We start from the raw sequence: 72,089 nt of genomic DNA on the forward strand, positions 1-72,089 counted from the left end.
ATCAAGAGATTCTTCACCGTCGCAACTATCATGTAAAACACCTCTACAGACCTTATCTTTCTTTTTCAAAGTTGACCAAAAGTAAAACAGATGTTCAAACCACTGATTGAGTTATTCAAACGTCTGTTGAGCCCAACAGAGGTTTCTATTGGACACAGGGCCGTTCCTATGTTTTTGGAGACTCTAAGCGAACTATAAAGTGAGGGCCCTAATTTCGCTGACAGACTCTCCTCCAATCCTGACGCCATGGGTGATTGCCCTTACTTTTTTCGGCTAGTGAAAGCCGATAGCCTAGAAATTGAAAGCAGGTTGCTATGGGAAATGGGAACGATGATTGCGGTTGTATTTTTGGGCTTTAGGCCGCTAAATAATGATGATTAGGTCGATGGTGGTTGTGTTGTAATAGTTGGAAATCAAAGCGAAATGAGCTTTGAAACTTGGCCTTTTTTTGCCAAACAATAATTATTTTGGATTTTTTCAATGAAAAACCTGTTTAGTTTTGAAATAAACGTATTAATTTGGGCCTAATACATATAACTAAATATAAAAACTTTCTAAAAATTCGGAGGCTCTAATTTTTTGGTGACCCTAGGCTCGTGCCTAGGTTACCAAGCCTATGAAGCCGGCCCTGATTGGACATTTTGAAAAACATACCTTATCTTTCTTTTTAAAAGTTGACCAAAAGTAAAACATATGTTCAACTAATAACATAACAAAAAAAATGTCAAAACAGATTCTTTAGTATAGTCTACTCAACTTTTCAACTAAAAATTTATGATCTTTAATCATTTTAAACCACTAAGTTCAGCATATAATTAAACCTACTTTAACCCATTAAGTGAAGCGTTTTGGTAGCCGTAAATATGTAAAACCGTCTACTATCCGATCTGCTCTCTCGAAACGACGAGATCTACATCAATAAACCAAAGTTAAAACATAATTGGTGGCAAAAACAATGCTCCACATAGGTTCAATCAAGTATATATCAACTAATAACATAACAAAAAAAAATGTCAAAACATATTCTTTAGTATAGTCAACTTAACTTTTCAACCAAAAAGCCACTAACTCCAGCATATAATTAAACCTAGTTTAACCCATTAAACCCCAACATATTCAAAATTCTCAAAATATGCTTACAATTCATTCGCTTCTTGGTATGTATAGCTTGAAGCAACAGACAGAAGTTGTCCACCACAGTTGTATGCTAATGAAGCAATACTGTTTTCAAATTTTGGCATCTGACATAACAGCAAGATCAAAATTGTGTCAAATCCTTTGAAAAACATTTTAAAATTGCATATTTAATTATTTAGAGCTCCTTTAGTGCCACTAAAACTTTAACTTTAGTTCATAAGAACGTATCATCGGATAATGAAAATTACCTCAAAAACTCTTTTTTTACTTTGAACATTCCATATGGTGACATAACCGTCATTATAACCAGTGATAAAGGCACCATCAGTCCTGAACACACAAAAATAAAAATTAAGAAGAACAGTGATATAAAGTTATATAAAATTTCATGATTATTGAGTAGATAAAGAAAGGCTTCATCACCACCTCTACAATTGGAACCATCTAGGGCACCAAATAGAAGCCTTAAATAAAAAAGGTGGATAAAAATTTCGAAATCATTGTTTACCTGTGCAGATTTGATGGGCAACTCAAAACCAGAGGAGTGACAGGCGATTCAGGCGACAGAGGAGTGACCGAGGAGCTACGGACCGGCGGCCGGTGAGGGCGGCGTAGATGGTTCTGTTGTGAGGTATGTAGTCCAAACCTGAATCGGAATCGGTGAGGTGGCCGGTGAGGGCGGCGTACAAAGTCCCCCTTTTGTTGTCATTTTCTCGTTTGAAACCCTCGTTCCAGTTGTTTATGCTTGTCGAGATGAAGATTGGATGAGATGAAGGTGAAAGGTATGTAGTCCAAACCTGAATCGGAACCGGAGTTGAATCACCATTATCTGAATCGGAACCGGAGTTGAATACCGTAGTCCAAACCTTTATCTTGTTCAAAACCTACAAAACGAAAATTAGGGTTTACATGAGAAAGAGAGCATCTGAGAGAGATGATTTTTAGAGAGCATCTGAGAAAGGGTTTACCGTAGTATAATCTGCATCTAGTTGAATCACGATCTAGTGAGAGAGAAAGAGAGCATCTGAGAGAGATGATTTTTAGATTTTGAAGACATTTATTTTGAGAGAGATTATAATAAGTTTTTTGAATTTGAAATTTGAATTTGAAATTTAAAACACCCGCTTTTTATTGAGATGATTTTTAGATTTTGCCATTTTAAATTGTGATTTATTAACATTTTATAAATCACGAATTATGACATCACTTTGGACTATGTGGCATAGCTGAGAACTTGACACGTAGGCAAAATTACATCAGTTTCTAAGCTCCTTTAATAGATAGTATAGATAACAGGGGTTTACATCAGTTACTATTGTAACTTTTAGTTTTTCACCACTGTAGATTGCTTCCTTTACTTTTCCCCCCTTTTCATTTCAGCCATACACTCGCACATTTCACTCCATTAGAGAGAGAATTGTTCGATTTCTTAGAGAAAGAAAATTGAGATTGAAATATTGGAGGGGGTGTTACGGGGGTTGTGCTGGCGTTGCCGGCAGTCCTTTACGTCAACCAATGTTTTAAAAACCGGATCGGACCGACCGGTTGGACCGGGAACCAGAGGTCTGACCAGTCCAATTCAGTATATTGGACCGGATTTACATCGAACCGGTGAACCGACGGTCGGACCGGAAAACCGACCGGTTGAACCGGGTTATTAAATGAGTGAATCGGATTTCGGCATTTGTTTTTCAAATTTCACCCTATTAATTTCAAGACACCAGCCGGTTCTTACATCCGGTCGAACCAGTTGAACCTGTCGGACCAGTGACCAAACCGGTTCGACGTCCGGTCCGGTTCTGAAAACATTGACGTCAACGATATTGTTTGTAAACCCTAACATATGTAGGTGTCAAGGGCGAATCTCAGTCTCGATATTGTTTTTAAATTTTATTTTGGGCTATGATGAATTGATGATGCGTATAGATCCATCCATCTGTGCAAGGATGGTTGAATGTATCTAGTTACCATTATAGGTTAAATGGTCTGTTTTCTAAAGCTGATACCTTGCCTCGATAAGTGCTCGATGTTGTTGAAACTAGGTTCACTTGAGAGCCTCGATGATGATGATGATGATATTGTGTCTGAATTAGAGTAAGCACTAGCATTTGGCTGTTGAAGTGATATCGTGTGTCCAAAAAGATGAAATTGGGCTCATATGATAGTCTCCACAATTTGCTGTCTATGTAAACCTCAACATTTGCTTTTATCATTGTATTCATAATCATAATTTGACTTAGAAAACATGGACGCTAAAGCAAGGGGCAAATACGGTTAAAAGAGTTATATTAGTGTGTGAAATATGAACTTAACCATATTGTTACACTTTACAACCTGATTATGTCTCTTTATTACAACTAAAGCCCAAGTGATTCAGAGCTTGGTTTTTAAAATGCGTGATGCGCTTCGATGCGTTTTGATCCTAAAAAATAGGCTTGGACAATGTCATTTCAGGGGCAGTGAAGATAGTCGTAGTTGATGACTGAGATATATAGCTTAGTTCCTAAAAAGTATGTTTTTCCTAACAAACAAATAAACAAACAAGAAAGAGCTTTCTTTCTTATCATGTATTTAAAATGCATTTTATTTCTGCACCTAAGTTTTGATATTAACTATTTTTAATAAATGTAAATACGTTGTTATATTTTTTTATATATTCAATATAAAATTTAGAGTAAATTACAAAAATCGTCTTTTATGTATGTCATTTATTGTAAACTGTATCTTTTATCTTCAATAATTACAGAAAACGTACTCGATGTTTGCAAACCCTTGCAAGTTATGTCCTTTAGTCCTAACTCAGTTAATTTTTGTGGTTAAATCTGACCAAATGGACCCCATATGAGGGTATATTTGCGGTTAAATCTGACCAAATGGACCCCACATAAGAGTAAAATGACCAAAATACCCTCATGTGGAGTCCATTTGGTCAGATTTAACCACAAAAAATTAACCGAGTTAAAGGACATAACTTGCAAGGGTTTGCAAACATCGAGTACGTTTTCTGTAATTAATGAAGACAAAGGACACAGTTTGCAATAAGTGACATACATAAAGGACGATTTTTGTAATTTACTCTAAAATTTATTATAATTTGTTTTATATGAAGAGTAGCTTTTTCATTCCTATTTGTAATATAACTACAAGATTTAGCCCGCGCGTTATGGTAGGGACGCAACATAAATTTAATTTGGCACCGATTCAAATTGTTATGGTTCCAGTACAGTACTAATACTCGCCATATCCATTCTTAACAATATAAGAACACATGGTTTATATCTATTAATCAGTAGAAGAAGATACTACGAACTTTTTTTTAGAGGTAAATATAGTAACGAGAGAAAAAAAAAACGTTACATATATATATTGATATAATTGTTATAAAGGCCATAAATACTTAAATAGTACATGGCCATTTATATTTTAGGGTAAATTACTTTTTGAGTCCTTGTGTTTTATGTGTTTTAACTAGTTGAGTCCAAAAGCAAAAAGTTTAACGACCTGAGTCCCTATAAGCAATTTCTTTAACCATTTGAGTCCATTTTTTGGATGTCTGTTAACTGTGCCGTTAAGTCCCCCCACGTGCAGTCCACGTGAGGGGTATTTTCGTCCATTTAACTTCCCCTGCCTGTCTTTATAAATGTTCCCTTTCATCTTCTTCCAAAAAACCCTAATTCTTCAAACATGATCTCTCCCTTTCATCTTCTTCTCCAAAATTAAAACCCTAGATCTTCATCATGATCAATCAGGTTGTATGCGCATGTGGCTCTGCAACTATCATTCGAACCTCGTGAACTGCAACAAATCCAGGGAGGCGATTCCATTGTTGTGCAAGAGAGGTAGTTGATTTCATATAAAGATCCACAGGTAAAGAACCCTAATTCTTGTGTTTTATGTGTTGCAGGGAAGTAACTGTGGGTTCGTAAGCTGGGCTGAACCTCCACTATGTGCACGAGCAACGGAAATCATACCTGGATTACTAAGATCCTTTAACAGTCATGAAGAAATGGCAAGAAAAAAGGTTGAAGATAGTGTTAGGGGTTACCTGGGTTTTGTGTGTAATGTATATGGTGTTGGGATGAAAGTTGTACCCTTCTTACCCCATTGACTTTTTTTTGTCAAAATTATTGTAAATGGTTAGTGGGGATGTCTTTTGTACCCAATATGATGCTAATGAAAAGAAGTTATGTTTCGCCTATCCACAAGTTACGTTTTCGCTATCGGACAACTTACGTTTTGTCTTGTGTTTAGTATAACGCTAATCAAAACAAGTTACTTTGTGTTTGTCTATCGGACATCTAACGTTTTGCCTATCGGACAACTAACGTTTTGCCTATCGGACTTTTTCCATTACTAAACCAAGTACCAAAGTAAAAAACATTACTGGAAAAAACAGACATGGCCTAAACAAGACATGGCCTAAACAAAACATGACCTAAACAATAAGACACATTACCTGGAAACAAAACTGATGACCTAAACAAAAACACACATTACCAAACCAAAAGACACTTCAAACATTCAAACATTACATAAAGTAGCATCCAAAAGTACAATATCTTAGTTAAGTTACCAACGTTTGCATAACATTACATACTAAACCAAAAGACACTTCAAACACTACATAACAAAAGCATCATATGTCTAACAAGGTAACAGTCTAAAGATCAGCACTTTGTGAAGCAGTTTGACTAGCCTTGGCTCCTCTTCCACCCCTGCCACCTCTACCAGCCTTGGCTCCTCTTCCACCCCTGCCACCTCTTCCAGCCTTGGCCCCTGTTCCACCCCTCCCACCTCTTCCAGCATTGGTTGTTTGAGTCTGACCTTGACCTGCAGTTTGACCCTGAGGTTGAGCTGTTGTTTGACTCTAAGCTTGAGTTGCACCCTGACCCTTGCAGCTCCTTTTATTATGCCCAACATTCCCACATTTCTTGCAAGTTTTAGGCACTCCTTGCCTTGTCATTTTCCCCTTCTTGTCTCTCATAAGCTCAGAAATCTCCACCTCTGAATTCTTCCTTTTCTTCTTGGGCCTTCCAACTGGAGTATGATGAATTGGAGGGATAAGGGTTGTTGGGCATTGTGAAGGTGTCCAGTACTCTCTCCCACTGATAGGTTCAATTGTGTGCATGTAAACATCCTTCCAGGTTTGAAGCCAATAAACCTAATCAACCGATGACTCTAAAACACCTACATTCATACCATTCCTTGCCATATCCCATATGGCAGCTACACCATGTTTACATGGCATACCTGTTAACTGCCACTTTCTGCATGTGCAGGTTCTCTCATTAACATCTACCTTGCACTGATCAGCATATCCACCAGTAACCTGGAATCTACCCCTACCAGCCATCATCACTGAATACTGACTTGCATCAGCCTTGATTTCATCAAACACTCTTGTAGCATATGGAGTCAAAGGTCCATTAATTTTAGCTATTACTTTGTGAACCACAACAATTTTTTTCATCAGATATTCTCTGATAAACTCAAGACAGGTGATTATTGGTTTGTCCCTCCCCTTTACAAGCTGGTTGTTGAATGACTCACACATGTTATTCAATAAGACATCAGTCTTGGCCCTACCTGTCAAACAGAACATTCAAACAGAACATTGAATATTTAAAACAAAACAAAAAAACTGTTAATGTGTAATGAAACAAACCAAACCTGTGAAATGTGATCTTGCCCAGGATGTTGGTGGAATCTGGCTTAACCAGACAAACAAGTCATTGTCAAGCAGTCTTATGGCATTCATCTTTCTGTTAAACTGTGGCTTTGTGGTAGCACATGCAGCATCCCATAACATTTCTTTGAATAAATTGCCACTCCATCTTGGTTTCATATTCTCGTGGATGTGTCGTAAACAGAACCTATGCTCTGCCAATGGGAATATCTTTGCCAGTGCTGGGCCCACTCATATTTGCAAAATCCCCAAACTGCCCTTCTGGTGGTTGCATGCCTTGTAAATCAGGATTCACACCATGACAAACCACCCTAAATCTTCTATTATCATTCCTTCTTATTACCAACTGCCTTCTTGAGTCCAATGCATGTTTTTTAATCATCTGCTTCAAGTCTTCTTTATTAGTAAATAACTGCCCAACATAGAATGGCCCTCTTCCATCCCTGACCCCCTTTCTCCTCTTTCTCATCTTCTTCAGGCCCTTCTTTAAGGGAGGGTCATTTTCATCAGCACTTGCAAAGTCTTCAAGGTCAATCTCAGTGGTTTCCTCTGCATTTTCTTCTTCATCATTCTGATTGTCTTCATCATCTTGATTTTCTTGGTCATTACCTTCTGTTTCAACAGCTGCTCTAAATGTATCCATATCCACTTCAAGTTCTTGAATCATATTGTGTTTATCAATATTGTAATCTAACTCATCACCATCATCATTATTGTTTTTACCAACCTTTTTACCTTCATGCTCTCTTTGGTCATCATCCTCATCCGTATTAGGTGGCTCATGTTCCATCCTGTAATCCGGATCATCGGAATCCTCTTCATCATCAGTAAACTTCAAAGATGATGAATCAGTATCAGCACTTGCATTTACAGTATCCTGCACATCTACTTGTTCAGTATCTTTACCATTTTGATTATCCTGTTCATGTTGTTCACTATCTTCTGCACTTGCATTTACAGTATCCTGCACTTCTATGTCATTTACACCATCATCTCCTAAGTTAATACCACCTTCTAAGTCATTCACACCTAAGTCAATTCCATCTTCTATGTCATTTACACCGTCATCTCCTAAGTTAATACCACCTTCTAAGTCATTCACACCTAATTCATTTACATCATTCACACCTGATTCATTTACATCATTGACACCTGATTCATTCACATCATTCACACCTGATTGGCCACTATCATCCAACCACCCAATTGCAAGTCTTCTAACACAATGTCTACGTTTAGCTCTAGCTCTAACAGGAACATTCCCAACTGATGGTGCATCTTCAGCAATTTCTTCAATTACCACATTTGATGTTGATTTAGGTGGTGACAGGAAATATGTATCAAGTTTTGTGATCCAATGTTCAACATAAACCTCAATCTCTCTAATCCTACCAACATATTGACACATATCTATCACATCCCGATCAGTCCCTAAAGCCCTAATCCCTTCAACCAAACTTTTATCCGGAATCCTATAATGGTAATACACAACTTCATCCTCCGGATAATGCAGCATCTTAAACATCGTGTTAAACTCAATAACTGAGAATTCATCAGCATCTATGTAATCAATATGGTTGCTTTTACCTTTAACATACTTCAATACAGGTTTAACAACAAACTCCCCACCATAGAAGATGTGAATGTTGAACATTGTAGGCTCACCAACTGAAATGAAGTAAAACAGAGTTGAGATTACTGTAAAAGGATTCATGTTAAAACAGAGATGAGATTTAGTTACTTACCATACTCCACATATGGATCGAAATGTTGTCCATAACCACGGATACACCACGTTGAGATGTCGTGAAGATGCGCCATTGTTCTTCGTTCATGTGGATGATGATCGACGGGATGATTTGAAGTTATCAGATGGAATTGTGAGAGCGAGTGAATGATTTGGGGGTGAAAATAGGGTTTAATTGAGGTTGGTGGCATTAATAAAGGTGGAATTAAGGCAGGGGAAGTTAAATGGACGAAATTACCCCTCACGTGGACTGCACGTGAGGAGACTTAACAGCACAGTTAACAGACATCCAAAAAATGGACTCAAATGGTTAAAGAAATTGCTTATAGGGACTCAGGTCGTTAAACTTTTTGCTTTTGGACTCAACTAGTTAAAATACATAAAATACAGGGGCTCAAAAAGTAATTTACCCTATATTTTAATTCGTTTTACATAGTACTTTATCATTTAATTTCATATTTCTTTAATTATTCTTTTATCCTTTTCAAATTCATATTTTCTTTTATTTTTAGTCTTATATTTCTTTAATAGCTTACGTTCGCTAACTTTTATCAATAAACTATAATTTTTCATACCTTTCTTATTTGTTTTACCATTTGTATTTAATCACAATCCTTAAACAATAGCGTTTGTTTGACGTTATCATTTGTTCCATTTTGCTACAACGTGCGACGTCAACAAACTTAGTTATATAATTAAAGATGCATGATGAGATGGAACCACATACAAAAGAAAAATCGGTGTGAGAAAAAAAAGTAGGGGAGGTTGCTACGAGGAAGGGTCGGACCTGCGCTTCATAATATGTTGTACCCTATGCGTTAAGATGTCGTACATCGAGAGTTGATGAACATGGCAAAATATAGAATCCTTAGAGATGACCATGTTAAAAAATGGATGAAATTATAAAAAATACTAAACTATAGGAACAAAAATGGCAGTTTACTCTAAAAAAAATATATCATCCAAACCAAAAACCAACTTATTTAAACGCAAAAAAGTCCTAACAAATTCGAGATCCAAAAACTAACTGATTTGAACGAAAAATATTATTAACAAAATCGTGATCCACTCTCGAACATCCTTGTAAGTCGTAAAATCTATGCAAAATTCCAATTTTTAAATATTAAATAAAACTGTTTTTTTTTTTTTTTTTTTTTTGAATTGCTAAGTGTTACACTTCCCAAGTATTGAATCCGCGATCTCCTCCTATTCAAACATCTAGTAAGTTTTCTCTTTACCACTAGGCTAAAGCCCCAATCGCAAACAAAATTGCATTTGAACCCTGAGAAATCGTAAGCATAGGGATTTATGTGAGACTGTCGCTTTAAAAAGACATCATCAATAGCATTGTGAACACAAAGTCAAAACATTGATAATTGATAAATGGAGTAAACAGTAAAAATCACGATTGTGATCTTTACTTACTCTAAGATAACACACGATGACTTTAAACCCGACTTAAATGACTTTAAACTCAACTTACAATGACTTTAAACCCAACTTAAATAGGATGCACATAGGTACTATTTTAATAATAGATGGATAAAACATAGAGATAAACTTAAGCTGCTCTTGGTGGTTTATACTTCATCAGCATCATATAAAAGTTCATTAGGGCTTCGCTCCCCGGGATCACATCCTTAAGGGATTCATGCGACCATATACGGTTTGTCCATTCTAGCAGTTTTGGGGTTCTAACTTCATCAAATATTTTGAATTCGTTATGTTTTTCAAGCAACTTTGCCCAACCGAGGAAACATCCTAAAACAACATCCAGATATCCTACATTATCTCCACCAAAATAAGCTTTCCCATTACTAAACTTCACAAACGTTTCTTCCAACAGTTCAGATCCTTCAGTTATCTGTTTCTTTATTGCTTCTTTCCCTTCTTTCCCCGGTGTTATCCTAAGCTCCTCAAACAACGAGAAAAACTGTAGAAATTTTTTAAATATATGTAAATGGGAAAAATGGATTTTAATAATCCAAACTATTGCCCATTAGTCGGCAACGGTTTCAACTTCGAAAATTCCCACTGGCGGTCTCATTTTTTCACATATTGGTCTTTAATGGACCCTGACTAACAGAACGCTAACGTCGTTGGTCTCCAGTCGCTGGAAAAAGGTTCCTTAAAGGTCCGATCTATGGTTATAAACAGGTTTGGATGAAAACTTTAAGTTTTCTGGTTAAAAAGTTGAGTTTTCCGGCCAAAAAGAAGTTTTCCAGCGAAAAAGAGGATTTTCCGGCGACTTTAATAATTGGGGCTTTTTACTAGAAATGTTACTAAAGGTGCGTAATAAGGTTTCAAAGAGGTTTGAGACGAAAAAATTGAGTTTTCCGGTCAAAATGGAGTTTTTCGGCCAAAAACATGTTTCCGGAGACTAACAACATTAGCGTTATGTTAGTCAGGGTACATTGAAGGCCAATATGTGAAAAGATGGGACCGACAGTGGGAATTTTTGAAGTTGGGAACGTTGTCGGCCAATGAACAATAGTTGGAATTATTAAAATAAATTATTTTCAACATCTACAAAATACAATGTCGGCGGCCATAGTTGTTGGCCTTTATTGGCTGACATGGGCGGCAGGATAATAATGCGGCCCAACAAATTTACAATTTTATCCCGCTTTAAAATTACTATTTTGCCATCACTTCAAAATTATGTTTTTACCCCACTAAAAAATAAATTTACGCTTTTGCTCCCAGCTAAATATTTCAATTTTGCCCCCGGTTCAAAATTACGGTTTTGCCCCTTTTTAATTTACAGTTTTGCCATTAGTTTTTTCCTTTAAAATTACGATTTTGCCATCATTTCAAAATTATGCTTTTACCCCCAGTTAAAAATAAATTTACGCTTTTGCTCCCAGCTAAAAATTCCAACTTTGCCCTCGGTTCAAAATTACGATCTTGCCCCGTATAAATTTATAGTTTTGCCATTAGTTTTTTTTTTTCACATCCAAGTTACGATTTTGCCCTCAACTTAAGTTTACATTTTGTCCATCGTTTTTTTTTTTTGTTTTCCTGGTGAAATTACAATTTTGCCCTTGGTGTAAAATTACAATCATGCCGGCAGCTTCTTGGCACTCCCCCATTGGTTCATTTAATTTACGCTTTTATCCCTAAATTAAAAATATGATTTCGCCCTCAGTTAAAAATTACGTTTTTCCAATCGTTTTAGTTTTTTTTACCAAAACTATAAAGGTTTTTTGTTTTAATTGGTTTACTCGATTTATTTTTTTTCCATGTCAATGAGATACCTAACACTCGCTCATTAGTTCTGAAAAATTACAGTTTTGCCCTGAGCCAAATTTACGGTCTTACCATTGTTTTTGTTTTTTTCCTACCAAAATTATAATAGTCTTTTTTAATTGATTGATAATTATTCGACCATCGCCCCACAAAGCGGGCGAAGCGTCAACTAGTTATTATCTAAATGTGAACAAACACAAATATCTAAAAGGGAAAATATACTAAATTTTGAGAGATAATCATAAAAGTAGTTATTTTTCTTAGTATTATGTTATACCTTCTGACATTTTGTTTTGTTTTTTTAAACGACAATTTTTTAAGACCTTAATTATTTCACATTTACCTTGTAGTTACAAGGATTTGAACCCACCATCTCATATTTGTAATGAGGATTCTGGCCAAAAAATGTTTTTTCGGCGACCGAAGACTAACAGCGTTAGGGTTCTGTTAGTCAGATTTCATTGGAGACCAATATGTTAAAAAATTAGGATTGCTAGTGGTTATTTTTAAAGTTAAGACTTTTGGCAGCCAACGGCGAATAGTTGAGATTACTAAAATTCAATATTTCAAAATAAAATCAAGCAATCTTTCACATACCTTGTTATCGATGTAGTTAGCCCAAAAATGGTTATCGGCCCGACCTAAAGGGTCGGAGGGGAGTATCGGATGGATATCAGGATAGATTTCATCGAGGTACTCGATTATGATAAGAGACTCAGGAATGGGAGGTTTGTTTCCATGAAAAAGAACCGGAACTTTCTTATAAACCGGGTTGGATGTCAACAGAAGCTCACTTTTGCAAGCGAGATTTTCGTCTATGTACTCATACTCAATAGACTTGAGGTTGAGAACGAATTGAACCCGGTTCACAAAAGGACTTGGAGGGGTTCCAAGAAGCTTAATTTCACTGTTTTTTCCCATTGCAAGAGATGATGCAAACTTAGACAAAGATGGTCACATATATACACAAAAACAAATTACATGTGCCCCTTAAACATTTACGAAAATACAATACTTACCTTCCAGTTATGAGTAATTACATTTTGCATTTGTATTGGACTTTTGTATGTCAACTTCAAGTCAGATGCCTCCCCAAATATATAACCCGATTAAAAAAGAAAAAGAAGTTCTACTTGTAATTTTCTGCAATAGCACAACCTTATTATAAACAAAGATTCTTTATTTGACTTCATACAATTAATGCCGGCTGACATTTGAGTATTTGACAATCACAATGCAATGCCGGCCTCTCTAATATATTGTAAGGGTGAACGGTCCACCCAGAAAGCACCATCAGGAAGGACTAAGGAGGGCCACCTCACATCAAATCGTTCCACATGTGAGATCGGGAATAGGTTGGAGGATCGGGAAGTACTCCTCGATTGAAAAAGTGAGAAGTCAAGCGGTGAAAAGGGATGCAGGAGGTGTGGGAACACCGATCCCTTCATGCAACAGAATAAAGACTTTTCGACAAATAGCAATGGGGTGGTGGTTCATTGGCAAAGGTAAAACTTTTAAACACTTTGGAGAGGGCGGCTCTTATGGTGTGCGGGGAGAACTTCCGCACAAGGCCCGCGATTTAAAAAAAAAATCGATATATATATGTTTTTTTTTTTTAAATTGTAAGTACATGCCAAATCCAATATAGAGGCTCATTATCAAATCCTTTTTATGTTTTATAATTTAACCCAAATAAGGGCATATGAGCACATTTTTCGAACTCGAATATGGTACGTGAATTCTCAGAGACACCACTGACCTTGAGAGAGAGAGGTCTTGGTTCAAGTCTTATAGACGGTGTGAAATAAAAGAAATTTGTCTTTAAAAAAAAAGACTTTTTCAACAAATGCTAAATGTTAAAAGGTAGTATTATTTATGAATGGCACTTTTGGAAAACAGCAAAAAATATACTAAACAAAGTGACGAAAGTAATTATTTTTCAGACATGTTATATATTCACGTTAAATTTATGGTTAGGCTATTTGTAGTTATAACCCCTATTAGACGGTTAAGAGGTTTTATGACAAGTGGTAAAAAAACGTAAAATGTGAGGGTTATGTAATATGTGTTTTTAGTGGATGAAGTCCCATAATCTTCTACCTTACTCAATTATTATTATTTTTTATTTTTTATTTAATCTCTAAATTTATAAAATTAAAAAATAAATAACCTTTTCTTAAATTAGAAAAAACATTACAATAAAATTAAAAAAAACACTCTAAAACTCAAAGTCTATATTTTTTTCGATAATCGTTTTTCGTTTTAGAGCCATTTCCAACGCCTTTCCGATTAAGTTGTCGTGCGGCTTTGAGTAAAACTCAAAGTCACTCTCAACTAGTCTATCACTCATAAGCTCGACTACTTCCCGGTTCTCTAGTATACGTTGAGCCCCGAGGTCGCGTATGTTTTGAAGGCGTTGGTTCATCTCGGAAAACGCTTCATTCAAGTCAGATCCCCCCGATGATGACTCTGGTCGCCTCGAGTTTCCACCGCTTCTTCTACTGGTGGTCGTGGTAGCTCCGCCTCTCGCTCATCCGTCCGTTCCTCCCCCGGAAATAACGCATTAACATCGTTTAAGTTGATGTTTCGAGCCAGACGTTGGCGTTTCGGGTTCAACTGACTCGGAGGTTTTTTACTTCTTTGCCGACCTACTATTTTCTGACCTACTAGGAGCGTTCGTTTGGTTCTAGTCGTCGCTTGATAGAGGATGAACGAAACCCGGGTTGTAAGGATACATATTTTCTAGAGTAAAATCTTGAGTTTTTCTAAAATATGGAGCGAAGAGAATGATGGCAGAGAGAGCGGTATAAAAATAATATAGATGAGAACTTTTTATAAGGTTTGGGGCGCTATGATTGTCCATCGCGTTGGGTCACGCTAGAGTACACAACGTCTTAGGATTAACTACTCATCATAGAGTTTCGTGTACAAAACGTTACGGGATATCTCAATTAATTGCTCAAGCCAGCCATTATGTTGGTAAAAAGGTCACATGTCCTACCTCTTTCAGGCCTCTAGTTTTCTACATACGATTAGCTACACATCCCTTTCTAACATAATCGAGGATTTTTAAAAGGTTATTGTTTCAATAAATGAACTTTGTGGCAACGGGTTCATCTAAACAACCGATTTTTGGCAATTGGTTGTGATATTATCAGGTTAATAAAATTTTCATTTTATCATTTTATAGACTGAATTTTGTGATATTACAACTTTTATTCTTTATGTTTCACTAAATTAATTATAGACTGAATTTCTTAAAATTTTGACTTTCATTAGGCTATAGGGTGTGGCTGGAACCCCTTGGGGCTATCAATCCAACTAGGATCTACGTCAGCGCTATGTCAACGCCACGTAGGATCCACTTCAGCCATGGAGCCCCTTTAATTTGCATGGTGTGGATGGAGCCTCATATTAAAAAAAAGATTTGATTGGTGCAAACACATGTCAGCCCCACCTGATCCTTTGAACCTTGGCGTTGCCATGCTGGCGAGCCATCTATGGCGCCCCCAGTTAACTTGCGGGGTGTGGGTGGATAGCGCCCCGAGACGCTATAGTGTCCTAGCTGGCGGGGGTGGCGCCCCCACACCCTCCAGCCTTAGTCGTCATTATTTGAAAAATTCCCTGGATTATTGTCCTTAACTATAACCCCATCTAATTTCTCTGTTATGTTATCAAATGTATATGTCACGTTAGGGCATTTAAATAATTTCCCTTATAAATAACTAAATATAGTTTTGGACCCACTTACAAATAGTTAAGTATAGAAACTTCGCAATGACGTTTTTTCAAGAAAGAGAATCGATATAGCAAGATTTATGGCGGGCAACAAGGCATATAGACGTCTAGTTGCCTTTACGTAAAAAAAAAAAGGAGCTAAATTGTTTTCATTAGAGTAGGTAAATTGGTTAGCCTTAAAATTGTGATCCTACTATGAATCGGGTCCTTACAAGATCAAAAGCATGTGATCACTGAATAACCAGATGATAGATACATGGTACACATATTTAAACATAAGCACACACGTAAGTAAGTAAATACGTAATGTTAGGCATTAATTAAAGAGTTTCACGTAAGGTTACAAGAGTTTGTGGATGGCTTTATTTAAGTGCAACAAGATTTTACAAGAGTTTTTAGAAATGTTATATAGGCATTAACTAAAGAGTTTCACGTAAGGTTTTCTCGATTTATTGCTCAAGCCATTCTGACGTGAAAATGTAAAAGGGACACATTTCCTGTCACATCCATAACTTATTGCTTTAGGTTTTCAGATACTACTATTTTATTATACGGCTAACTCAGACCCTCACTAATCTTATTTTTAAATTTACACGTACATTTTGTTCAACCTATTGTAAAACATAGAATTAGGCCTGTCAATGGATGGATATAGATTGGATCATGATCCGATCTTTTAATTGATCCAAATTAAATGAATCATGATCCGATCCATTATCCAACATAATGGATCGTGATCTAATTTATATCCAAATAGTTTTAAATAGATGGATCACTATGTGAAAAAGATAAATATCAATTGCATTTTATAACTTTCCTTGTAACTACAATTTCATTATTCACTAGGGTGGGCCTAGGGTGTTACCCTAGGCTGGTATAATGTAGATGGGCTCAAGTGAAGGTATGTAGATGGGCTCAAGTAAAGATCAGAATGCTGAGGAGTTGAAGGCCCATAAGGGTTTGTTCGTTGTCATATAATACAAGAGAGTGTTAAGTTTGTGAGTTCGTTCAATCATAACTCTTTACATACATCTCAGTAGATATTTTCTCTCTCTAAGCGTTTCATCGTTCTAGGGTTATCTGAGCTTTCTGTGTTTGAGATCATCTATAGTTTGTTTAGATTGTTGAGGAGTGACACAGATCATCATGTTGATGTCTACGTGTGAGGGTTTATCTTTCTGTGTGAGTTCTGAGTCATTTGTATTCGTTACAACGATTTGTGTTGAATAAAGTTTCCATCTATGATATACCATTCTTTTGACACGCTATCCTGATCGATTCAAATTAAAAATATATATATAATAATAAAAAACTTAAAAAACTGTAATAAATAAAAAAGTCACCAAAAAAATAAAAAAAACTCTAAAAAATTAAAAATTAAAAAAATAAAAAAAAATCTAAAACACTTCTAAACAATCTAAAAAATGGTTTTTAAAAAATTCTTATTTTTTTATTTTTTTTAAGAATTCTGTTGACTTTTTAGAATTTTTAGATTTTTTTTTTGATTTTTTATAATTTTTTTATTTTTTTTTAGAATTTTAGAATTTTTATTTAATTGAGTTTTTAGAATTTTTTTATTTTTTAGAATATTTGAATTATTTATATTTTTAGAATTTTTTTTTATTTCTTATAATTTTTAGAATTCTTTTTAGTTTTGTATGTTTTAGAGTTTTTTTGTTATATTTTTTTTAATATGGATCGATTCAAATAGTGATTGATCCATTTAAAATTATTTTCTTTTTCTACCCTGACGCGGTGCGGTTCCTAAAGCGGGTTCAACAGGTGGTAAGCAGTAACACCGCACATGTTAAGGGGCAGAATTTTGTGTTTAGCAGGGTAGGGTTTGCTATTCAGAAAGGGGTAGCGGCGCAGCTTGTTGCTCGTCTACCTACCATTAGTTTGTAATCGTATTGGATATTCATTTAAAAAAAAAGTTACTGAAAAAAAAATAATAATAATTTGAATTGATTCAAGTTTATTTAAAAAAAAAATTACTAATGGATCGATCCATTGGATTAATTAATGGATCAATGGATATTTTTTATGATTCATTAAATGATTTAAATGGTTCAAATTAGATATGGATCAATATTTAATCCATTGACAGGCCCAAATAGAATTAACTAACCATCTCTCCTTTAATGAGGGTTTTTTAAAAAGTTATTAATTCGATAGAAGCTTTTTAGATACTTTCTTTTTCTCGTTTAAAAGCAAAGCGCTTTGGCAGTGGTTGATCTACAATAATCGAGTGTTGGCAATAGAGATCACAATATTTTTTTTTTCAGTTTCTTTAATTCACTCTTGGGAAAATTACTTTTTGAGTTTGTTTTAGTGGTTTTAATCACTTGAGTTAAAAATTAAAATGTTTAACTCCTTGAGTCCCTATAGCTACTTTTCTTAACTATTTGAGTCCAAATTTATAACACTGTTAGAATTTTTGGTTAGTTAAATTACCAAATTATCCTTATAGTTAAAAAAAGAAAAAACTATTTTTTATTAGATTTCTTTCTCTCTCTTATATCTCTTTCTTTCTCTAAATTCTACATCTCTCTCATCTTTCTTTCTCTCTCTAAACCACCTCCATCCCCCGCCACAAAACACCATCACCACCACCACTGCACCCCCACTGTCACCCCCGCACCACCATCTCACCACTGTCACCTTCAGGATTACTGGCAACATCTTCAAGTTCTACTGTGCCCAACGCATTCTCATTTTCTGTTGGTTGTTCTACCATTAAGGACATCATCATTAGTAAAATCAACAAGTATTATACTCACCTATAACAGGATCTTTTAACGAAATCAAAAAAATAATATACTCACGTATAACAGGATCTTCTGCGAGTGTAGAAAACTCATTCAACGGTTCTTCACCTCCCATTATCAACAACCCTAGGAGATAACAACAATCTCTATAATATGACACAGAAAACCATAAAAATAGAACTGTACTAATCCTGCTGATTAATAGAAACCAAGATAAATGCAAACTGCACTTCAAAACAACATCAACAGGAATCTTAGAGAGAGGCAAAACAAATATTCACGGTGGTGGTGTCAGTGGTGAGGATGGTGGCGGTGCGGTGGTGTTTATAGAGAGAGATAGAGAGAGAGAAGAGTGTGTAAAGATAAGAGAGAAAGTGTGTGTACTGGTGTGTGTTTTATTATATATATATGTAATATATATATATATATATATATATATATATATATATATATATATATATATATATATATGTATGTATAGGGTAGGGTTCCAGCGTGAACAACCTCCCAAGAGTGAACTGTGTGAACAGATCTGGACCATTGATTTCCTTTTTAGTTGTTAAGGGTAGGATTGTAATTATATAAAAAATTAGATTTAAATCATTATTTTAATAATTGAATTAAGTTACATCTTTCCTATTTTAAATATATTATCCACATTATGTTTTATTTATTAATAAGATAATTATCAAAACAAACAACAAATCACCAGATTTCAATTTTAATTTTTATTTCAGATTTCATCACCAGAATTCAAATTTTGATTTTTAAGATCCACGTAACCTTCATATTTCAACGGTATACACTTGTGTACTTGGATTTAAATAGAATAGTACACATGTGTACTCAACATCGTACATATGTGTAATTAGCTACATAATACATACATATAAACAAATACCTGTAAAACTATTTTATATTTAACAAATTACAAGTTCCATAATGTTTTCCAAACCAAGCAAAAAAACATACAATTACAACTTCCAATTTCGTAAAAACAATAAACCCAACATAATCGAAAAACAAAAAACATAGTCTTTTACAACTATTCGCCACATTATATGCTGAATCATCCTTATCGGCCAAGCAAACAAACATACGTGAATCATCCTTATCGACCTCATACGTGAAACATCCTTATCGACCTTCCATCTCCACTTTTCTCGTTAACGACATCTCCTGTAATAGCACAAAAAAACTCAGTAACTAATACTTTGCATAATTCACAAGTGTACATCAACAACTTTACACATTCAATACACAAAAAATTCTGAGAATATCACAAAAACAGACGCTATACACATGCGTACATTGCATTAAAAAAAGCAAAAATCAGAATACACATGTGTACATCGCGTTAAAAACAGAGCAAAATCAGAATACACATGTGTACATCGCGTTAAAACAGAGCAAAATCAGAATACACATGTTTACATCGCATTAAAACAGAGAAAAATCAAAAAATTGAACAAAAAAACTCAGCAACTAATACTTTGCATAATTCACAAGTGTACATCAACAACTTTACACATTCAATATACAAAAAATTCTGAGATATCAGCCATACACATGTGTACATCACATTAAAAACAGAGCTAAATAAAAAAAAAATTGAACTCCAAAGAACTTAAATCGGAACCCTAATATTCCAGCAGATCAGTAAAACAAAAAAAAAATTACGAATTTTGGAGTTACTTACTTTATGTTGGTGATCGATTTTGGATATTCTGGACCCCCGGCGGATAACCGTTCCGTTCAGTCATCCGGAAAACCGCCAGTGGATCTGAAAAACAAAATAAAATCGGATTTAGAATAGTTTTTTCTTCGATCCGGCAAAGATCAATGCCGACGAGGAAACAAAGATGAATCGTTTTTTTATTCGATTCGGATCTAAAATTCAAATTTTAACACTTGATTATGGTTTCTTCTGGGCAAGATCAACTGATCAAGAACTCAAGATCTAAAATTCAAATTTCAAACAACACCCAAATCATAGAATATGCTAAATTGTTAATCAACTCTAATCAAACCCCAAATAAAACAAAATTAATTATATAAAAAAGCCAATAATAAAATCAACTGAAGTGGAATGATAATCATAAAAAAGAAGAAAGACAACGAGTGTTTACCTTTATCATCCAGCTAATTAAGGGACCCACATTGATTGAAAAAGGGGTGGCACCTAATTGAAAGAAGCAACCATATGCTGGTTAATGTGTGATCATAAACATCATAGGAGAGAGAGAATACCAGGAACAAAAGGTAGCTGATTAGATTACTACCACCACCGACTTGATGCGAAAGAAAACTTTTGAGGAACACTAAAGAAACATCACCGGCAACGGCCAACGCTGGGCCACCGAATGCTACTACCGCTGATCCCGCTGTTTGCACATCCATCCGACAGAAGATACTTTTGGCTGCCGTTGATGTTGATACTTTTGGCTTCGCCGTCAGTCACCGCCGCTAGGATTCCGGTAAAACATGAAGATGGTGGTGGTGGTGGCCTGCGGTGATGAAGATGAAGATGTAGGTGGAGGTGGCCGGCGATGATGGTTGTTGGTTTACGGCGGACCCTGATCTAGGGTTGAATATGGTGGTTTACGGTGGTGATGAAGATGAAGATAGAGAGAACGACTTTTTCTAGATCTAGGGTTCAATATTATGATTACTTGATTTGTGAGAGAGAACTAAATTTATGCAATCAATTTAAGTTGGAAATTACACATATACCCTTTTTGTATTTAATTAAATGGAAAAAATTAACCAAATAATTACCATCATGCCACTCACTTTAATCTCAAGATCATAAAAATCAAGGGCCCAGATCAGTTCACGCAGTTCACTCTTGGGATTTTGTTTACGTTTGAACCTAATCCTATATATATATATATATATATATATTAAAAGTTTGTGCATATAAGACTTGTACTTTGTATGTAAATAACCAAATTACCCTCATAGTTAACAGACTTGGTGGATGTTTTTAAAAATTTGGACTCAAATGGTTAAGAAAAGTGGTTGCAGGGACTCGGGGCGTTAAACATTTTGATTTTGTACTCAAGTGTTTAAAACCTCTAAAACATAGGGACTCAAAAAATAATTTTCCCTTCACTCTTATACTATTTTTATATTGTGATAAAGTGTTAAAAGAAGGTTTTAAAAAGAGTAAATTACAAAAATCGTCATTTATGTATGTCACTTATTGTAAACTGTGTCATTTGTCTTCAATAATTATAGAATACTCGATGTTTGCAAACCCTTGCAAGTTATGTCTTTTAGCCCTAACTCAGTTAATTTTTGTGGTTAAATCTGACCAAATGAACCTTACATGAGGGTATTTTTATGGTTAAATCTGACCAAATGGACCCCACATGAGAGTAAAATGACCAAAATACCCTCATGTGGGGTCTATTTGGTCAGATTTAACCACAAAAATTAACTGAGTTATGGCTAAAGGACATAATTTGCAAGAGTTTGCAAACATCAAGTACGTTTTCTGTAATTATTGAAGATAAAGCACACGGTTTGCATTAAGTAACATACATTAAGTAACATACATAAAGGACGATTTTTTTTTTTTTTTTGTAATTTACTGTTTTAAAAAAGATTTATTGTATTGGGAGCAGTGGCGGAGCTTAAACGTCTCAAAATCCAAATCGGTGGGGTCGGACTCTTAAAAAACTAATATTTTACGCTAAAAAAAAAATCAGGAAAATTAACATTACGAGCGAAAAATAGGTAGGGGTCGTAGCATCCCTCTACCCCAATAAAGCTTTGCCAATGATTGGGAGAACTTCGTCAAAAGCACACATTTAACCCTGTGTCCCTCCTTGCTACATATATGCAGTTATGCACCAGTTGGATGAATAAAAAAGAGATGTATATTGTCCCAACTTCAAACAACCACAACTTTGAATGCGTTCAGATATACATGGCTATTAGAGATCACACCAAATCATAACAATAGTCTCAACGGACATTCAGGTGGTGTGTGTGCTTACAACCATAATGTTGTGATTCAAATAGTGGAAAATAGAGGTTTAGGGGTATTTACTCAAAAAAATCTCGAGAATTGTTGTTCACAAAAAGAAAGTCACAATAATATCCCTTATTTTTGTCAATTAGTTAACGTATAGGATTTATATATCTTTCTTCTTGTACTTTGTACATTGTTCATTATAAAAATATTACAATCTCCCATAATTTGGTAGAGAGAATTCCCTCATTACATGGTATAAGCCTAAACTATATCATCGATCCTTTTCCTTCTTCCTTTCCTCCTCACTAAACTTTCTAACCCTAATTTGATCATCCGTCGCTACCTTTCTCCATGGCCTCTTCCTATGATGGAACCATTCTTATGGCAACTATCCTTCACATGATCACCATTAAACTTCCATCATCTAGTAATCTTCTTTCGAAAAATTAGGTACTACCCGTTCTATCTTATCAAAAGTTAAAAGGTCACGTGGATGGTTCTTTACAACCTCGTGTTGCCACTGTGTCTCTCAAAGGTAAAGACTCCGAAAACCCTGAATACACTGCCTGGTTGGATACCGACCAATGCGCCATTATCCTGTTTCATTCATCGCAAACTGAGGAATTGTTGCTAAGGTTTTAGGGCTCTCCAACGCCCATCAATTGAACGAGTGCATTATATTCGGCGACATCCTACTTTAAAGCCATTTGTGATCAACTTTCTGCAGTCCATTAATTGTGGATGAAATTGACAAGTTCAATTGGTTTTTGTCTAGGTTGGGCTCTTTATTTGAAACCTTCTTGACCCTTATTCATGTTTTCCAAACCACCCCTGCTTTTCTTGACTTATTGGCTCAAGTCGAAAGTTATGAACTTTTTGTGGTCTTTAAATGGCACCGCCACTGCTCTGGAAGCTTTCACAGCTCGACAAAATAGGCTTGTCACAAAATTTCATGGAAGAGGTTGTCACACCCCGACCCGCAGCGGAAATAGGTGATCGGGGCATGATTGGGTTGATCCGAGAGCTTATGACTTGCTATTGCATGTTTTAAATAATCATTAATTCATAACAAATGTTTCACGAAACAAATAATTCAAATACACAATTACACAAACAAAACATTTTTCATAACATAAACTACACTAATCCATTTCTTGTTAACTAAGGCCCATCCTATGTCCAATCTTCTCTTCGTACCTGTTCACCTGTATCATGTGTAAAAATGGTTTTTGGGTCAACAAAAGTTGGCGAGTGAACCTTATTGTTATTGGGGAAATAATGTGTTTAAGTTTGATTTATTGTAAAAACGTGTGTTAACCAATGTAAGTAAATACGTTGTATGTCATATATCATAACTCATAACACAATCTCAAACAATAAACAAACCAACTGAAATGATTCAATAAATGTATGCATGTTGCACGGTATTATGATGTGCCAATTAATGAATGTATGTTGCAGGGTATTATGGTGTGCTGCAAGGTCTGAGCTCAATAAAACGGAGCTGACCTCGCATGGTTGGCAACGTCAAGTTCTGCTCATAGGTAATGGGGAACAGACGTGCCTATGATGATGTGATATCCAAAATGTATGAAATGCATCAAGTGATAAACAACCAAACAACACATAACACAACCTCAAACAATAAAGAAACCAAATATAATGATTCATATGAATGTGCATGTTGCACGATATTGTGGTGTGTTGTAAGGTCTAAGCTCAATCAAACGGAGCTGACCTCGTATGGGTGGCAACGTCAAGTTCCGCCCATAGGTAATGGGGAATCGACGAGCCTATGATGATGTGATGTTCAAAATGAATGAAATGCACCAAGATGATATACAATCAAACAACACATAACATAGATACTCCACATAATGGTAATTGCACGGAATTGAACTTGTAAGATTCACTCACAGTGGTTGCGTTTGTGATTCCTTGTAAAATAACGCACGAGTAAAGATCGAGAACCGAACGAACAAAACGGATATCCTAAATATTAAAATACCACATCACAATCTAATTAAATAAAATTCCTATTATTTACGGTTTACAAATTTATTATTTGAATATTATAATTTATCTCATTTTTAACATTTAATAATTTTGTTAATTATTTATGTTATAAATAAATTTAGGGGTTTTATAAAAGAAGACGCATAACAAAAAAAAAACTGATAATTGTTTCTTTTGTGATTAATGGATTTAGAGGTTTTAAAAGAAAAGAAAAAAATGAATTTAGAGATAATCTACCAAAAACGTTTTTCTTTTTGTGATTATACAAGTTGACGCCACCCGCGCGTTGTGGCAGGAAGTTTTATACGTGCATGCCAAAATTGTTACATTTTATACGGTTACCACATGTTTGTAAAAGGCATTGGTGAGCGTTTTTTGTATACATCAAGTTAGAATGTGTGTTTTGTAAATGTGGTATACATAACTTCTCGATGCAATGATTAAACATGTATGGATCAAAATATGTGGTTAGAAAATATGGGTAATGTAAAATTTGGACTATAATGAAATAGGCTGAAACTGACATTTATTTAAATTGTATAAATCATTAAAATATTTGGCAGATATATGTATTAACGTTCTATGTCACTTAGGTTATAGCCTAGTGGTCAAGAGGAATTATCTCTTGTGGGGAAACTAAGGTTCAATCCTTGAGAGATGTAAGTATTTAAGGGGAAAAATTTAGCCGTTTAAAAAATATGTATTAACGTTTTATGTACCTATAAATTGGCATTTCTGAAATTTGCATTTCCTAATGTTTCTTCAATTCTCAAATGATAGTTCATTTTACTTGTTGAATAAAAATTAATGAAATATAGATCCATGCTTTTGCTTTCTTTCTTATTTAAATATGTAATATAAATCCATGCTTTTGCTTTCTTTCTTATTTTATATTAGAAAAATGATAATGATTTATGAGATGTGTGGCTACTGTATTAATGTCTTATGAAGATTGGCTTTATGTCTGTAAATTTTTTTCATCTTTAATGGCTTGTGTTTTAATGAATTGAGTAATCAATTTAATTAAATATTTCAAATTTTTATTTATATAAGTATAAATAGTTTAAGATATTTTCTTTATTTTCAAGTATAATCCTTGTTTTGAATTTTGATAAAATCCACCTGCTACACTATCAAAAGCTGCAAATTGAAAAAGAAATTATTATATTATACTAACATAAAATGGTATGAAAATGAATTCCATATTATGTTTTTTTCCTTGTAAGAACATGAAACTTTGAAACTAATTGTCCATAATATGGCTAAAGATCTAAAACAAATACATGTGTGTTCCACTCAACCCAACCTCAAATAACCGTTGGATAGGATGGGGAGCCGAGCATGGCGTATAGAGGTGACGCACCAGAGCGATGGCAGAGCTGTGACCACTGTCACACTACCCCCATCGCCACTGTCATTTCAACCTGAGAAGAATAGCTGGCGTGAGTTCACACCAATATCGGCGAGGCAACCCCCTCTCCCTTGACAATCTACACATGTTATCTATTGAGAATACCGGCAGCAGGTGCAAGTCTCATTTAGAGCGGTGTAGTGCCCAATCGAGGGGAACTGTAGCCTCCCCACCAGCCACCGGCACACCATGCCACCGTTATTAATCACTACTGGAACTGTCGCAACTTTTCCTTTGTCAAACCGCCATAGAAACCTTGAAAACCACCACAAAACTCTTTGACAAAAAATAAGTAGGAAGATACAACGAAACCTAAATTTAATATTTCCTATAATGATAAACATTTTAATAACAATAACAAAAACACCGACCCAAGAAAAACCTTTTTCCTTCATCTCTCAAAAAAAACACAAATAAACACACACGTGTTTTTCTATCTCTACACTCTGCTATACAATCACAAACAATATACATACATGTTCCTTGTATCTAATGACTATGTATATCTTTGCACGTCATATACGCGAATTGAAATTCATCATTTTCGTTTGATTGCAAACACATGCATATTTGAAATTGTACTTGTAATCAATCACTATAAACTGCATATGATAAAATAGATCTTGACGTCACGATTCAAGAAGAAAAAATAACTACAAACATACAAAACACGTATGTGTGAATCGATTGAACAAAGTAAAAAGTTAAACGTCTTAAAATGTTTACCCAATATCACTATGTATTTGCAGATTAAAAAAATAATCATAAACATGGAAAAAAAGACTGTTCCGTGTACGGATTCAGGAAAAAAAAGCCATTCAAGAAGAATTTCTAAATGAAAAAAAAAAAACACGACAATCATGAAAAGACATGATTGAATTGATTCAGAAGTAGGTGGATTCAAGAAGAACATGATAATCGTTATTCAAAAAAGGATATAAACAAAAATCATGAAAAATTGTTTAAAAGATGTCGAAAGTAAATGAAAGGTGGATTGGTTTTGATTTAGGAACGAAGATTGAGGAAATGGATTTGGTTAAAACAAAGAAGTGGAAGCGGAACAAAGATGATGTGGCTATTTATTGATTTGGTTTATTTAGAATATGGTTTACCGATATGATGAATCAACACACCAATTCATAAGATGGTTGATTAACTTTTACAAACCGAACGTCGGTTCAGTTATAACTAAGAAATGAATTTCATATGGAAACACAATATTACAAACATAGAGCGTAGGGAAAAATCAAACAGAAAATCATTGTTGGTAAAATAGGTATCAAATATGAAGTTTACTCTAATTGTGATTCAAATTGAGAGCAAGAACAAATTTGCCGAAAATTATTTGCATACATAAACACATAATTATATGCATATGATATGAGGAACAAATATAACGCTACCCAAATCTATATTCAAGTGATATGATATGAGGAATAAATATAAAGGGCACCCCTAATGTTGATTCAAGTGCAGAGATCGAACCATTTTGCCCTAATTAAAAAAAAATCACCCTAATTGCCTATCAATAAGGGGAAAAACATGAACACGGAATGGAGGATTCAAGTGAACAGATTAGAATCGAATGCACAGAGTTGAATCAAATGAACAGAGTAAAAAGTGATGTACCTGTAATATCAATATTCATAGTGGATGGTTTTGGATGAAGAGAGTATGAAGCGAGGAACATGGGAATGGTAAGTCTGGGCGGTTGGGATGTGATAAAAGGAATAGGTTTGGAGAATTAAGTAAGGAGCATATGTGAATTATAAATGTTTATTATTTGGTGGGAACAAAATAATATTTATTATAAAGGGTTTCACGTAACTTCTTTTTTTTGAACAGCTAATTTCACGTAACTTCTTGTGGGTGGATCACGTTGCTTGTATAATATGATTTTATTAATTCAAAAACTTAAACTTAAACGGTGTGTTTGTACAGACACGATGGTTCATAAGCATATGGTAACCCAAATTAGTTTTTGTAGTGTTATATAATTCCCTTCATTATTTAATTGAAGTAGAGACCACATGGCCATCACAAATTGATGTAGAGAACAGAGGCCAATCGTACAGTATTTAATTCAAAGGGTATAATATTCATTGTTTAATTGATGTAGAGAACACAGGCCATCACAACTCCATTAATTCAAACGGTTCAATATTTAATCACTAATGTTTCATAATTCTTATTGCTTTTTGAAACAGTACAATATCTAATCTTCTTCATTTTGACAAACTAATCCACAGAACCATCCATGATTTTGTTTTAGAAATGATTCTTTTACGCTTTTTAATCAAAATTGCATTATTCAATAAAATTATGTTTGCATACTGACTTTATGTTTGTGGTTCGTATTTTTTTTCAAAATCCACTAAAATTTTGCAAACACTTTTCAGGTTAATTTTTGTAACATTTGAGAGTAAATATACAGTCCAATCAATGTGTATTTTGGACTTTGACAAAAAGTAATTGAAATATAATGAAATAAGTTGCAGATTATCATCTTCTTTGAAAAAAAAAAAAAAGAAAACAACTTCCACAAACTGGTTAAATAAATTTCCAACATTCAGTTTCTTTGAATGCCTTTTAACATCAAAACAATATACGCGTCATCAGAGAATTTACAAGAATACAAGAAGACAAGGAAGGGTATACTGAAACGAACGTTAACGGTTCCGTCGAGGTTCCGGTTAGTCTCTACGATAGTCTCCGATGATGCTCCGATAGCTTCGGTTTCTCCGGCAGGAATGTGCAGTAAATTCGAGAAAGTTATTGTTGTCGTTTGTGAGTGTGTCGAGGCTTTAGAGCATGACGGTGGTTATGGTCATCTCAAACGTGTTTTATATTTCTTGCTTTGGAAGGTTAGTCTCCGAAAAGAGAAAATAAAGGAATTTAGAGTGTGTGGGTACAGAACTCGGCCATGAAGACGTCCAGGTTCATGACGGACGTGAAAAAGGAAACACGGCAATCACTACTAGAAAATTAGGCAATAGCCACCAAAATTTGCAACCAAAAGAAAATGGTAGCAAAATCAGTTACCATTTTTCAACCAAAATATTATTGGTAGCAAATACATCTCAAATATCCAAAATAATAATAATTTATATAATAGGGTCGTAAAATGGTGACAAATATATAAAAATATAACGTTTTATAGAAGTTTCCACCGTTTTCTTATGGCCATTTTAGCTTGCCACCATCACATGGTCACAATTTAGAGACACAATTAAGCGGAAATATCAAAATTTTACCGCTCACCCAAAATTTAAGCGTGAATATCAATTAAGTGATCAGATCTAGGGTTTTGATTCTAAAGTCTGCTCCCCAAAATCACTAGAACCATAAACTTTGCTCCACCATCATTGATGGAATCATCCTTCGCTCAACCATCACCGATGGAATCATCCTCCGCTCCACCTCACTATCAACGATCTCCCCTGAATCACATGGTAACGATTAGACTTCAACAACAAGCAAATCATTTTGTTTCTTAACTGCGACAAATATTGTAAAATTCAAATTCAGGTTTGTCTTTTATCTTATTATTTTGTTGCACATAATTGTTGTTTCATTTATAAAGTGGTCGATTGTGTTAGGGTTTCTCTTTGTTGAAAACCATTGTATTGGGAGTGGTGGATTAGGCACTATAATTCAATAATTTGTTGGGTTATGTGGGTGTGGGTGCATAGTGTTATCTGCAAGCTTTAAACAGAAGCATTGAAGGTTGTTTAGGTGTTTATGTTAGTAGTCAGGAGAGTTGGGCCATGTATGCTTGTATATCCAATCATAGTTTAATGTACAACTTTCATAGGCAATAAGGATTGTTTGTATAGCTACATTTGATTCAATAGTTGCTTATGAAACCAAAAACTTTAGCTGTTGCTAGCCAACCTTACCCAACACATTAATTTGTATGTAGTTTTTTGTTCTTTGAGTTGGCGTTTCAGTTGATTTATTGGATTTGTACTCACTATTCACGAGCATTACATGGTGCACACCATGTGTTTGTAAATATTCCTCTTAACAATTTGTTTGTCCCTCTTCTAAAAATTGTTGTTTGTCTGACCGGGAGTTTCACTTCTGCTACCTGCTCATATTTGTTTGTAATATCAAGTGGGATTGCTATATACGTTTTAGATTTTTAAAGCTGAAAAGATTGGTTTACGAGGGAGAAAACAAATTTACCAAGTGGGATTTTATAATCTTTTGGTGGTATTCAGATACAGCTATTCAACGGAAGTATTTGGACAAACTAATTTGTCACTGGAACCCAAATGCTGAACTATGAAACCCTGTTATCACCTTAAAGCCAATTATTTAAACTAGCTTCCTATTTAAACAGATAGCGGATGTCTTTTACAGTACTAGTAAGTACTAACTGTAAAAAAAAATGATTAATATTACCATGTTTTGTTAGTAAACAGTCTATATATATTGAGAACCACATAAGAACATATACATGGTAATCCAACATTCTAGTCAAGTTATATAATAAATAGTACAAGGGTTTGAATGTGGCGGATTTGAGATCGGCAAATCCCCAAATCAAAAGATTTTCAGTAACGTAAAATAAGAGTTTGTTTCAGTTTCTTCTTAAACATTTGATAGATGACGACAATAAAGGGATGAGCATTTGGTACCGGGTACCGGTACCGAACCGGTACCACTCTCCCCGTTTTTGGTACCGGTACCAAACCGGTGTATTCGGTACCGGTACCGATACCCACTTTTCCCATTTTTTGGTACTGGTACTTTCGGTACCGAACGGATACCGTGCTCATCCCTAAACACGGTATCTTGATATAACAACTATGCACCCATAGTTTAAGCCCAAAAGATTTGTATGTAGGTCGCTAGGAGAGCTATCAAGAACGCTAGAAAAGCGTCACGAATCATCACTTAGCTACTACGGTATGTCTTTCTAATACTATACTTTTGCTATGTTTATTGCTACAATTCAATCGTCGTTAAAAAAAATAGATTATATAATTTGTTAGGGCCTAAGGGTCCTTTTTCTGCTCGGCCGAGGCACTTGAATCCTCGGGACCGGCGCTGGTTTTAATATATTACTTTGCAAAAAAGAAAATAAAAAAATCTTGTTGAACGGGTCGTGTTCGGGTCAACCCGCGAATATTCGGGTTGTGTTTGGGTTCATATGTATGACATGATTTTCGGGTTGGGTTAGGCAATGTTAGTGACCTGTGTTTACATAGTAGAGAAGACCCTGAGGTATTTTAAATCCTTTTAGACTAATAACTTTTGTGCATTTGTATCGTTTCCCACTGTTATTATGTTTGGTTTACGATGCTTGTTTTTTATTGTTAGGTTTGATCTTAAATTAGTGAGAATGTTAAGGAATTTCATTTTGATTTGATTACACATTCTTTACGGGTTGTAGTATACAAAAAAATGTTTTTAAAATTAGGTATAATTTCCTTCTTAATTTGTAAACAAACTGGAACATACTATTTTAGCTTCTAGCACTTGAATTGTAGCTCACAATGGTATTTTGTTTTCTTTGCAACCAACTTGACCCATTATTACTTTTTTGTTAATTTTGATTTCTTGATTCTATTCATTGGTTGTTTTGTAGATTGAAAAGTTGAACCTAGTTATCAAGGAGCTCGTTAAGGAAAAAATTGAAGAAAAAGAAAGGTTCAATGGAATTATTGCGGGGTTGTTGGCGAAAAAGAAAAAGATAAGGTGGATAAAGATGCTATGCTTGATAGGATGTCACAAATTAAAGTTATGTTAATAGCTACAGTTCGAAGATAGGCTATAAACACTTGGTTGTGAATGTTTAGATATTTATCTTAACAGGATAATTTTAGTTATTTTATGTTTTAGTTGGTATTTTTATATGCTTTTGAAAACGATATGTTTTATATAATTATGGGATTTTATTAGACTTTTTTATATTATTTGTAGTTTTATTGATATGTAATTTTGATGAAAATAGCATGGAGAAAAAAATCTGAATTAAAAACCAATATTCCAAACCAAACCAATATTCCAGTAATCACAGTAAATGGTAGCAAATATATGGTGGCAAATTCGCAAATTGTGTAAAAAATGGTGGATAAATGGTGGCAATATTGATGGCTAAATGGTATCAAAACTCGCAAATTGTGTGAAAAATGATGGCTAAATGGTGGCAATATATGTGGCTAAATGGTATTAAAACGATGGCTAAATGGTGGCAATATCAGTGGCTAAATGGTATGAAAACGCGTCACAACTCGGTGGCAAACTCGTGGCAAACAAGGCGGAGCGTAGCAAACATGAAGCGGTGGCAAATAATTTTGACCAATGTTGTGGTGGTAAAAATAAGGTAGCAAAATATAAAAATGGTGGCTATTTGGTGGCATTAGGGCAATTGACACGGGTGTTTTTGTCACCGTATTTTCGGTGGCAAACTGGTGACAACAAGGAAATTGCTACCACTTTGTAACCAAAATTTACATGACAAAAGCCATGTTTTCTAGTAGTGAATGGAATTCAATCCCGGATAATCTGGAACATGCCATGTTTGACGTTATAAGCTTTGGGCGGTAAAAGTCCTTTTGAAAGAAAAAGGCGTTTGCAAGATCAATATATATATATATATATATATATATATATATATATATATATATATAGGGTAAGGTTCATGCGAGAACCACCCTTATTGCGAGAACCGCGAGAACCAATGTGAACACAAAATAAAATCTAAAAAAAATCAAAAAAGCACTCAAAAATTTTTTTTTATTTTTTTTAATATTTTTTAATAAAAAATCGCTATATTTCGTTTCCATAAAAAAAAAAAAAAAATTCGAGTAACAGTTATCCATGCACATGTGCATATGTATCATTACTTCAACAAATTCGGTAATACGTTATCAGGAATAAACAATTGCACTTTAATTTACAATACCATTAGTAATACACTACTTTTTACATTACCAATATTCAAGATGCACATGTGCATAATTAGGTATAACCATGATATAACGTGTTTTGGTACAAAAAGTTTGTGATTTTGAATGGAGAAGTACACACATATACATGTTTTTTGGTTAGTTATATCTAGTGGTTGACGGTTTGGTTATAGTTGTCAATTTTTTATGTAATATGTTGATTGGATGGTATAAATGGTGTTTACATACATGTAATAAAGTGAAAATATTGTTAATGGTATTGTATTATGGATGGTAGGAGGTAATGGTATTGTATTATGGATGGTAGGAGGTAATGGTAGTGTATTATGGATGGTATGATAGATGAAAGGGAAAGTGTATTCAAAGTGGTGTACCAAAACACCTTATTTCATGTTGATACATATAAATGCACATGTGCATTTCTAATATTGGTAATGTAAAAAGTAGTGTATTACATATGGTAGTGTAAATGAAAGTGCAATTGTCTAATATATGTAATGAATTACGGAATTTGTCAAAGAAATGACAAAAATGCACATGTGCATGCTTTTGTATTATGGATGGAATGATAGATGAAAGAGAAAGTAGTGTACCAAAACACCTTATTTCCTGTTGATACATATAGATGCACATGTGCATTTCTAACATTGATAATGTAAAAAATAGTGTATTACACGTAGTAGTGTAAATGAAAGTGCAATTGACTATTATTTGTAATGAATTACGGAATTTTACATAGAAACGACACATATGCACATGTGCATGGATAACTGTTACTCGGAATTTTTTTTTTTTTTTTGAATTTTTTTTTTTATTAACAAAATATAGCGATTTTTTCAAAAAAAATAGTAAAAAAATAAAAAAAAAAATTTTTGGGTGTTTTTTAGATTTTTTTAGGAATTACTGTTTGTGTTCACACTGGTTCTCGCGGTTCTCGCAATAAGGGGTGGTTCCTAACGGATCTTTGTCCTATATATATATATATATATATATATATAGTAGTTCTGGTTATTGACATATATAGAGACTTGTTGGAGTGGTTATTGTGTACGCATTTGTGTTTGTTGGACCAAGTGAACGCAGGCTCGAATCCTCCTGTCCACCTTTTTATACTTTTAATTCTATATAAGTTTTCTTTTAATCCATTCAGGAACATTTTCTCAATAGAGAAGATATAGAAAATATAGTTGCTCAGGGTATAGCAAATGCTATCCCGGCAATCGTCGCAACCGTTAAGAATCCAGTTGAACCTTCCAAAGCCGAACATAGCAAACGTACCCGCGACGATAATTTCAGTTATAGCATAAATGGAGGCAATAATAATAATGTAATTCAAGCCCCCATTACCTAAGAAAATGAAAGTGATGACGACTGGTTGCACTTACAAAGAATTCCTCGCCTGTAAGCCAATCGAATTTGCAGGCAATGAAGGAGCAACTGCATCACTTCGCTGGTTAGAAAAGACAGAAGCTATAATTAAAATAAGTAAGTGCGCAGAAGAAGACAGGGTGATGTATGCATCCCACCTTTTCAAAGAAGAAGCATTAGAATGGTGGAACACGGTGCTGCAAGCAAATGAAGTGATGTGGCTTATGCCATAAGCTGGGAAGAATTTAAGGAACTGGTAAAAAGGAAATTTTGTCCTTCCTACGAAAAGGAACAAATGACAAACCAGTTCCTGAACCACCGGATGGTGGATGTTAATTGTCGTGAGTATACTTTGAAATTCTTCGAGTATGCAAGAATAGTACTGACTCTGGCCTCGTCAGAACCTGTACTTATTTCTCGCTTTGTTTGAGGACTGATTAGCGAGATCCGCGACATAGTCAAGGCTGCGAGACCTAGAACTATCGACAATGTGGTCGAACTGGCCAATACCCTGACTGACGGGTTGGTTCGTACAAGAGAAGAGAATAGAAAGAAGGAATTGGCTTAGAAAATTACCCAAGGTTTCCGTTTGGGTAATAATAATAATTCCAAGAAAAAGGGAACTGGGCAGTCTTCCGCACCGCCATTTTGCAGAAATTGTAAAAGGAAACATTTCGGAAAATGTAAGGAATATTGTAATTTCTGCAAAATACTGGGGCACTGAGAGGAGGAATGCAGGAAGAAATCCACAGTCTGCTATAACTGCGGAGAGGCAGGGCATTTGAAGCCAAATTGCCCTAAATTGGTCAAGCCAGCTGACAACAAAGCCAAAGCGGCCGATGGAACTAATAAGAAAAATGCAAGAGCTTTTCAGCTAACAACGCAAGAAGCGGAGCTGATACCGGACGTGATAGCTGGTACATTCCTTGTCCATGAAGTTTACGCAAAAGTATTATTTGACTCTGGTGCAAACCAAAGTTTCATAAATACTTCTTTCTGTCAAGCTCTTAAGCAACCTTTAACCAAACTTAGTCAAGTCTATACGGTAGAAACGACAGAAGGAAACTCTGTCAGTATAGATAAAGTACTGCAAGAAGGGAAAATAGAAATTTCAGGACATAATTTCTCGGCAAACCTATTACCTATGAATTTAGCCGGATTCGACGTCGTGTTAGGAATGGATTGGTTAATAGCCAACCTTTTACCAAATTGCTTTCAAAACCCTACTGGTTTTCAAAGTTATAATTACAGTGATTAAGTCTTTGTAATCTTCAATTACTGTCGGTGTGTGGGGTTTGTATACACTACTTGATAAGCTTCACCATTGGACAACGGGTTAGCCAATGTGTGATATGACCATAGTCACAGATCCGGTCGAGTGACAAATACTGATTTGGGGTAATTTGTTGATATATAAACATTGTAATCGCTCTTAATACTCTGTATATTATAACAATGTGTCTTTTGTACAAAATGAATGCACTCGCCAGTATTTTTTGCTGATCAAATCTTTTTAAAACATGTTTCAGGTGATTACTGTGAAGAAAAAGGAACAGTGTCGTGTAGCACTCCAACTTGAATGAAGTGGCTCAGTAAATAAATAAACATGTTTTCTGTAACCAGAGGGATTTCCTAGTGAAATTCCTTTCTTGTAAAATATGGGTTCTGTCCCGATATTTATAATAAAATAATCCGGTGTTTTCCCTTTTAAACGGCCCTGTTAAAATTTCCGCTGCCAATAAAAGTACCAATACCACGGGTTTCTATCCCGCGGCTTCCGAACCGGGCGAAACGGGTCGGGGGCCGTGACAGAAAAGGTGGTATCAGAGCCACTGGTTTAAGCAAATTAAGTATTGGAAAATACTTAAATTCTAGATAGAAATTTTTGTGCTTATGTGAAAATTAAATTACAATAATTAAAAGTTAATTGGGAATTTTGTGTTTCCTTATGTGTGACTAACAACATGAATGAACTATCGGAAGCTCCCCGAAACTTTACAATACATTCCACTGATATGGAGACTACCGGGGACCAGAGCGGGTACCAGGCTCAGGCAGATGAGCCAATGGTTTTTCAAGCCCAGGAAAAGGCCAAACCCAAAAAGAGGAGGAGGCTTTTAGACTGGAAACGAGGGAGAAAGAAGAAACCTGCAGCTCAAAAAGTAAAGAAAACTGTTGAGACAAAAGGAAAGAGAAAGAAGTAAGAGAAAGTTCTGGCCAAGCCCCAACTTTACCACCCTGGGAGGAACTCAACAGGAAACTGGCAAACTGCGACCTTCTTGGACCCGCTGATGAAACCCTTATGAATTTTCCCGCTCAATCGGAACTTCCTATTAACCTGGAACCTGCCATCCCTGAACCTATTATCAAACCACAGCCTCTTCCGGACCAAATGGAAGAATGGTGGACTAGTGATTGGCATTTCTAAAACATCATGAATAATCCTAACCCTTATTACGCACAGTTTGAACCAGCCCTTGCTACTTTTCCACCCATGAACCCGGAGAGTGTTGCTGAACTACGCCGCTATGGCGAAGAATTGGTGGATGCAGGGAACCGGATCCGGACTGTGGGAGAGAATATCACCTGGAAGTACGATGAAAGGGAGTTTCACTTTTGAAGACGGATAACAATAAAATAGTTGTTTTGATTAATAGTAATATGTGAAAAAAATAATAAAATAATAATAATAATAATAATAATAATAATATATAATAGTAATAATAATAAAATAATGTATATAAATAAAACATCTGTAAATACAAGGCTTGTACGGATGCATATATATATATATATATATATATATATATATATATATATATATATATATATATATATATATATATATATATATATATATATATATATATGGTAGGAGTTGGCTACAAAGCCTACTTTTCCTACAAAGTGTAGGAAGCAATCTCCTTTAGACATGTGGCATTTAGTTATTTTATACAAAAGGGTATAATGGTAATAGATAATTATTTTAATTATGGAAGATTTATTATCCTAAACAAATTAGCGAGTTATTTTAAGAAACTGCATATCTCCATTGATTTCAAAATCGACTATAACATTTTATATCATGATGATCGCAAATTCATATTCACATTCCATTATTTCTTTAAGGTGTGCTTTATCAGTTTCTTGTTCTTCACACTATGTTATATCAGTTTTCACATCCCCTAGTTAATTTCGAAACATAAAACACATCTATAATTTTCTAGACGATGTCTTTTATCTGTTTCTGGGCTCTTCACATTGTGTTATATCAGTTTTCATAATTAAACACACCCATTACACATAAAACACACCAGCGTCTGATATAAAACACACCAGTGTCTGAAATACATAACATAAAACACACCAATGTTTGATTCAATGTAGACATACTAGGGTCTTAAATACACAATATAAAACACATCAGTGTCTTAAATACATAATATAAACACACCAGGTTCGGAGCTGTGGAGGTTTAAAACACAGTAGTTTCCGAGGAGAGAAGATAGAAGAGAGAGAGAGAGAAACTTGCGAAAATGATTGGGAAGTTATGGTATGACAGTTATTTCCTTATTTAAAATGAATTAAATGACACATTTGTCCTCAATCAATTAAATTAGCCCATTTTTAAGACAAATATATTACCAAAATGCCATCAATATAATCTCAACCATCAAACACACTCATCTAGTGGTCAAGATCACTTCTTACACTTTGTAGGAAAAACACACTTTGTAGAGGAACCCCACCCTATATATATATATATATATATATATATATATATATATAATAGAAATGTCGCAATGTCGACGATTTTGGTTATATGTGCTGACTTAATGTGTGTTTGCAATATTGTGTTTATTTGCTATCTATCTTTGTGATATTAATCCGTATGTTATATCTATAATTCAGATGGATAACGCAGTAAACCAATCGGCAAATGAAGTTAATCAATCGGAACCAAATAATCAGGAACATTTTCTCAATAGAGAAGATATTAGAAAATATAATTGATGGATTTTCTAGCAGATATGCGAAAAAGAAAATAAACATATGATAAAATGAAAACTTTTGGGTGTATAAGAATACAATAACTCAAGATAACACTTTTAAAGTGTTCTTAGTCTTTGCTCGTAATTGGGCCTTGCATGCCGCCATACTTCACCTTCGTAATCATGTGGGCCCCCATGATTACCGGGTTTTCGTATGGTTCGCATGTGTTAGCCTGATAACGTACATTAAAACCCGGAGAAAATCAGGAAATATGAATGTAATGTATGAAAGTCGGAGGGTATCCTTGGTTGGACACGGTGACAATTCAAAGTGGGGTTAGTTCATACGACGTTTGGTATGGCATGCTTTGGCCTAACAGGTCCTTCGTACTCTCATCGTTAGTCCCCAAGTAGGCAAACTAGTCCCTTGGTTCGGATTTATACGAATGCCAATCCTAGACAGGACGTCCCGACTACTGGTACTCAAACCCTTCCGGTTACAACATGCCCGTCACATGAACTCACTTTGATGAGATTTGAAAACAAAGACATCATAAAAGTTTAAATAACATAAAATGAGTATTTGGAAAATGGAGGGAAATGTTTCAAAAATTTAATGAAATTGAGAACTTATAAATAAGGATTTTATAAGTTTATTATGGTATATTGCAGGTGGAGTGATATAACACATATGTAGACTTCATTACATAATTATAACACATCACATGTATCACGAAATCAAGTAGCAAATAAGGTGCTTGCATGCGTTTGTGTGTGAAATGAAAGGAATTTTAAATGTGTGAGCAATAGCAAATCATAAGTTAAACAAAACATGAAATCACATAAGCACATAAGTCCTAGTTGACTAAAGTATAGGCTCTAAGGGTCTAATAACCAATCTTATATCCCTAAAGTCAATAGCTCTCATACCATCTGTCACACCGCGACCCGCAGCGGAAATAGGTGATCGGGGCATGATTGGGTTGATCTGAGAGCTTATGACTTGCTATTGCATGTTTTAAATAATCATTAATTCATAACAAATGTTTCACGAAACAAATAATTCAAATACACAATTACAAACACAAAACATTTTTCATAACTAATAAACTACACTAATCCGTTTCTTGTTAACTAAGGCCTATCCTATGTCCAATCTTCTCTTCATACATGTTCACCTGTATCATGTGTAAAAATGGTTTTTGGGTCAACAAAAGTTGGCGAGTGAACCTTATTGTTATTGGGGAAATAATGTGTTTAAGTTTGATTTATTGTGAAAACGTGCGTTAACCAATGTAAGTAAATATGTTGTATGTCATATATCATAACTCATAACACAATCTCAAACAATAAACAAACCAACTGAAATGATTCAATAAATGTATGCATGTTGCACGGTATTATGGTGTGCCAATGAATAAATGTATGTTGCACGGTATTATGGTGTGCTGCAAGGTCTAAGCTCAATCAAACGGAGCTGACCTCGCATGGTTGGCAACGTCAAGTTCCGCTCATAGGTAATGGGGAACAGACGAGTCTATGATGATGTGATATCCAAAATGTATGAAATGCACCAAGTGATAAACAACCAAAAAACACATTAACACAACCTCAAACAATAAACAAACCAAATATAATGAATTATATGAATCTGCATGTTGCACGGTATTGTGGTGTGCTGCAAGGTCTAAGCTCAATCAAACGGAGCTGACCTCGTATGGGTGGCAACGTCAAGTTCCGCCCATAGGTAATGGGAAACCGACGAGCCTACGATGATGTGATGTGTAAAATGAATGAAATGCACCAACATGATATACAATCAAACAACACATAACATAGATACTCCACATAATTGTAATTTCACGGAATTGAACTTGTAAAATGCGATAAAAGCAGTGTGACATATGATACACCCCAAAACGTATAAATAAAATGGAAAAGGGGGAGTTGTAAGATTCACTCACAGTGTTGCGTTTGTGATTCCTTGTTAAATAACGCACGAGTAAAAATCGAGAACCGAACGAACGAAACGGATATCCTAACTATTAAAATACCACATCACAATCTAATTAAATAAAATTCCTACAATTTATGGTTTAAAAATTTATTATTTGAATATTATAATTTATCCCGTTTTTAACATTTAATAATTTTTTTAATTATTTATGTTATAAATAAATTTTGGGGTTTTATAAAAGAAGACGCATAACAAAAAAAAAAAACTGATAATTGTTCCTTTTGTGATTAGTGGATTTAGAGGTTTTAAAATAAAAGAAAAAAAATGAATTTAGAGATATTCTGCCAAAAACGTTTTTCTTTTTGTGATTATATTCCCTTCATTATTTAATTGAAGTAGAGACCACATGGCCATCACAAATTGATGTAGAGAACACAGGCCATTCGTACAGTATTTAATTCAAAGGGTATAATATTCATTGTTTAATTGATGTAGAGAACACAGGCCATCACAACTCCATTAATTCAAACGGTTCAATATTTAATCACTAATGTTTCATAATTCTTATTGCTTATCGAAATAGTACAATATCTAATTTTCGTCATTTTGACAAACTAATCCATAGAACCATCCATGATTTTGTTTTAGAAATGATTCTTTTAAGCTTTTTAATCAAAATTGCATTATTCAATAAAATTATGTTTGCATGCGGACTTTATGTTTGTGGTTCGTAATTTTTTCATAATCCGCTAAAATTTTGCAAACACTTTTCAGGTTAATTTTTGTAATATTTGAGAGTAAATATACAGTCCAATCAATGTGTATTTTGGGCTTTGACAAAAAGTAATTGAAATATAATGAAATAAGTTGCAGATTATCATCTTCTTTGAAAAAAAAAACAACTTCCACAAACTGTTTAAATAAATTTCCAACATTCAGTTTGGTTTGAATGCCTTTTAACATCAAAACAAGAATACAAGAAGATAAGGAAGGGTATACTGAAACGAACGTTAATGGTTCCGTCGAGGTTCTGGTGAGTCTCTCTGATAGTCTCCGACGATGCTCCGACAGCTTCGGTTTCTCCAGCAGGAGTGTGTAGTAAATCCGAGAAAGTAATTGTAGTCGTTTGTGAGTGTGTCGAGGCTTTAGAGCATGACGGTGGTTATGGTCATCTCAAACGTGTTTTATATTTCTTGGTTTGGAAGGTTAGTCTCCGAAAAGAGAAAAAAAAATTTAGATTGTGTGGGTACAGAACTCGGCCATGAAGACGTCCAGGTTCATGACGGACGTGAAAAAGGAAACGCGGCAATGGAATTCAATCCCGAATAATCAGGAACATGCCATGTTTGACGTTATAAGCTTTGGGCGGTAAAATTCCTTTTGAAAGAAAAAGGCGTCTGCAAGATCAATATATATATATATATATATATAATAGTTTTGGTTATTGACTTATATAGAGACTTGTTGGAGTGGTTATTGTGTGCGCGTTTGTGTTTGCTGGACCAGGTGAACGTAGGCTTGAATCTTTCTGTCCACCTTTTTCTACTTTTAATTCTATATAAGTTTTCTTTTAATCCATTCAGGTCCCTGAACTTCATCTTTTGGAAAATACCATAATAGTCCCTCTAGTTGATTTTCATGAAAATTATATAGTTATAAGGAAACTTTTATATCAAAGTGTATATATATTTATATGTAATTTTAGATACATATACATATATATATATATATATATATAGAGAAAGTATAATGTACATTACGGCTTATCCTACAAAACGTACGCGACGAAATAACGCACGTTATAAATGGAACCTAATCACGCATGAGATGTTATAATTTGACCTAATCACGCATGGAGAGTAGTTCTGTGCGTTATTACGCACACATGTTCAAATCACGCATGTTCAAATAATGACGCATGGGAATGATTAATCACGCACGGACCTGATCTGACGGTTACTATGCTCGCGTACGTGAAGTACGATAAGGCCTAATGTATGTTAACCGCACTCTATATATATATATGTATATGAGTGTATTATAAGGCAATTTCGATCACTTTGGTTATAGACAAATAAAACTCGAAAAAAAATTCAAAACGAGCCGGATTTTAGGAGCCCATTTTATCGGATGTTACGGTCTCCCTTACTTTTAGGAATTTCGTCCCGAAATTAAGAGGAAGCCTTAGTCGCTAACTGTTCTCGCATATTCCCTGGGGGTTTACATTCAAATGGAAAACAAGATAGGGTTTAGGTTCGATTGTGGCGGTAACGTTCCTAGTAAAGGAATCGCTCTTTGTTGCTAGAGGTAAAAAAAATGAAAAGCGTCATATCGCAATGATGGCTGGTATCATGACAGGGATTTACTACTGAGTCGTATTCATGATGTCTAATTGGAATTTACATCATGACAAGAGATTTTGAGACAATCGAAACGTCGTAATGATAAGGTTACATATGAAATCACAAAACGAATCTTCAAACACATCATTGTCCAAATTGAGATTGACACCACTTACACAGAACTTCTCATGACAATCTAACAAAGCTTTTGATCCTTTGACAAGAACACTTATATATAGGAAGTACCAGCGACGTATCCACCATGTCCTTGTCAAATTTTCATTGGCTTTGTTATCAAGTCATGATTAGTTCTATGTGACTCATCCTAAAATCTACCAAACATAACCAAACACAACAACCAATGCTTGAGTCTCGAATCCAAAGAAAGCAAGACTAAATGGTGGCGGTACCTCTATCTGGTGTTATAAGGAAGTGGTCAGCCTATGAAAAAGTGAAACATGACCCACTTTCCCTAAGTTATGAAACGAGGTCCACCATGATGTATGATGACATGAAATGACATGAAATTTAATCGATGTAAAATGACATGATATGAATTTGTAATGAAAACATCTGGCGTAACATAGCATTAATTGCAACGATGAAATAATGTGAAAAATGTTAACTTGAAACGTTAAAACCCAAATTGAAAATAATTGTATCTTGAATAGTCAAAACAAGAAATGTAATTGATAAAAACTGGGAATGTAGATAAAAATGAGCTAAACGACTGGAGCCTTGAGTCTTCATGGTGGGAGAAAGGCTAGTTGGGTTGCTCGTTCGCACCGTTTTTGACCTCAGCTGGGTTTGCGTTGATGTTGTAGGCTCTACCCCTTGCTGGTGGTGGTGCTGGGTTTGCGTGGTTCGCCTGGTTAGCTAGGTTCGCTTGGGCTTGAGCGTTGATGATGCTAACTAGCCTAGGACACGTGTTTCTGAAGTGGGTAGGATCACCACAGTTAAAGCAAGCACGAATATATGGAACCATGGGATAATAGGGTTGGATCATGTTTTAGGCAGGAGGTGGAGCTTGGTTTTGAGGGGTATGACAAATGTTACTCAAATGACCATAACGCCCACAATTGGCACACAGTCAGCAAGGAACAGCGGGTTGATGGTGATAGTGGCAGGTGTTGCATTGAGGGAGAGGAGTAGTGTAGGGTTTCTTATTTGGGTAGGTTGGGTTTGGCGCCACTTGGGTGATTGGGAAGGCTTGAAGAGGTACGAATTGTTGGGCTTGGATCACAATGTTAGGAATCACGGCAGCCATTTGCTTGGCAATTTGGGTAGCCATGCGTTTATCGGAGTTTCTAGAATCAACGCAAACGAGGTTGTGAGATTTTTGATGGATTTTCTAGCAGATATGTGAAAAAATAAACATATGATAAAATGAAAACTTTTAGGGTGTATAAGAAAACAATAAGTCATGATAACACTTTTAAAGTGTTCTTGGGCTTTGCTCGTATTGGGCCTTGCATGCCACCATACTTCACCTTCGTAATCATGTGGGCCCCCATGATTACCCGGCTTTCGTTTGGTCCGCATGTGTTAGCCTAATAACGTACACTAAAACCCGGAGAAAATCAAGAAATATGAATGTAATGTATGAAAGTCGGAGGGTATCCTTGGTTGGACACGGCGACAATTCAAAGTGGGGTTAGTTCATACGACGTTTGCTGTGGCATGCTTTGGCCTAATAGGTTCTTCATACTCTCATCGTTAGTCCCTAGGTAGGTAAACTAGTCCGTTGGTTTGGATTTATACAAATGCCAATCCTAGAAAGGACGTCCCGACTACCGGTACTTAAACCTTTCTGGTTACTACATGCCCGTCACATGAACTCACTTTGATGAGATTTGAAAACAAAGACATAACAAAAGTTTGAATAACATAAAATGAGTATTTGGAAAATGGATGGAAATGTTTCGAAAATTTAATGAAATTGAGAACTTATAAATAAGGATTTTATAAGTTTCTTATGGCATATTGCAGGTGGAGTGATATAACACATATGTAGACTTCATGACATAATTATAACACATCACATGTATCACGAAATCAAGTAGCAAATAAGGTGCTTGCATGCGTTTGTGTGTGAAATGAAAGGAATTTTAAATGTGTGAGCAATAGCAAATCATAAGTTAAACAAAACATGAAATCACATAAGCACATAGGTCCTAGTTGACTAAAGTATAGGCTCTAATAACCTATCCTATATCCCTAAAGTCAATAGCTCTGATACCATCTGTCACACCCCGACCCGCAACGGAAATAGTGATCGGGGCATGATTGGGTTGATCCGAGAGCTTATGACTTGCTATTGCATGTTTTAAATAATCATTAATTCATAATAAATGTTTCACGAAACAAATAATTCAAGTACACAATTACAAACACAAGACATTTTTCATAACTAATAAACTACACTAATCAGTTTCTTGTTAACTAAGGCTCATCCTATGTCCAATCTTCTCTTCGTACCTGTTCACCTGTATCATGTGTAAAAATGGTTTTTGGGTCAACAAAAGTTGGCGAGTGAACCTTATTGTTATTGGGGAACTAATGTGTTTAAGTGTGATTTATTGTGAAAACATGCGTTAACCAATGTAAGTAAATATGTTGTATGTCATATATCATTACTGTAACATCCCGAAATTCCCTACCCTATATTATTTTGCGAGTAATAGCGGTCTTGAGAGCACAAGAAGAGGTATGGGTTTAGACACAATGGTTTTGTAGGGGGTGTTACATAATTAATTAAAACTAAACAGGTTGCTTTGGGCTAAAGTTATTTAAGCTGAAAACTTGAGGGGCCTAACTGTATCTTGCAATTTAAATCACCCCTTTAAAACCTTTCATCATCAACCTACCAAACCCTACCATTGGCAACTGCCGACATCCACATCCTGTGACCATCCTCGCCATCGCAGACCAAGAAGAGAAAGCGGAGACCAATTTATCTCGTCTCCTCTGATCCGTTAGTTCCAGGTATAATCACGACCTGAACTTCATCTTATGGTGTAGTTTTGAGCGTTTATGGAAAGTAGCGGTGTTCTTGTCTACTAAGGTATTCGTGTACCTGAAACAATCGTGTAGGAAGAAGGTCATCGGCTTCGCTTGCTTTTTATTCGATCAAGGTTTCTTGCTTTAGCAATAACTGTAGTATAGTTCGATTTAGAGCAGCCTTGTTTCACCCAAACTAGTATGGTTTTTCTAGTCATCGCATTCACGAAACTCGGAACCCGATCGTCATACTTCTCTCACGCTCCAGGTATCGATCATTTGTTATGCGGCAGTTTACTTCAGATTTTGGCGTCAGGAACAGACGACGAGAAGGCAACCCGCGACATGGCTCTTGTGAACCCGATTAAGGTTTCTGTTTATTCACGGTCTGGTAACAAAAAGGGGAGTCTTGAGTCATGGGGTATAGTAGGGAATAATTACGGTTTACCATGTTGTAGAGTGGAGTTAAAACTTGAAGGTTTATATAAAGGATTGGGTTTTAAAATGATGGTTCAGTACGGTCAGTGTTTTTGGCCGTGGTAGTAGCACGGTACAGGATGGTGGTGGTGGAGAGGGCATGACGTGACGTTGCGGACTGGATCTGGGAAAACCAAAACCCGTACTGTTTTGTTGCTGGTTGTACGTGAGCATGAGCGTGCTTTTAAGGTTGTCTAAATGGTGATGAGGAATTGAGGACAAGTTACGAATGAAGTGGGTGCATGACTGGAGTTGTTCAAAAATAATAATAATGATGATGATGTAAAGGCATGATGTGGCTGGTGTATAGACGATGGACATGGTGAAGGGTTTTTGGAATGAATTTATTAACTCCATGTAGTGGAGGTTTGCATGGGAAAACTAATTAGGAGGGTGATGATTCTATTGAAAAAAAAAACAAAACAAAAAAAAAAAACAAAGTGAACAGGTCGTTGATTTATGGTGATGATGATGGTTTGTGGGCCATCATGATGAGCCAAGGGATGTTGGCTTTTTACGTGGAGTTGGGTTTGGTGAAATAAAATCATGCAAGGGTTAATTTGAATGTATAATATTGTATATTTTTGTGTAGGGTGATAATGGCATATAATCAAGGGGTTATGATAAGGTTTGGTTGGTGGATGGTTAAACGATGGTAATGATGAGGTTACCTTGAGTGCATGGGTATATCGGCTTTGGGTTCATGGATTCAACGGGTCACGGTGATCCGAACTTGATGTTGTACGGGTTATGGATTTGCATGGAGATCTCGTATGAGGGTGTAGTTCAAGACGGTTAGCTTGTGGACTTAGAAGCTTTGCAACTGGTGAGTTATTGAGCCCACTCTTTTAAATGTTTTTTTTTTTTTTTTTTTTAATTATTTGGGCTAATGTACATGCTAAACTCGTATGATTATTTTTATGAAGTTGTGAAGCTTGTTACGTACGTATTAAATTCATGTTTACTTGTATGGTTTTTTTTTTTTTAAGAATGAAAAGTAAGTAGGCTTATATATTTATATACCTATTTGTGTGAAGGCGATCATTGATTATACTTATATGTACGTTTATTTAAGTGTGTATATATATATATATATATATATATATATATATAGGATTAGGTTCAAACGTGAACAAAATCCCAAGAGTGAACTGCGTGAACTTATCTGAACTTATCTGGACCCTTGATTTTGTAGATGATAGATCTTAGATCAATGGCACAATTGTAATTAAAGGTATAATAAATTTAATTTAAATTTTAATCTAAAGGGTAAAATAGGAAACTTTCATATTAAACATATGGAAACTAATCAATACGTTTGTCATTTGTAATCCCCTAAAAGTCTTTGTATTAGTTTCAAAGATAAACACTTTATAAAAAAAATCCACTAATGAAAATAATCCATCTCGATGAAGAACAATTGCTGGATGACTGAATCGCCGTTTCATCGCCGGATCTCGATAAAGAACAAACTGCCGGACGACGAAATCAGGCTTCGATTTTTGGTCCGATTCATTGTCGTTTCATCGCCGACATTGATTTTCGCCGGATCGTTTTTCAGATCCGAATCGATTCGGCGTCAATGCGCTGCCGCACATCCGCCTCATTCTATCGATCCACTGATTGTGTTCATCAAGCACATCAGATTCTGCTTGTAAGTTTTTTTTTAACGGATCTGTAAAGTATCGATACTATGTTGTGCTGTGTTGTTATTATAATTATTTTAATTACACTGTTTGATTTGTTATATACGTATCAGTGGTTGATTTGTTATATAATTATTTCATACCCTCATACCCATCTCCTGATTATCACAAAACCATGTTTTCTGATTTGGGGGTGATTCATGTCGCACCATCGATGCTTGGCAGGTACTCACTCCAATTTTGTTTCTTCATTATTAATTTGATGTTTCATTAGTTAATCACTTAGGTTTAGTTAATTTGCTTTGCTTTATGGTGCTACAATTGTATTGATTTAGTTGTTGGGTGTTTACGATTCTTGATTAATTAGGGGTTTAGAAGTGGGCCATGGGATTGAAAATCTGAAAAGTAGACAAATAACATAGGTAGAGGGATACCATGTAACAGAAGTTGCAATCGTTGGTCTTAATTACTTTGGTATTAATGGTTTTTAACTAGGGTTGCACTGCCATAACTAAAGCTATAAGCTTTAAGTTTTACCTGTTAAGAACATGGGGGTATGGTGGGGTAGGAGTTTGGGGCATGGGTTGACACGTGGATATGGGGCACTCAATACACAAACCCAAGTTTCATAGGGGTATGGTGGGCGTGGCTAGGCTGGCGTGGCCAAGCCACATCATTTTTTTTTAAATTTAACATAGCCCGCTATGCCCTAGCCAACAAGCCAATAAGAGCCGGCCACATAGGATCGCTAGCATGCCCCACATGCCTGGCCTTAAACTCCCGCCCAAGGGGCCACGCCCAAACCCAAGCCCACCCGGGGTGGTGACTTGGGCGTTTCCCTCCAACCCACGCCCAAACCCGCGCCCCGTACCCCATAGTCTAATAAGCTTTACTGGTATAGTTTTGGCTAATGTGTAAAGTTGTTGATGTACACTTGTGAATTATGCAAAGTATTAGTTGCTGAGTTTTTTTGTCCAATTCTTTGATTTTGCTCTGTTTTTAACGCGATGTACACATGTGTATTCTGCTTTTGCTCTGTTTTTAATGCGATGTACACATGTGTATTCTTATTTTTCTCTAATTTTAACCCAGTGTACACATGTGTATAGCGTCTGCTTTTGAGATATCTCATATTTTTTGGATATTGAATGTGTAAAGTTGTTGATGTACACTTGTGAATTATGCAAAGTATTAGTTGCTGAGTTTTTTTGTGCTATTATAGGAGATATCGTCAACGAGAAAAGTGGAGATGGAAGGTCGATAAGGATGATTCACGTATGAGGTCGATAAGGATGCTTCAGCATACAACGTGGCGAATAGTTGTAAAAGATTATGTTTTTTGTTTTTTTGATTATGTTGGGTTTATTGTTTTTATGAAAATGGAACTTGTAATTATATGTTTTTTTGTTTGGTTTGGAAAACATTATGGAACTTGTAATTTGTTAAATATAAAATAGTTTTACAGGTATTGTTTCTATGTGTGTATTATGTAGCTAATTACACATATGTACGATGCTGAGTACACATGTGTACTGTTCTATTTATATCCAAGTACACATGTGTATACCGTTTAAATATGAAGGTTACGTGGATCTTAAAAATCAAAATTTGAATTCTGGTGATGAAATCTGAAAGAAAAATTAAAATGGAAATCTTGTGATTTATTGTTTGTTTTGATAATTATCTTATTAATAAATAAAACATAATGTGGATAATGAATTTAAATTAGGAAAGATGTAACTTAATTCAATTATTAAAATAATGATTTAAATCTAATTTTTTATATATTTACAATCCTACCCTTAATAACTAAAAAGGAAATCAAGGGTTCAGATCTGTTCACGCAGTTCACTCTTGGGAGGTTGTTCACGCTGGAACCCTACCCTATATATATATAGTGGAAGGTTCAAATGAGAAGAATTTTTTTGTAAGAAGAAAAAAGAAGAAATTTCAACCAATAAGAATACTTCATTTAATATTTGCATTTAATTTTCATATAAGGGTATATTGGTAAACTTACATAAATCATTAATTTGTATTTTTCCTCTTTAATAACTAACTAAATTAAATTTGTAAATCTTTTTCAAAATATATACCTTTTCCAAATTAAAAAAACAACTCAATTTAAAGTGTAGAATAAATTATTAGTTGTGTAGGATAAATTACGAGTTGTGTAGGATATATTTAGAGGTATGTAGGATAAATTTCGATTGTGTAGGATAAAATTCTATAATGTGTAGGATATATATAGGAAAATTTTGATATGTGTAGGTTTTCTAGATTATATGTAGGATAATTAATTATTTGTTGACTAATTAATTAATGAGAGAAAAATTAATGATATGAGTTATAAATAAAATAGTATTTTACTAATATGCCCTTTCTTCTTTTTCTTCTCACATTAAATTTCTTCTCAATGAACCTTCCTCTATATATATATATATATATATATATATATATATATATATATATATATATATATATATTTATGTACTCGAGTCTGTGAAGGGAAGATATATATGTATACAGTGTATAGGTACCAAAACACATGATGATTTAAGCATATATATATATATATATATATATATATATATATATATATAGTATGTATTTATGTGTGAGCTGATGATGCCCTCTTTAAACTTTTTCAAAGTTTAGGGCTAACATGCATGTTAGATGTATTACTTGGATGAAGACCTTTTTTTATGAAGTTGTATAGTTTTGTTTGTATTAACATACCAACTATACATGAGGATTTTTTGCTTGCCCTTTTATATGCTTGCGTGTGATGTGTTGGGTCGGGTCATGCCACAACCAGGTCGAACAGAGGAAGTCCCCTAACAGTTTATCTGTCCTTGGGGCAAGAGGAAGTCCCCTAACAGCTTATCTGTCCTTGGAGCAAGAGGAAGTCCCCTAGCAGTTTATCTGCCCTTGGGGCAAGACGAGAAGAAAAATTCCTTTATCCCCTACTTTGTGTTTGGGATTTAAGGTGAGGAGATCTGTGTTGTGTGCTTGACTCATTAAAAGATGAATTTTAAATTTTGGGGATAAAATAAATATATTTATTTATTTATTTCCATGATGAAGACGTTTTACAAGTGTTTATTTGTTAAATTATAAACTTGAACTCACTCAGCGTAGCTGACTTTTGCATGCACATTAGTTTGATTTCAGGTTAAACATATGGGCGCGAGACCACTTGGATGTTGCACGAAGTTACCCGACATTGACGTTGGCATTTATAGTTGAAGACGCCGCTTTAATAAATTTTTAACATTAAAATTTTGTATCTTTAGTTTGGATGTTTCCCATGTTTTGGCTATTTGACTTAAACGTTTTCCGCTGCGTAGTTTTTTTTTCAAATGAAGGAAATAATAATAAAATAATTAAAATTTTCAAGAGTTTGGATTATTTATGCAATGATGTCCCAACTGTGAGACACCCGAGTTTTGGGGTCTTACAAGTTGGTATCAGAGCCAGGTTCAAGAGATTCGGGCATCCCTTAATGCGTGGACTTGAACTGAGAATGAGATCAAAGCTAGAAATGCCAATACGGGTAGCCGCACGCCAAGAGGTACTTTTTACTATATTGAAGTTTGGTTAGATTTTTTTCATTGATGCTTAACGAATTGAGGGGATAGGTGGGAGGTTGATGCTATATTATGTGATTAGTTTGGAAATTTTACTATTGAGTGCCTAAAGGTATAATAAGTTAGATGGAATATTAATGCCTTATGCTCAGGGGTGGGATGAAATTAATGTTTTCTTTAATCGCTAGATGTGCTAGATGGAATCTTTACGTGTTTTGGTACGTTAGGATGTTTTGCCTTTGAATGCCTAAGGGCATGATGTGTTAGGTAAAATTCTAGTACCTTCATGCTTTGATGTATGCATTGATGTTTCTCATTGTGTGTTTAATTGCACCATATGGTAAATTGAATGTTAATACCCTTGTGTTTTGGAGGTAGGACATGATGCCTTGTATAGTTAATTTTCTGATTCGTCGGATAGAATGTTAATGTATTTATGCTTGAGGTATGGTAGGATGTTTTTCTTGAGTGTCTATGTATAACAGCCCTAACGTAAACCGACACCCTCGTAATTTTTCCGACACCCTAAAAATATTTAAAATATCCCAAAATGTCTTTAAATACACTACGTATGTGAAAACCGAGCCCGAAATATAACATAACATTAAAAATAAATAAAAAACAAAGAAAATAGGGTTCAGGCGGGCCGCGTAAGGTCTCACTTAACCTTTACGCGGGCCGCGAGAGCTTAAAACCTGGCACGACCCTGGGCCGCCACGTGGCCCAACACATGTCGAGCCTAGTTGGTGACCGGGATGGGCTACGCGTTGACCTAGCTTTGACGCGGGCCGCGTAAGCCTTGTGCTTGTTTTACGCGGGCCGCGAGAGACCCAGTTTCAGCAACTATAAATAGAGGCCATCGGATCTCAGTCTGCTTCGTTCAAATTTTCTTTCTCAATCACAAATTCTGAATAGTGGGCATTATACCCGAGTCTAATACCCCCTAATGTAACACCCCGAAAATATAAAACTTTATATTAGAATTATAAAGTATTAACAAGCAAGAATTAACTAACTAGGAATTCCTAACCTAGTTAACTAAAAGCCTAGAAGTAACTTGTAATTGAGTTAAAACAACCCAACTTTAAGTAAAACAAGGTTTAGGGACCAATCTTGCCAAACTTGAAACTTAATTACTAATTACTAAACAATTACACCCAAACACACACTGGTGTGTGTGCTTGGATCGAACAGAAGGCAGGGGCGACCAGGGGTTCTTTCAAACCCTAGTTTTCACATAAAATCCCTAAATTGAAGCCTCAAATCTGCCCTAAATCAAGTCTTGAACATAAATTAGTGATCACCTCGTTGTAGGGATCAAAAGGTATGTAAAATTTTGGTATTTCGTTTCATCTTGAATTCTAGGTTAAATGTGAGAAACTGAAATTTAGCTTAAATACATGATGCATGAATGAATCTGAAGTAATATGATGTCTAGAGTTAAACCCTAAATGATTTCTTGTAAAATCCTTGCATGATACTTGAGAAGTTTATAATCACCATTGTAGGTGATTAATGAAATTGTAGAAACTAGATAAACACTAGGATTATGATTTCTATTCTAGTGAAGACTGAATTATATGATAAATTCAGTAACTTGATGTTAAAAGTGTGAAAATTGCTTAATTGAAGTGAAATTAGGTGTAAATAACATGTCAAGAACCTAGCAATGATTATGTAGAAATCTGACCCGCTAGGTGTTCGTAGAAACGCCTAAGTGAAGATCAAAGTATTAATGATCGGACAAAAACGCAGATTAGATTACTATAATAAATTGTCCGTTATTGATTATAAAAGAGTTCTAAATTGATTTCGAATGGAACTCTTAAGGTAAAGAATCCGGGTCGTCAAGTGGACAAGCCGGGGGTGATACACGCTTAAAGGGTGCGCTTTGAAGGTACGAAATTTACTGTTTCGTTACATTAAATCTATTTATTAGTCTTCTGTTGTTATTTTGAAACATGGTAAACAAGATAGACCAATATGTCACAAAAGTGACTTTGTGTCTTAAACAAGTAAAAACGGGTCCAAACAAGTGATAGAAATGGATTCTTGAAATGCCTTGAATGGTGCCTAAATTTCGGCATCCAAACGGGTCAAAACAAGTTGAAGAGTAAACTTTGATGTTGGTTACCATTGCTTGAGGAATGGTTATAAACAAAGCGTAAGCCGTGTAGCGGACACGCTAAACTAGTTGAGAAACTTAACTCTTAATACAAGAGTTAAAGTTCGGAATTGTAAGCATGTCAAGTAGTGTAAAAAGGCAAGCTCGAAACCTTAGAAATAAGCATGTAGATTATTGCGTAAATGATCCCTCAAGAGGGAAGCGAAACATGATAGTGGGTAAAATTTGGATATGAGTAAGTAGCCTTAGTCATGTGTTAAACGTACTCAAAAATTAAATTACAGCGATGTAAAAAAAGAATCGGCAAGACTGCAAAAACAAGAAAGAATGTACAGCAGCTACCGTAAATTACGGTGGCTAACGTAATTTACGGTAGCAAGTAAAACGTTACGGTAGTTTTTTACTGAGTTACGGTAGACCACAGTTGCCCAGGGGCCACCGTAACTTACGGTGGCTACCGTAAGTTACGGTAGCGCCCAGTCACGAAAGCTGAATTTTCATATTTTTGGTTACTTGAAATTGTTTTTGAACATAGTTTCGATTGTATTAATTTCCAAGGATGTTAATACTAACGTTTATCTAAAATATTCAGTTTCTAGGTAATTCCAAGTATGGGGGATGATGATCAAGCAAAAGCAATCGAACCGAACACACAAACCAACGCTTCCGCACTTGATCTATTTTGTTTTAAGAATATGTAAACACTTTTAGTTGTGTCATGAATGTTGTTTAGTAGGATATTAACGTGAATGTTATGTCTAGGTATGGCCTTTAAATCATCAAGTTTTTTTGTAAACTCTAAATTTTGGTATCAAATGCAAAGTTTTATATCATTAATCTAGTATTTTAAGCTGGGTGTTACAAGTTGGTAATCAGATCTCAAGGTTGTCAATAAGTGTTCGGTTCAAGCTTGATCAAGCATCCGGTAGGAGTTAATCGTTTAAGCAAATTTAGAGAATATAGAAATAAATCATGAACAAATATGCATGAAAAGAGTGTGTAAGCTCACTCAAACACAAGAAATGCATGAAACAAGAACGATTGAATCAAGTTAGGAACTTGATTGAATCAAAACAAGTAAAGCATGTGTTATAAATGGAATGTTTAACAATCTATGTAAACATTTCAGTAATAAAGATGGTGGACGGAGGCAATGATGATGCGGTGCCAAGAGTCACCGAACAAATGAGGGTAGTGATTGCCGAAGAGGTTGGAAAGGCGATCGAAAACAGTTTGTCGGGCTTTATTGATAAAATTCAAAACACAGTTTTATCAATAGTAGACGAGAGAATCAAGAAGTTGGAAGATAGTACAAATCTAGCAAATGAAAAACCCGGAGGACGAAAACCTTGTTCATACAAAGAATTCATGGCGTGTAAACCACCAATATATAATGGGGAAGTTGACCCAATAGTGTGCCAACGATGGTTGAGTGATATTGAAGGGGTATTCGAGAGGACCCATTGTGATGAAGATGACTACGTAGCCTATGGTACGGGTCAATTAAGGGGTCAAGCGAAGGATTGGTGGGATAACAAAAAGAGAGAGATAGGTAATGAAGCGGCTAAAGTCATGACATGCGAGGAGTTCAAGACGCCATTCCTTAAACACCATAGCCCCAAGGCGGTTGTTAATCGAATCAAAGAAGAGTTCATGCAACTTAGGCACAAGGGAGAGAGCATAGGCAAGATCACGACAACATTTATGGATAAAATGAAATTTTCCAACGACTTGGTGACAAACGAAGAACAAAAGATATATTACTACCATAACATGTTGAGTGCAGAATATAGGGAGTTTATAACCCCTTCAAAATACGAAACCCTTACCGAGATCATTAATGCTGCTTGGGAAAGGGAGATCGAACTGAAAAAGAGCATTGAACGGGGTGAACGGAGGGCACAAGATGTAAATCCAAGCCCTACCAAGAAAGCACGAACAAATGAAACAGCGAAGAAATTGGATACAAAAGGTGGATCGCCAAGTTGCAAAATTTGCGGGAAGGGTCATAAAGGCGAATGTCGCTTCAAGGATAAGCCTTGCCCCATATGTCGAAAGACGGGACATATGGCTATATCATGCCCGGAGAAAGTGACGGTTTGTTACAATTGTTATCGACCGGGTCACAAAAGATCGGAATGCCCGGAACTGGTTGGAAAGAAAGATGGGCAAGACTCGAAAGGTGAAGCCCAGAAAGCCAAAGAAAGATCTTTTCAATTGACTGTTGCTGAAGCAAAGGTCGAACCTGAAGTGGTCTCAGGTATCTTTACTGTAAACTCGATTCCCGCACGTGTGTTATTCGATACGGGTGAGAATAAATCCTTTATTTCATACGGATTTATTCGACATCCTTCATTTGTTCTAACAAAATTACCTATGCCCTTAGAAGTAGAGATAGGTAATAACAAGAGTTTCATTGTTTGTGATGTATGTGAAAACTGTAAATTGAGCATTGATGACGAAGAATACACAATAGACTTGATCCTGATGTCGATGGGAGAATTCCAAGTGATCGTGGGGATGGATTGGTTATCCCGATACCACGCGAAGGTGGTTTGTTTCCGAAAGGAAATAAAACTGACGTCTCTAGCGGAAAGCAAGTTACGATATACGGTGAAAAAGGAGGTAACCCGGTGCTATGCTCAATGCTAGAAGCCCATAAACTTATGAAACATGGATGCAAGGCTTACATGGTATACGCAAGCGAATCGGAAAAAAGAACCCCTCAAAATTGGAGACGTGCCGGTGGTACGTGATTATGAAGACGTATTCCCGGAAGAACTACCGGGAATACCACCAGAACGGGAGGTAGAGTTCGGAATCGAATTGATTCCGGGCGCAAAACCCGTGGCCAGGGCGCCGTATCGACTTGCGCCGTCAGAGTTACAAGAATTGATGTCTCAAATCCAAGAATTGCTCGACAAGGGGTTTATCCAACCGAGTGTGTCCCCGTGGGGCGCACCATTTCTATTCGTGAAAAAGAAGGACGGCAGTATGCGCATGTGTATCGATTACCGAGAGTTAAACAAACTCACGGTGAAGAATCGATACCCACTCCCAAGAATTGATGATTTGTTTGACCAGCTACGAGGAGCAAGTTGGTTCTCCAAGATTGATCTCAGATCTGGTTATCACCAATTGAAAGTCAAGGGGGAGGACGTACCGAAGACGACCTTTCGTACACGGTACGGGTTGTAATGCCCTTTGGGTTGACTAGTGCACCCGCGGCTTTCATGGACCTCATGAACCGGGTATGCAAACCTATGCTGGATAAGTCGGTAATTGTATTTATCGATGACGTTTTAGTATATTCGAAGAATGAAGCTGAGCACGTGTGTCATTTGCGAGAAGTATTAGAGACACTCAGACGAGAAAAGTTGTATGCAAAATTCTCAAAATGCGCTTTTTGGCTACGAGAAGTGCAGTTTCTTGGGCATATCATTAGTGCCAACGGAGTACTAGTGGATCCGTCAAAAGTAGAAGCTGTGTCAAAATGGAACCCTCCAAGAAATCCCTCAGAAATCTGAAGCTTTTTAGGGCTCGCGGGATATTATCGGAGATTCATACAGGATTTCTCCAAAATTACCTTGCCATTGACCAAATTGACTCGCAAGGAGGAAAAGTTCGTGTGGGGCATCGAACAGGACGAAGCCTTCCAAACGCTCAAGGAAAAGTTAACTCACGCTCCGGTGTTAACATTACCGGAAGGAGTTGACGACATGGTAGTTTACTCGGATGCGTCGCATTTGGGACTCGGATGTGTTTTAATGCAACGAGGCAAGGTCATCGCCTACGCCTCGAGGCAATTGAAGACCCATGAAAAGAAATACCCGACTCACGACTTGGAACTGGCGCCAGTAGTGTTTGCTTTAAAAATATGGAGGCATTACTTATATGGAGTAAAATGTACAATCTTTACCGACCATAAAAAAATTTGAAATATTTCTTCGATCAGAAGGAATTAAACATGAGACAAAGGCGGTGGTTGGAAACGGTCAAGGATTACGATTGTGAAATACACTACCACCCTGGGAAAGCCAACGTAGTGGCTGATGCGTTGAGCAGAAAGGCAGATTATACCCCAATACGGGTACGATCATTACAGCTCATTGTGACCTCGGGCTTACTAGAACGAATCCGAGAAGCACAAGATGAAGCAGTAAAGACGGAAAACTGGAGAAAGGAAAGGATTGTTGGCCAAGTTAAAGATCTCGAGGTAGGTAGTCACGGCTTGAATACACGTTTCAATAGAATTTGGGTCCCTAACACATGTGGAGTTAAAAAGCTCCTACTTAATGAAGCTCACAAGTCCCGTTATTCCATTCATCCGGGAGCGACCAAGATGTATAACGACTTAAAACAAAACTATTGGTGGCCCGGAATGAAAAGAGATGCCGTGAAATATGTGGAAAAGTGTTTGACATGTCTACAAGTCAAGGCGGAGCACCAAAAGCCATACGGTAAACTCCAACCGTTAGAAATCCCGGTTTGGAAATGGGAACATGTTACGATGGACCTATTAACCAAACTACCAAAGACGAACCGCGGTTTTGATGCTATATGGGTAGTTGTTGACAGACTAACCAAGAGTGCTCATTTTATTCCAATTCGTGAGACTTATACGTCAGAAAAGATGTCAGAAGTTTACACTAATGAGATAATAGCACACCATGGGGTACCGGTATCCATCGTGTCCGATAGGGATACTCGGTTCACTTCAAATTTCTGGCGAGATTTCCAAGAACAAATGGGAACCAAATTGTTCATCAGCACTGCGTACCATCCCCAGACGGATGGACAGAGTGAAAGAACAATGCAAATGTTGGAAGACATGCTACGGGCATGTATAATCGATTTTGGAGGCAGCTGGGATGTCTATCTACCCTTGGTCGAGTTTTCTTATAACAACAGCTACCATGTTAGTATTGGAATGGCACCGTACGAAATGCTCTATGGTAGGAAATGTCGAACCCCGGTATGTTGGGGTGAAGTGGGTCCACATGAACTTGCCCACCAAGATATAGTACGAGCCACTAATGAAAAGATTGATGCGGTTCAGGCTCACTTGAAAGCGGCTCAAGATAGATAAAAATCGTATGCTGACAAAAGGAGGAGACCAATCGAGTTCCAGGTTGGCGACAAGGTCATGCTCAAAGTATCCCCATGGAAGGGGGTTATCCGGTTTAGAAAGAGAGGGAAATTGAGCCCAAGATTTATCGGGCCGTTTACGGTTGTTGAACGAGTAGGAAAGGTAGCTTACCGCCTTGAGCTACCGGAGGAATTAAGCGGAATTCATAGCACATTTCATGTGTCACATCTTCGGAAATGTCTAGCCGATGAGATGACTTATATCCACTACGACGATATCGAGGTGGATGACAGATTAAACTATGTGGTAAGACCCATTACGATTTTCGATCGTGAGGTGAAAACCTTAAGGAACAAAGAGATCAATAAAGTGAAGGTCAAATGGGAACACAGGAAAGGTGCGGATACCACATGGGAATCCGAAGAAGAGATGCAACGACTATACCCTGCTTTAATTGGTACGTAATTCGGTTTTGGGGATGAAACCCCTTTTAAGGGGGGTGGACTTGTAACACCCCGAAAATATAAAACTTTGTATTAGAATTATAAAGTATGAATAAGCAAGAATTAACTAACTAGGAATTCCTAACCTAGTTAACTAAAATCCTAGAAGTAACTTGTAATTGAGTTAAAACAACCCAACTTTAAGTTAAACAAGGTTTAGGGACCAATCTTGCCAAACTTGAAACTTAATTACTAATTAGTAAACAATTACACCCAAACACACACTGGTGTGTGTGCTTGGATCGAACAGAAGGCAGGGGCGACCAGGGGTTCTTTCAAACCCTAGTTTTCACATAAAATCCCTAAATTGAAGCCTCAAATCTGCCCTAAATCAAGTCTTGAACATAAATTAGTGATCACCTCGTTGTAGGGATCAAAAGGTATGTAAAATTTTGGTATTTCGTTTCATCTTGAATTCTAGGTTAAATGTGAGAAACTGAAATTTAGCTTAAATACATGATGCATGAATGAATCTGAAGTAATATGATGTCTAGAGTTAAACCCTAGATGATTTCTTGTAAAATCCTGGCATGATACTTGAGAAGTTTATAATCACCATTGTAGGTGATTAATGAAATTGTAGAAACTAGATAAACACTAGGATTATGATTTCTATTCTAGTGAAGACTGAATTATATGATAAAATTCAGTAACTTGATGTTAAAAGTGTGAAAATTGCTTAATTGAAGTGAAATTAGGTGTAAATAACATGTCAAGAACCTAGCAATGATTATGTAGAAATCTAACCCGCTAGGTGTTCGTAGAAACGCCTAAGTGAAGATCAAAGTATTAATGATCGGACAAAAACGCAGATTAGATTACCGTAATAAATTGTCCGTTATTGATTATAAAAGAGTTCTAAATTGATTTCGAATGGAACTCTTTAGGTAAAGAATCCGGGTCGTCAAGTGGACAAGCCGGGGGTGATACACGCTTAAAGGGTGCGCTTTGAAGGTACGAAATTTACTGTTTCGTTACATTAAGTCTATTTATTAGTCTTATGTTGTTATTTTGAAACATGGTAAACAAGATAGACCAATATGTCACAAAAGTGACTTTGTGTCTTAAACAAGTAAAAACGGGTCCAAACAAGTGATAGAAATGGATTCTTGAAATGCCTTGAATGGTGCCTAAATTTCGGCATCCAAACGGGTCAAAACAAGTTGAAGAGTAAACTTTGATGTTGGTTACCATTGCTTGAGGAATGGTTATAAACAAAGCGTAAGCCGTGTAGCGGACACGCTAAACTAGTTGAGAAACTTAACTCCTAATACAGGAGTTAAAGTTCGGAATTGTAAGCATGTCAAGTAGTGTAAAAAGGCAAGCTCGAAACCTTAGAAATAAGCATGTAGATTATTGCGTAAACGATCCCTCAAGAGGGAAGCGAAACATGATAGTGGGTAAAATTCGGATATGAGAAACTAGCCTTAGTCATGTGTTAAACGTATTCAAAAATTAAATTACAGCAATGTAAAAAAAGAATCGGCAAGACTGCAAAAACAAAAAAGAATGTACATTAGCTACCGTAAATTACGGTGGCTACCGTAATTTACGGTAGCAAGTAAAACGTTACGGTAGTTTTCTACTGAGTTACGGTAGACCACAGTTGCCCAGGGGCCACTGTAACTTACGGTGGCTACCGTAAGTTACGGTAGCGCCCAGTCACGAAAGCTGAATTTTCATATTTTTGGTTACTTGAAATTGTTTTTGAACATAGTTTCGATTGTATTAATTTCCAAGGATGTTAATACTAACGTTTATCTAAAATATTCAGTTTCTAGGTAATTCCAAGTATGGGGGATGATGATCAAGCAAAAGCAATCGAACCGAACACACAAACCAACGCTTCCGCACTTGATCTGTTTTGTTTTAAGAATATGTGAACACTTTTAGTTGTGTTATGAATGTTGTTTGGTAGGATATTAACGTGAATGTTATGTCTAGGTATGGCCTTTAAATCATCAAGTTTTTTTGTAAACTCAAAATTTTGGTATCAAATGCAAAGTTTTATATCATTAATATGGTATTTTAAGCTGGGTGTTACACCTAAATAGCGAGGTTCTGCTACGATGTAAGTATTATAACCCCTGGAGATGTATTAGATACTCTGCCCGATTGATCTAGGGTTCCGTAACGGCTGTCGTGGTTCTGCCCGACGTAGTTGTTGGAATGCCGTCTCGGGGAAAGTATTACTAATGTTAAAATGGGTTATTATACTAACACACGTGCATTTGTGTAATTTATAGATTATCACCAGGAAACCCTAAAGGATAATCTAAGACAGCAATGTGAGTGGTCCTTCTTTTTGTGTAAATCTTTTTGTGAGTAATCCTCTTTTTGTTAACTGTTTTTACAAAACCTTAAATACTTTTCCATGCGAATAGCAGTTATTGAGTATTTGTAAGAATACAATTACAGTCGGTAAATTTGGGGTTTTGTATACAAAATTTGTTACCACCTGGTAAAGGAGTAACATGACCATAAGTCGGAACGACATTACCATGTGGTGGTAATTGATATAACTTGGAAACAAATGTAATTGCGGATGCACCCTCAATACTGTTCAATGCGACTTTTTATTTTAACTTGATTAAACTGGGATTCACCCACCAGTATTTCCACTGACAAAATGTTTTTAAAACGCGTTTCAGGTAATAAAATGTGAAAGCCAAATAGAAGCCAGCTGGACAGCACTGAAGGCTTGGAAAAGTGGCAATAAAGTTACCTAAAAGAAATAGATGTTATTATTAAATAAAAATAGGATTTATTCCTATGAAATATGTGTACTGAAAACTTGGGTTTTACCCATGTGTTTAATATTATGGAAATGTGGTATTTTACTCTGACTAAATATTTCCTAACTACAGTCCTGATGAAAAATTCCGCTGCCAAATTAGACAATAACGTGATACCACCGAAACTGGCTCGTGGCCGCCCGTTCTCGGGAATTAGGGATCGGGGGCTGTGACAGAAGGTGGTATCAGAGCTATGCCACTGATTCAGCCACATAAGTGTTCTGCTGACATCAAAATTCAAAGTGTTAGGAAATAAATAACAGGAATACGTGCATAATTGTATTTTCTTGTTATGTGTTATCTGACCTTCTGTTAGTTTACAGTATGAGCGACCAAGGACCATCTGACGCGTATCGTCAATTGTCTGGTTCGCCTAGTAGTTAAGGCACCTCCTCTTCTCAGCCTGCCCTCTCGGGGTACTCTACTGATACGGAAGAAGGAATCTTTGTGTTTAAGGCTTTGTCTGAAGAGTCATTTCCTCAGAAAAAGAGGGGATGGTTCGGTAGGGGAGCACACGAGCGTAGAAAGCGTATGAAAAAGTTACAGGAACAACGAGTGTTAGCCGCAGCTAAAAGAGAAAATGATGCTTATGCCCAGGATATGCTTAATAGGGGTATAGCCAATATCCATATCTTAGCAACCACTGCAGCTGACCCAAACCTGGAGCAAATGCTAGCACCCCAACCACAACCACCAATCCCTGACCAACCCATAGAGATAGAGAACCCTGAAAACCAAATAGAAATGCCTGATTTTAACCCGGAGGAGATACCTAGGGTACCTGCACCAAATCCCCTAGACCCAAACAATTACGACCCCTGGTGGGACGACGTTAGGGACTATGTGCAACGTTATCTAATACAGGAAAATGTGCCAATGCCCAACCTAGGAGCCTACCCAGAGTTAGATCCTCAAGATCCTTATTACGATAATGATGCATACATTAGGGAGATCTTAGAGAATCCCTACCCATACCAGGCCCCATACCAGGAACCCGCACCCCAAATTCCAAACCCAGTCCTAGAACCTGCATCCCCAATGAGTGCAGAAAACGTACAAGAACTTAGGACTTTCGGTGAGGAAATTTTAGAAAGCAGTGAGATAATGCGACAGGTGGGAGAGCGTCTCGTATGGAAATACGACGAGCGCAATATGGATTTTTGGATGAATCCATATCCGTAAATGTGATGGTGGGAACGGTAGAAATAATAATAATATAATAATAAATATGTGTGTATGTGTTAGAAAAAAAAACTACGGATGCATACTACTAGTAGTGTAGGTTTACATTTCAGTCGGTATTGTAATTTTAATTTCAGTACTGGTGTGTAATAGATGCATAATATATGAATAGAGTAAAAGTCACAATGCTCGACGCTTTTGACCAAAAGTGCGTGTCATGTGATTGGCTATATTCAAATATTATTTGTGATATTAATATGTGGTAAATGTTTAAAATTGAGATGGACAACGAAGTGAATCAGGAAAACCAGAATGATAATATCCGGAATGACAACCACTCGAATAATGATAATCTGAATAACAAGAATCCGAACAACAATAACAATTGAAACCAAGTGGATAATAGTGCTATCCAACACATAGTGGCACAAGGAATTATAGATGCAATGTCATTTATTATCCAAACTGTTAAAGAAGCCGAAAATAAAAGTAAGCATAGCAGTAAGCGACCAACTGAACCTGAAAACAGCGTGAACAATGGACCCGTACTTCAAGCGCCCATTCCCAAAAAAGGAGAACCATGCCATATGGTTGTTCTTACAAAGAATTCTGGTCCTGTAAACCAATAGAATTCTCGGGCAATGCAGGACCCATTGCAGCCCTACGCTGGATAGAGAAAACTGAGGCTGTTCTAAAAATAAGAAAATGTGCTGAGGAAGATAAAATAATGTTTGCTTCGAATCTGCTTAAGAACTCAGCTCTAGAATGGTGGAACACTATCCTCCAGTCAAGAGGAAGTGATAGGGTTTATAACATGGAATGGAGGAATTTAAAAACATGATAGAAAGGAAATTCTGCCCTCCCAATGAAAAGGAACAAATAGCAAATAAGTTTCTGAACCTCAGAATGACCGGGGTAGATAGTAAGGGTTATACTACTACATTCTTTGAATATGCTAGGATAGTGCCAACCCTTGCATCACCTAAACCGGTATTAATCTCCCGTTATATCTGGGGATTAATTGGGGAGATTAGGCATGTAGTCAAGGCAGCTAGACCCCAAACCATAGAAGAAGCTGTAGAACTCGCCAATACCTTGACTGATGAACTGGCACGAACTAGAGAAGAAGACCAGAGGAGAAACCTAACGCAAAGGCTTACTCAAGAATTCCGTTCTGAGAATTCCAACCGTAGGAATATAAGTTCTACCTCTACGCCATACTGCAAAGCCTGCAGAAAGAAGCATTCTGGAAGATGCTCTACTTACTGCAATTTCTACAAAATACTAGGACATAAGGAAGAAACCTGCAGAAGGAAACCAACAAATGGATTATGCTTCAACTGTGGAGAAAAAGGTCACATCAAGCCAAACTGTCCAAAATTGGCTCCAGCTGAAAACAATAAGAACACTAAAAATGCTAGAGCATTTGTTCTAACTGCAGATGAAGCCAAGATGATCCCGGACGTCATAGCTGGTACGTTTTTAGTTAATGATATTTTTGCCAAAGTATTATTTAACTCTGGTGCAAACCAAAGTTTTATTAATACTTCGTTTTGCAAACTCCTAAATCAATCATTAACTAAACTACCACAAGAATGTTTAGTAGAGACCGCAAATGGAGAAACCGTTAGGATTTCTGAAATCTTGCAGGGAGCAAGAATAGAAATTTTTAATCAAAAGTTTATTGCAAACTTTTATCCAATGAATCTGGTAGGATTTGATGTCATCTTAGGAATGGATTGGTTAATAGCTAATAAAGCCAGTATTTTATGTGATCAAAAGTCAATTCAAGTAAAATCACCAAGGGGTGAAAAGATCACAATTAAAGGAGATAAACCATCTAGATCCACTAAATTCATCTCTGTGATGAAAACTGCAAGCTATCTAAGAAAATGATCTATAGTGTATTTGATTTCTATAATCACTAACACAAAAGGAAAAGAACTAAAAAACATTCCAGTAGTATCCCAGTTTTCAGATGTCTTTCCAGAAGAATTGCAAGGACTACCGCCAGACAGGGAAGTTGAATTCAGAATCCATCTGCTACCAGGGACAGCACCGATTGCCAAAGCACCTTACCGTTTGGCACCCGCTGAAATGCAGGAACTAAAGAAACAATTAGACGAATTGTTGGAGAAAGGATTCATACAGCCAAGCTCATCACCATGGGGAACACCGATTTTATTTGTCAAGAAGAAGGATGGATTAATGCGTATGTGCATTGACTACCGTGAATTGAACAAAGTCACGATTAAAAATCGGTATCCATTACCGAGGATCGATGATCTGTTCGATCAACTGCAAGGAGCTCGATTTTTCTCTAAAATCGATTTAAGATCAGAATATCATCAATTAAAGGTACAGGAAGAGGACATTCCTAAGACTGCATTTAGAACAAGGTATGGTGTAACACCTCGAAATTTTTTTGTCCAATGAATAAACGACACGTGTCACTTACGACAAAAGTATGGTAAAACCGGATTTAATTAAAGATGTATGGTAGGATTTTTGAACATGTCGACATGTTAATTTAAACCTCTGAACGACTTCATGATTAATAAACATCTAATATACCTTAATCCGGTGATTACTAAAAATGATGGATGCCAAATTTGTAAGTATGGATCCTATGGAAATAATGTACATTAAATCTTCATTCATGAATCTTTACCATTATTCAAACAAATGATACATGATGGAGTAGACATAACTGGTACAAGCATGGGTTAAAGGCATTGTGCTGAAAATTAAACCAGAAATCATGCGTTGCAAGTTGTCCATTCAAATCATGAAAGGTTATTTTTTTGCCTCTGACAAGGGCTTATGGACCGCAAGGGTCCTGCTTTACGGTCCATAAGGTTCGAAAGGGTAAAACATTTTTCTGTCAAAGGCTTACGGACCGCAAGGGTCCTGCCTTACGGTCCGTAAGGGGTGCCCAGCGACAGCAGCTTGGCTGTTGGCTGTTACAAATGTTAAACCGACTTACCAAGATATTTTCAGCAACATGGGCGACCCCTAACAGTTAGTAGGCACTAGTAAACACTTATAAATGATCTTGACACAATCATAGACCTAGTTGTCATGATCTAATTCATCCAAGAGTGCTATAAAAGGCCATTCATATTGTAACAATTGTCCACACCTCATTTCTTCACTCCTGGAGCTTTCTGGATCACAAGAGCCCTCTCTAAGCATCCCTGGTCATTCACTAATACTTCAGTAAGTGTGCTTGATCTTTCTTGGTTAAGTTTTGCTTAGTTTTAGCTTAAAAGTCAATCCGTCATAATTAACGGTTGACTTAACGACAAATCACAAGTGGTCCAGTGGTTTGTCGAATCAAAAGTAGTTATATGTTGGTAATTATGTGGGCATTAAACCCCTAAAAGGGCACCCTCTGATTCCCACTCTAACTAGTCCGATTGTCGAGTCAAACTTGCTTAGAAAAAGTCAACAGAATGCTATTTTGCGATTTTATGCATAATCGGTAATGTATATAGCGTGTAACCTGTTTTAACACTCATATAACATGATAATAAGTATATTAACTAGTCTAAGCTTGTTTGATCCGACCATTTACTGTTTTGACCCGGTTCGGAACCGAAAGTCGCAAAACTTTGACTTTTGCTTTGACTTCAGTTCTGACCCGTTATGGTATGATTTAGATATGCCTTAGGACTCTCCTAGGACCAGGTTACATGATGGTATAACCCTCTGTGACCGGTTCGTTGTCTGTCCGAGTCTTTAGCACATTTCCGCTAAATGCTTAAAAGTTGACCGTAACGCCCTTTTTACTTTAAAACGAGAATTTTGGACATGTGAAAGGACAATAACCTTAGTTACTGATTTCTAAGCATGTCCCAAAAATTTTACGTCAATCCGAGGTCCAGAATAGGAGTTATGCTAAATAGCGCAATTACGGAAACATTAGTAATTGAACGGCGCATTTAGCATAAAGCCTATCTAAACCCAAATTTCGACACCAAACCTTTTACACACTGATGTAAAATAATATTTTGGGATTTTTAAAGATTTTTAATCATTTTTAACCTGCTCATAACCTGCGGTTATGGCATCGGTTCGGTAAATACCGAATATACCCTTTTTGGGCATAACTCAAGTTCTACCAGGTATTTTGACCCGATTCCAGTTGCTACTGATTTTAAATAATAAATAGAGTATTTTTGAACTTTATAAACTGTTCGGAAAACCCAGATTTCCTGTAGAACTCAGCAACCTCTTTTATAATCTTTAAACTGACCGAAATACCCCTATGGGGCATATAATGGATTTAAACTCGTTACGGGCATTATGGAAGGTATCCTACTGATACCACAACCTCTTTAAAGCATATTGACTTAGGAAACTTGTGTAGGACTCTTACGGTTACCCGTTACGCCTTTTGCGCGCACGGTTAGGTTTATGTAACTAGTTTACATAAACTAGCCGCAACGGGTCAAACCTTATTGTTTTGACCTCAAAATCCAGAGTGTGGTTATATTACCCATATAAAACAAGTCCTCAAACTTGTTGGGTCCGAATCACATTCCATTCTCGGTTTTCGCCTTTCACGCGATTAAACCGTAATTATCCTTTGAAACTGACCGGTCTAAGCTAAGGCTAAATTAAAGACCCGTTTGGATTCTAATAGGTTATTTTAAACCTTCGTTCCAGAATAGGAGACCAGTAAAAGAAACTTGCATTGTTTATTAAGGATTATTACTTGCTCAGGTAAATACTTTTAACTTATTTTCCGTTATACGGGCTTGGGTTACGGTATTTAAAATACCGCTTGGTCGGGCAATTGACCCCTACTCATTAGTAGTCAGGCGATTTCAAAGTGACCCGTTTAAAAAAATTGGTTTTGTTGGCTTTACGCCTTTGGGAGCTTAATGACCATGTCCCGGATATCCTTGGCATCATTTTACGAAATGGCCACGACCCCGACACATAGGTGTAGGCGTACACCCGTAATGTGTCTATATTATTAAAGGTATAACCGTTGGTTTTCCCGCCACGGCTTTATGCTTTGTGGCGTGTCTATTAACCTTAAACCCGGCACGACCCGGGCGACCGAACGCATAGTAAGCATGTAATTCTTTTACAAGATTTAATTATAAATTATCCCAAGTTATAAAGAGTTTGTGCCTTGTGCATTTAAATCAATTTTATTAAACATTTTACAAAAATGTCGGTTGAATGTATATACCAGTGTAAACTGACGTATTTTCCCCAAAAAGATTAATGCAGGTTCTACGCGTAATAGGCTGGCCACTCCTTAGCATCGTTAGAGTCTCGCAAGCTTTGGATGCCAATATCTGTTGAACAATTATTTTCTATCTTATTTTGATCCCCTGTGGATTATATTTCGACAATTGTGATACTTGGATATTACATTCAATAGTTGAAATATATTTATCTTTATGCTTCCGCTGTGCATTTATATATTGTGTGGTTTGACTATATTGTTGCCAACTATGTCACGGTAATCCCCCACCGGGCCCACCAGTGAAACACGTGGAAATCGGGGTGTGACATATGGTCATTATGAATTTACTGTCATGCCATTTGGTCTAACCAATGCCCCAGCCGCATTTATGGACATGATGAACCGAATATGTAAGCCATATTTGGATAAATTCATAATTGTCTTCATAGATGATATTCTAATTTACTCTAAGAGTAAAGAAGAGCATGCAAAGCATTTGCACTTACTTTTAAGTCTGTTAAGAAAGGAAAAGTTGTACGCTAAGTTTTCCAAGTGCGAGTTTTGGTTAAAACAGGTACAATTTCTTGGACATTTAGTTAACCATGAAGGAATTCATGTGGATCCAACAAAGATTGAGGCGATTACCAAATGGAAAACCCCTGAGTCACCAACCGAGGTTAGAAGTTTCTTAGGATTGGCCGGTTATTATAGAAGATTTATTCAAGATTTTTCTAGAATGGCCATTCCTTTAACTAAGTTAACCTGTAAATCTGTTAAGTTTGAATGGGGACCAAAACAAGAAGAAGCCTTTAGAATCCTTAAGCAAAGACTAACCCACACACCCATATTAGTGTTACCAGAGGGAACGGAAGACTTTGTAGTCTATTGTGACGCTTCTAAGTTAGGTTATGGATGTGTGCTGATGCAACGTCAAAAGGTTATAGCTTACGCCTCTAGACAGCTTAAGAATCATGAAGAGAATTATGCAACCCATGATTTGGAATTAGGAGCCATAATTTTTTCCCTTAAGATTTGGAGACATTATCTTTATGATAGTAAGTTTACCGTATTCACAGATCATAAGAGTTTAAGATATGTTTTCGGGAAAAAAGAGTTGAATATGAGACAAAGACGTTGGATGGAATTGCTTAGTGATTATGATTGTGATATCCAGTATCATGCAGGAAAAGCTAATGTAGTGGCAGATGCTCTAAGTCGAAAGTATCACGAAAAGCCAAAAAGGGTACGTTCTCTTAAATTAAATCTACAAGTAGATTTAAACGATCAGATTAGAAAAGCACAAGAATCAGTAATCAAGGAAGATACTGAAAAATTAAAAGGAATGATTAAGGAATTAGAACAAGGAACAGATGGAATTTGGAGATTCCATAAAAAGAGAATGTGGATACCTAAATTAGGAAATTTACGTCACCGTATATTAGAAGAAGCTTATAAATCTAAATATACGATGCATCCAGGAAGTGATAAGATGTACCGGGATTTAAGGAAAAATTTCTGGTGGATAGGAATGAAAAAGGATATAGCAGCTTATGTTTCTAAGTGTTTGCCTGTTCACAAGTCAAAGCTGAACATCAGAAACCCTCAGGTTTGTTACAGCAATTAGAAATGCCAGTTTGGAAATGCGAATTGATTACAATGGATTTTGTTACCATATTACCCAAAACAAGAAAAGGTAATGATACAATCTGGGTGATTGTAGATAGGCTAACTAAATCAGCTCACTTCCTACCAATGAAGGAAACTTTTAGTATGGAACAATTAGCCAAATTGTATGTAAATGAAATTGTTTCATTACACGGAATTCCTTTATCAATTGTTTCTGATAGGGATAGCCATTTTACCTCTCATTTTTGGACAAGTTTCCAAAAGGCATTGGGAACCAAGTTGAATCTAAGCACAGCTTACCATCCTCAAACGGACGGGCAAAGTGAAAGGACAATTCAGACAATGGAGGACATGCTTAGAGCTAGTGTATTTGATTTCGGAGGTAATTGGGATGATCACTTACCATTAGTAGAATTTTTTTATAATAACAGTTATCACACAAGTATCAATGCTGCACCATTCGAAGCACTTTATGGACGAAAGTGCAGAACCCCAGTCTGTTGGGCAGAAATTGGGGAAAAGCAACTATCTGGACCTGAGATAGTACAGGAAACAATAGATAAGATCATTCAAGTCAAGGAACGACTGAAAGCAGCACGTGAGCGACAGAAGAGCTACCCTGATAACAGACGTAATGTAACACCCCGTAAAATCACGTCCAGTAATGTATTGACACGTGTAATAAACCCTAATAAAGTCCAATGTTGAATTTAAGGGACTAATTTTTTTTGAAAAATCGAAAACTTTGATAATAAAAGGATTGGAAGTGTTAGCATACCTAAAGTAAGTTTCTAAATAACCTATTATGATGTTTATATTCACAAATGTGCCACTTGATGATTAAGTGTAGTCGTTTGCATAATTAATTGAAAGTTTGCGCAATAAAGGGTTAAAAGCGTCAACATGTCAATTCTAACCTCTGAGTGACCTTTTAACAAACCGAGAGCTTCATGATATTTAATTATACTCTCGGGAATTCCAAATGATGGCCGTCTAAGGTTTTTATGCATATAAGTAAAGTTACGCGCAACTTTGCAAGTTAGAGGGACTAAAAGCGTCAATATGTTTAATTATACCTCTGAATGGCCTTTTAGCGAACCCGAAGCATCGTGATGTTTAATAATACTTTCTAGGATGCCTAATATGGATTAGAGGAGGCTTCAACGTTAATAAATGATGAGATGCGCAAGTTTGCGCAATAGAGGGGCCTAAAGCGTCAACTTTTGAATCTACGCCATTCGGAGACTATTTAAGCAAGCGGGAGCATAGTAATATTTAAGTATATGCTTGGGAATGATTATTATGGGCCATGGAAGGCTTAGATATCATTAAACGGCATTTCGCGCTACTTTGCGTAATTAAGGGACTAATTGCGTCAAACTGCAAAAGTATGTCGATTCGTATGGAATCGGACATTCCGGAATGTGACCATAAGTTAAAAATACCCTATTTATCCTTTATATAGCTTAGATATAGGCTTAGAGGTGTTTGGTGCGCAAAAATAAACTTTTATGTCATGCAGGGACTAAAAGTGTCAAAAAGTGCACAAGTTTGCACTTTTGCGCATATCTCGCATTCTGAATATCCCCCGATACCCAAAAATTTATGTAAGCACTAAAATATTTTATTTTAGTATGTGGCATGATAAAATTCCACTCGTCGCGTGATTTGGACCGTTTTTAGCGTCCGTCCGTGTTTCGTCGTAATTCGACGCACAACGTGACCGTACGGCCAAACGAATCGACATCCGACATATTTTTTAACATGTTTCATATTCCCTATGTTTAACCATCATAGTGGGGCCTTAAAATGAGGTTAACGGGCCTTGAACGTGCCTAAAGTGACCATAAAAGCTCACAGGGGCCATTTCTGCCATATATGAAAGTGTTGTTTGCTGATATGAACTATCTGGCGGGGCGCGTAAGCCTCCCTGAGGTCTTACGTGGGGTGCCTAAGCCTGCAGATCAGCAGAACCTTCTAAACAGTTGTAAACAGCCTGTTCCAACAGTTTCTATCAATTGTAAATGGTTTTTTTGGAAACTAGGGGCTGCCCATTGTTTATAAAACCATGGGTAAGATGTGTAGGGTTCAGATTCAATCATGGTTTACGAGGAACGATCCTAATGGTCCTCAAAAACGTATAAATACCCTTCCCCACTTCCTTCAACCCACACTTGATCTTGAATTCTCTAAGTTGGGGACTTTGCTCCTCATACCTGAGAAATTAGGATCAACCCTCCTTACTTGGACCCTTTGTAAGTCCCCTTTCGTGTTTAGTTTAATTATTTAGCGATTAAAGCCGAAAAGTCAAGCGTTTTGATAAACGCTTTGACTTTTAAACGGCTAAGCCATGGTTCGCAACGAACATGGCTACGTGACCGTAATTAGGTAGGTAATTAACCCTCAAAAGGGCGCCTCCTAATTACCACGTGTACTTAGTTTAATTGTCGGGTCAAATGAAAGACAAACGGGTTAATTTTAAATAAAATGCCTAACTATTAATTAAAAGTCATAAAATCAGTTTTGCCACATTAATA

At 36.1% G+C, this 72,089-nt stretch overlaps 3 protein-coding genes and 4 long non-coding RNA genes across 9 annotated transcripts; 3 read left to right on the forward strand and 4 right to left on the reverse strand.

The window, feature by feature from the left end:
• Window positions 1-5,596: 5,596 nt before the first annotated feature.
• On the reverse strand, window positions 5,597-7,174 carry LOC118489161. Its single transcript, XM_035986825.1, has 2 exons — window positions 6,808-7,174; window positions 5,597-6,723 (listed from the first exon to the last, which is right to left on the reverse strand). Exons 1-2 carry the CDS (start codon window positions 6,980-6,982, stop codon window positions 6,299-6,301), a joined length of 600 nt encoding a protein of 199 aa, XP_035842718.1. The 5' UTR covers window positions 6,983-7,174; the 3' UTR covers window positions 5,597-6,298.
• Window positions 7,175-9,893: 2,719 nt separating this feature from the next.
• LOC110920668 (glutathione S-transferase U17) lies at window positions 9,894-12,885 on the reverse strand. Its single transcript, XM_022164852.2, has 2 exons — window positions 12,417-12,885; window positions 9,894-10,503 (listed from the first exon to the last, which is right to left on the reverse strand). Exons 1-2 carry the CDS (start codon window positions 12,738-12,740, stop codon window positions 10,132-10,134), a joined length of 696 nt encoding a protein of 231 aa, XP_022020544.1. The 5' UTR covers window positions 12,741-12,885; the 3' UTR covers window positions 9,894-10,131.
• A 229-nt stretch (window positions 12,886-13,114) lies between these two features.
• LOC118489162 lies at window positions 13,115-16,804 on the forward strand. Its single transcript, XR_004886558.1, has 2 exons — window positions 13,115-13,324; window positions 16,404-16,804. It is a non-coding gene; the product is annotated as an uncharacterized LOC118489162 (long non-coding RNA).
• A 2,640-nt stretch (window positions 16,805-19,444) lies between these two features.
• On the reverse strand, window positions 19,445-21,061 carry LOC110921877. Its single transcript, XR_002582702.2, has 3 exons — window positions 20,455-21,061; window positions 20,025-20,108; window positions 19,445-19,504 (listed from the first exon to the last, which is right to left on the reverse strand). It is a non-coding gene; the product is annotated as an uncharacterized LOC110921877 (long non-coding RNA).
• A 4,445-nt stretch (window positions 21,062-25,506) lies between these two features.
• LOC110922913 lies at window positions 25,507-27,622 on the reverse strand. Of its 2 annotated transcripts, none has more exons than XR_002583565.2 (2): window positions 27,364-27,622; window positions 25,507-26,336 (listed from the first exon to the last, which is right to left on the reverse strand). It is a non-coding gene; the product is annotated as an uncharacterized LOC110922913 (long non-coding RNA). The 2 variants fall into 2 exon arrangements; XR_004886559.1 differs by having other exon boundaries at window positions 25,507-26,010; window positions 27,364-27,573.
• Window positions 27,623-28,929: 1,307 nt separating this feature from the next.
• On the forward strand, window positions 28,930-31,580 carry LOC110922914. 2 transcript variants are annotated; one of them, XR_002583566.2, is made up of 3 exons: window positions 28,930-29,262; window positions 30,587-30,648; window positions 31,331-31,580. It is a non-coding gene; the product is annotated as an uncharacterized LOC110922914 (long non-coding RNA). The 2 variants fall into 2 exon arrangements; XR_004886560.1 differs by having other exon boundaries at window positions 28,932-30,648.
• A 26,717-nt stretch (window positions 31,581-58,297) lies between these two features.
• On the forward strand, window positions 58,298-58,705 carry LOC110923961. Its single transcript, XM_022168012.1, has one exon. The coding sequence runs from the start codon at window positions 58,298-58,300 to the stop codon at window positions 58,703-58,705; it is 408 nt and encodes a 135-aa protein (XP_022023704.1).
• Window positions 58,706-72,089: the final 13,384 nt, after the last annotated feature.

The sequence above is a fragment of the Helianthus annuus genome, chromosome 17, assembly GCF_002127325.2.
Source record: "Helianthus annuus cultivar XRQ/B chromosome 17, HanXRQr2.0-SUNRISE, whole genome shotgun sequence".
NCBI classification, from domain to species: Eukaryota; Viridiplantae; Streptophyta; class Magnoliopsida; order Asterales; family Asteraceae; genus Helianthus; species Helianthus annuus.

Bases quoted from the DNA above. Each gene is read 5' to 3' on its own strand.
- LOC118489161 (XM_035986825.1), bottom strand. From the start codon at position 6,982: ATGAAACCAAGATGGAGTGGCAATTTATTCAAAGAAATGTTATGGGAT. The intron at 6,724-6,807 runs GTTTGGTTTGTT...TCTGTTTGACAG, and splicing joins GGCAAGATCACATTTCACAG to GTAGGGCCAAGACTGATGTC.
- LOC110920668 (XM_022164852.2), bottom strand. From the start codon at position 12,740: ATGGGAAAAAACAGTGAAATTAAGCTTCTTGGAACCCCTCCAAGTCCT. The intron at 10,504-12,416 runs GTATGTGAAAGA...AAATTTCTACAG, and splicing joins CTAACTACATCGATAACAAG to TTTTTCTCGTTGTTTGAGGA.
- LOC110923961 (XM_022168012.1), top strand. From the start codon at position 58,298: ATGCTCAAAGTATCCCCATGGAAGGGGGTTATCCGGTTTAGAAAGAGA.